Source organism: Symsagittifera roscoffensis, chromosome 1 (assembly GCF_963678635.1).
Source record: "Symsagittifera roscoffensis chromosome 1, txSymRosc1.1, whole genome shotgun sequence".
Lineage (NCBI taxonomy): Eukaryota > Metazoa > Xenacoelomorpha > Acoela > Convolutidae > Symsagittifera > Symsagittifera roscoffensis.
The window spans coordinates 61,191,770-61,263,858 of record NC_087062.1 but is presented as its reverse complement, the minus strand read 5'-3'; the positions used below and the strand labels follow the sequence as shown (position 1 = coordinate 61,263,858).

At 37.7% G+C, this 72,089-nt stretch overlaps 3 protein-coding genes across 3 annotated transcripts; all 3 read right to left on the bottom strand.

Moving 5' to 3' along the window:
- Positions 1-12,607: 12,607 nt before the first annotated feature.
- On the bottom strand, positions 12,608-30,786 carry LOC134856865 (acetylcholine receptor subunit beta-like 2). Its single transcript, XM_063873157.1, has 5 exons — positions 30,629-30,786; positions 18,732-19,175; positions 18,244-18,400; positions 14,468-14,754; positions 12,608-12,805 (listed from the first exon to the last, which is right to left on the bottom strand). The coding sequence occupies exons 1-5, from the start codon at positions 30,779-30,781 to the stop codon at positions 12,686-12,688; spliced, it is 1,161 nt and encodes a 386-aa protein (XP_063729227.1). The 5' UTR covers positions 30,782-30,786; the 3' UTR covers positions 12,608-12,685.
- Positions 30,787-30,868: 82 nt separating this feature from the next.
- Positions 30,869-48,211, bottom strand: LOC134839050 (acetylcholine receptor subunit beta-like 2). Its single transcript, XM_063854458.1, has 4 exons — positions 47,475-48,211; positions 46,605-46,786; positions 41,265-41,427; positions 30,869-31,435 (listed from the first exon to the last, which is right to left on the bottom strand). Exons 1-4 carry the CDS (start codon positions 47,811-47,813, stop codon positions 30,869-30,871), a joined length of 1,251 nt encoding a protein of 416 aa, XP_063710528.1. The 5' UTR covers positions 47,814-48,211.
- Positions 48,212-50,624: 2,413 nt separating this feature from the next.
- On the bottom strand, positions 50,625-51,831 carry LOC134839042 (uncharacterized). Its single transcript, XM_063854446.1, has 2 exons — positions 51,733-51,831; positions 50,625-51,053 (listed from the first exon to the last, which is right to left on the bottom strand). The coding sequence occupies exons 1-2, from the start codon at positions 51,829-51,831 to the stop codon at positions 50,625-50,627; spliced, it is 528 nt and encodes a 175-aa protein (XP_063710516.1).
- Positions 51,832-72,089: the final 20,258 nt, after the last annotated feature.

Genomic DNA, 72,089 nt, shown 5'->3' with positions numbered 1-72,089 from the left:
CTGTCAAAGTAATCTCAAAGATTGCGAATCTTGCCTCAATATATGACTGCTCAATTCTTTGTAGTTTTCGAGATATGACGTTTTTTGTGATTTTTTCAAAAAATTTCATAAAATTTGAAATATTTTTTTTTCAAAATGTGAAATTTCCAACCCTGTAGTTGGGTACTGTCAGAGTACTATCATGGATCGCGAAATCTTTCCTTTCAAATATGACTGCCCAAATCCTTGTAGTTTTCGAGATATGATGTTTTTTGTGATTTGTTCAAAATATTTCAGAAAAATTTAATTATTACTCAAAATTTGAAATTTCCAACCTTGTAGTTGGGTGCTGTCAAAGTACTCTAAAGAGTTACAACTCTTGCCTCCAAATTTGACTGTTTAAATTTTTGTAGTTTTCGAGATATGACGTTTTTTGTGATTTTTTCGAAAATATTTCAGAAAATTTAGTTTTTTCTCAATCTGAAATTCCCAACCCTGTAGTTGGGTCCTTTCAGAGTAGTCTCAAAGGTTGCGAATCTTTCCTCCAAATATGACTGCTCATTTGTTTGTAGTTTTCGAGATATGACGTTTTTTTAATTTTGTCAAAAATTTTCAGAAAACTTAAATTATTTTAAGTTTTTAAAAATCTGAAATTCCGAACCCTGTAGTTAAGTCCTGTCAGAGCACTCTCAAAGATTGCGAATCTTGCCTCGAAGTATGACTGCTCAGTTCTTTGTAGTTTTCGAGATATGACTTTTTTTTTCGATTTTTCAAAATTTTCAGAAAGTTTAAATTGATTATTTTTCAAAATTTGAAATTCCCAAAGCTATAGTTCGGCGTTGTCAGGGTACTCTAAAGAGTTGCAAATGTTTCCTCCAAAAATGACTGCTCAATTATCTGTAGTTTTCGAGATGTGACGTTTTTTGTGATTTTTTCAAATTTTTCAGAAAGTTTAAATTGATTATTTTTCAAAATTTGAAATTCCCAAAGCTATAGTTCGGTGTTGTTAGGGTACTCTAAAGAGTTGCAAATCTTGCCACATGCGACTGCTAAACGCAACTGCTCAAATGCTTTTAGTTTCCGAGATGTGACGTTTTTTGATTTTTTCAAAATTGCTCAAAGAACTTATCTACTAAGAAATTCATAAAAATTTGAAACTACTAACTGATGAAGATACAACCTTATTGTCAGCGTACACCCAGGCGTCTCAAATCTTGCCTCTTAATATAAATGCTCAAATCCTTTTAGTTTCCGAGATCAGACGTTTTTTTTTCATTTTTTTTCACGAAACTTAGATTTAATGAAATTTTGGATTCCATACCCCATAGTAGGGTACTCTCAGTTGTCGCAAATCTGCCCTCCAAATTTCGCCAGAGGCCCATTAAGTTTTCGAGATGACGCTTTTAAAAAAGGAATTTAAAAAATTTAAAAGTTCGAAAATATCAACCCTGTAATTGGGTGCAGTCAGAGTACACTAAAAGTTTGCAGATGTTGTTTCCAATATATGCGGTTTTTCATGAGTTGTCGAAAAATCTCGAAGCACCGAAGGCGCGTTAAACGCTAGTTATCATGAATTCAATTTTCATACGATACAGTCGGTTTCCAGCTATCGCGAAGTATTCGTTCTGGCCCGCCTCATAATACAAGGAAACTAAACACTGGCTGAGCCTACTACAGAAAGTCAAACTCCATCAGCTATGGAGAAGCCAAAACGAGCTCAAAGAAACTGTCTGCGGGTTCTGAAACGAAAAATTCCTCCATTCAGCGACCTTTGTGGTAGCCTCAATTGTAACAAGACGTGTTGAGCGATGAAACGACCAAGCTTGAGCATTGGTTGGCTCAATCCTCAACTGCTGATCAGGAGTTCCTTGACGCTATCACCGAGGATGCAGAATACGATCAAGTATTCGATCAATGTAAGACAACACAGAAGGCTGCTCGCCAAACTCTACAAAACGCAAAGAGAATGATAGCTGCATCAAGTCAGCCTACCGACCCTGTAGCAACTATGCTGATTGAACCTACAAGGATCACACCAAGATTTCCGCAGATCAATCTGCCTAGCTTCAGTGGCGATTTCACAGCCTGGCTAAGCTACATTGATCAATTTCGATCAACTGTCCATGACAATGACAAGCTGTCACCGGTTCAAAAATTGATGTATTTCAAAAATTGCTTGGCGAGTCATGCTTCTAAGCTCATCATGAACTTGGAGACGACAGAAAGCAACTACGAGGTAGCGCTTCAAATGCTAGAGTAGAGATACAAAAACGATCGAGTCATCCTTGGAAAGGTTATATCACGGATTCACTGCACTTCGTCAGCCACACTCAGTCCTCAATGAGACTTCGCAATCCATCAAGGCACTCGGAAGGTCACTAGAGAACGATTTGTGGCATTTTCTTCTCTTCGAGAATCTCGATCCTGAATCTCAGAAGGCATGGGAATTTGCAAACGATGGATCTGAAGCTCTTGATTTCGATCGACTCATGGTGTTTTTAGACGACAGAGTCAGGTCTCTAGAGGTGGTTGAAGGATCTCATTCCAGACTTGAGCCAGAGCTTGAACAGCAAATGTTATTGACAGAAAAAAACCGATCTCATAAGAATAGCTTCTCTTTACCACAGTGTAAAGTTCAAAGCTGTCAAAAGCGACATCCAATATGGCAGTGTGCGAATTACAGATCGATGACAGCTGCAGAAAGAAAGAATTTCGTGACCATCAATATGATGTGCTTCACTTGTTTGCCTACCAGCCACCGCATCCACTAATATCCTTCAACACCACTGCAAGACTTGTCGAAACAAACAGCATACAACTCCTCATTGCAATTCTAGTCAGCCCAGTCCTCATCTCGCATTGAAGATGTATGCTCTTCAAATCAACCGAACTAGAAGTATCCAAGTTCTTCCAACGGCAGACGTCAAAGTTCGATCTTAGAACGGTCGAATTTATCACTTGAGGGCGCTCGTTGACAATTGTGCTCAGATGAACGTCATCACCCTACAAGCCATGCACCGTCTGGGCATCAAACCAACAGAAGCTCCAGAGCGCATAATTGGATTGAACCAGAAGAACGTTATGTCTACCCATGGACAAATGAATCTCACAATTCTACTAAAGTCTGGTAAAATTTTCAAACTTTCCTGTGGTGCTGGAAAACATCACGGTTCACGTGCATCGAAACACCCAAATCGCAGCCACAGACCTACGAAAGGTCTTGTGTATCCGAAATTTTGATCAAACTACGACGTATGGCCCAGACGGACGAGCTATGTTGAGATTGCGAATCAACAAATCACAGGGGATCTATGACGAAATAACCGTGAATGATTGCCCGATATTGGTCACTCAGCACGCAAAGCCTTCCAGCAATTCATTTCTAATGAAAGGAAGCTACGACGGAACCGTGAAGCCAAGGACCAATATAACGACTTCTTTCACGAGATGATTGACACTGGCCATATCGAGAAGGTACCTGTGTCAGATCATTTTCTGCCAGTCGGGAAGTACTTCATCATGCCTCATCGTGCAGTTTGGAAGTCGGACTTAACAACAACAAAATTCAAAGCTGTTTTCAACGGATCAGCTCCAACTTCAAACCGAAAGTCGTTGAACGATTGTCTTCTGGTTGGTCCCAAGCAGCAGCCAGACCTCTTCATGATCCTTGACCGTTTCCGATTCTACAAAATTGCACTATCTGGATACATCACCAAGATGTACAGGCAAAGAACTACACCCCAAAGACAGAAATCTACATCGGCTCTACTGGAGAAGAGAAGAAGAGGAATTAATTGAGAAGTACCGGATGACTTGTGCCATCTACGGTATAGCTTCAAGTTGCAATCACAACATACGAGTCTTGTCAGACACCGCCGACACAACAGATGCTACCGGCCGAAGTGGAAACAAGTTCCGACTCATCAAAACCCAGCCGATCTTACAACAAGACCAGTACCAGCAGGTGAACTACAAAATTTGCAGGGCACTCTTTGTTGCAGACAAATGAAGTTCCATCACAACCAACAATTCTCGAAGCAAATGAAAAGAAGAACGAACTCAAACTGTCTTTCGACGAAACCATCCTGCTCACTCAGGCAGCTGGAGGGGAGGAAACCATGCAAGCAGCAAAAGCAACCAGGACTAAACGTCGGACAAACAAAAAGAGCGGAAAGTTCTTCGATTTGGAACGATGGGGAAACTTCTGAAGAACACCGACGATCGTAATCAGCTTTGAAAGTTAGGACTTAACATTCTTGTACGAGACGTTCAGTAGCAGCATTTCGACGAAGGAATGAAAGCAATCAGAAACGAACAAGATATTAGCAGGACATCAAACCTCCTTCAACTATATCCGTTCATAGACAATGATGTATTGCTAAAAGTTGGTTGACGACTCGCAGCTGCTGATTGCCTAAACGAGAAATTTCAGATGATCTTGCCTCCGAACACTCATTTTTCGGGAACTGTGATCCGCCATAGTCACGTTGTTCAACTACACTGTGGACTGAATGCCACTGTTGCTCATACTCGGCAGCAATTCTTGATCATTGGTCCGGCTAAGTCGATACCAACATAAGAGAATGGCTGGTGATGGGTTGACTCTCTCACTGGAGCAATCTCCCATCAGCTGATTCATTGCTCTGCAGTGATTCATTGCTATGCAGCTGATTCATTGCTCTGCAGAGTCAAGACGATGGCGCCAGCAATAATAGGCAACTGCATCACTTGCTTCAGGTTCCACTGCAGAGCAATGAATCAGCTGATGGGAGATTGCCCTAGTGAGAGAGTCAACCCATCACCACCAGCCATTCTCTTATGTTGGTATCGACTTAGCCGGACCAATGTTTTTTGACTGCTGCCGAGTATGAGCAATTCTTGTAACCAGACGATGGCGCCAGCAATAATAGGCAACTGCATCACTTGCTTCAGGTTCCACTGCAGAGCAATGAATCAGCTGATGGGAGATTGCCCTAGAGAGAGAGTCAACCCATCACCACCAGCCATTCTCTTATGCTGGTATCGACTTAGCCGGACCAATGTTTTTTAAGGAAGCCGATCAACTAGTTAAGTGTTAGATACTAAAGCAATCCACTTGGATATTTCAAAAACCTTGGACACTGAAGAATGCTTGAAGGTCATCAGAAGGTTCATTGTTCGACGAGGATGCCCCAGACAGATCTTATCCGATAATGAAACCAACTTCATCGGATCACTCAACGAGCTAATTCAAGTGAAGAGACTCCTACAGGATAGTTACAAGATAGACAGCCTCCCTGATCATGCTCGAGACTTAGGTATCAGCTGAACTAGAGTACATGCAAGGGCTCCAAGCTTTGGAGAGCTATGGGAAGCTGTTGTTAAGTTATTGAAACTACTATATCACAAGACAATAGGCGATGGAGGAAAACTTAAACTCGATGAGATGTACACAGTGGTTTGTCAGATAGAAGATATACTCAACTCAAGACCGATCACAATGATCTCGGATGATGCAAAAGACACTGTGCCACTCACTCCATCAATTCTGCTAAATGGCTTCAATTCAAATCAATTGCATATTGTTGCTGATCCTACTATTGTTGAGCTTACTGAAGATGAAAAATGCTCGAGAAAACGATCCAACTACCTGCACAAATTGATTGCATGCAACAACGCTTTGCAACAACTCAGTAATAACCGTGTAGAAAAACAAAACTTGAAAAAGTGAGGTCTAGTATACAACTGATGATGATAACCCCCTTTATCATGGCCACTTGGAATCGTGGAAAATCTATATGCCGGAAACGATAGTCTAGTGAGGGTAGTACAAGTAAAAACAGGGATGGGAAGCTTAGCACACGACCGATTTTAAGGTTACAGCAATTGCCGATGAAAGACGATGAGAGATAAAAGAATAAATTCTTCAAACAAAACAGATCAAAATTAAAAACAAAATTCAAAAACAATGGTCAGTCATCCAGCTCCTTTTCCTCGTCGTTCTTCAAAACCCATCCTTCCGAAATTTCTTCTAACGATGTTTTCGACTCTTTTTTGTCGCCACAGGATCAGGGGCTGCATCAACCAACTCCAGCCGTCTAGAGACCACCCGACACTCCCAATTCACCTTCTCCACAACTTCCACCTTCCCTGCAATCAATCCCGACAATTTCAGACGCGCCTTTTTTTGCTGCATCCAAATTTCATCTCCATCTGAAATGTGAAAAGATTGATCAAAAATCAACGGGGCCGGCAATGTTGGAGCAAACAAAGCAGATTTTATAATGGCAAGATAGTTTGTTCACATGTAAACCCAAATAAAATTACATGTTAATTTTTCCATAATTTATTTGTTTCATTTACCCGCAATTTATAGTAACTAAAACATGTTTGCCTGAAAAACATGTTTGCCTGAAATATTTACAAAAAGCATGCAACCCTAAATTTAAATCATCAGGTTTTTTATCTTGTAGATTTTTCAAACAAATGGTCGTCTCCAAAACTAGTTTCATTAGATTTGTGATCTTCTAACACAAAAAGGGTCCTAGAAAGCCGTCAATATACACATTCTCCTTTCATATATGTTTCTAAAAAATTCATATATATTTCTAAAAAAGAGTTTTGTTAGATTTGTGATCTTCCAACTCCAAAAGGATCCTGAAAAAGCCGTCAATATACGCATGCTCCTTTCATTCTGAACAATTCAAAAGTTCTTACATCTTGTAAATTTTAGAAATCGTTTTTTGAAGAACAAATTTAAAAATTCTCCATAACTCGGCTCTTAAAAGATTAGTAGCTTTTATAAGCCATATTTGCAATCGCAAAAGTTTTGGAAAAATCATAAAATGCCATTTTGGTCAAAATTTTAAGGTATTTGATCAGTTCAACTCAAAAAGCAGAATCGCGGCCCCAGTGTCTTCACAGAGCACCATGCCATAGGGTTGAGATTTTAAATTCTTTTAGTTTTTGTATTCAATCTAGGGTTTTTGAAAAACCCATAATAAACGCTGTGTCTCAAAAACCAAAAGAGTATGAGCAGTAACACTTGGAGGCCATATTTGCAACTCCCGAGTGTAACATGATAGAATCCATCAATAGGAGTGAGATTCTTAAGTTTTTTTAGTGTTTTTAAAATTTATAATTTTTGAAGAAAACAAATGAAATTACAATAAAGAACGCCATATCTCTAAAACCAAAAGTACTAGAGGACCGAATTGCAAACCCATAGTGTACCCTGAGACCAGCCCTTCATAGGGATGAGAATTTCAAGTTCTGTAAATATTTTTTATATCTAAGTTTTAATCTAAAGAAAATTAAAAGTCAAAAATCCCATATAAAAGATTTGCCGAGTTTTATTTAGGGGCCAGGTTTGCAACCCCTGAGTATACTCTGAATGCACACTGTTATCGGGTTGAAACTTTCAAATTTGTCAATTAAACACGAAAAGCTTTAAAATTTTTCATTGCGAAATGTGCAAAAATGTATAGTCAAAATAATAGAGATGACCTTCGCAATTTAAAACGTGGAATTAGGTAAAAACTTATGACTTTGGATTATAATTTTTTAAATAAAAATGTCAACATAAAGGCTTTTTTAACATGTGTCGAGTGAAACGCCAATTAGATAATGTATAGATGAGTTTTTAGGGAAATTTAAAAAAATTATTAGAATCTTAGATTTGAAAAATCTGCACAGTGAAATTTTCAAAGTTATGGCGAGGTGCTGTAAGCATATTTCCAGGGTTGAGAGTCTGGCCTACAATTATTACTGCTCACTTTCTTTCAGTCTCTAAGATATAAGGTTTTTGATGATTTTTTTCCAAATTTTTCAGCTATCAGATTTTGAAAAATATCTAAAAATTTGAATTTCTAATATCGAGTCTGGACAAAAGACTTCTATAGGTTGCCGTTCTGGCCTCCAAATTTCACTTCTCATATTCTTTAACTTTCCGAGATGTCACGTTTTTATGATTTCTGTCAAATTATTTCCGAAAACTTAGATTTGAAAAAAAAAACAATTCAAAGTTTGAAATTCTCCATCCATCCTATATTGGCGTAATTTCAGAGTGCAAGGGTTGCAGATTTTACCTTCAAATGTGTCTGATCTAATCTATTTCGTTTCTGATATGATAGTTTTCGATAAAATTTTCAAAAAATGTCGGTTTTATGGCTTTGTTAGTTGCGCTGGCTGAAACGATGGCAGCAACTGGTTAACGTACGTGTTAATGAAATTTCTTATTTAAATTAAGGAATTGTTGAAAATTTAATGTTTATTCTAATCGAAAGCAGTGATATAGTACGTTGTATGTTGTCGGCCTTTTTAGGGTCTTCAATCTAAGTTGAAAATACGAAGATAAAAAGCCCAGATGTTTTGGAGATTCGACCATTTTTGTTTAATAATCGAAATATTGAACTCATATTCAAATCGTTCAATTAATGAATTAAAATGATTTTGGGATACCCCTGTTTGTTTTTACATTTGCTTTTTTTCGTTGTTGCTTCATAAATTTTGAGAAGAAACTTTCTCGTCTCCTTCCAAGCAGCTGCTACAGCTTAAGCGAGCGATTGCTTTCTTTTTTAGACGCATCCTCCTCAAAATACAGCAACGCTTCTCGACATGATTACACCCAAATGGTCATCCTTAAGTCATCTTACACTTCTAGCCGAAATTAATAAATTTTTGGGCATTTGTTTTTCAGCAGTTTACAATCTGAAGGAAAAATCAAATCGCATATCTCAGCTTTTTTTCCGAAGCTAGCCAAAAATATTTTATCAAAACATTGAGAAAAATGAAATTGTTTCTCGACTTGTTGACTGTGAGGGAATTTATTGCCAAATTTTCGTTAATTTTTTTACCTAATTTGAGCTCTCAGTGCCATATCAGTAGCAGCAAATCGATTCAGTGCTCGACGCTCTTGCTCACAACTTCATTAAAATTGCTCAGAAATTAATTGGAAAACCAAGCATGCTTTAACAGTTAGATTTTTTTTGGTATTATGAGCAACTTTTCCAAAAAATCTGCAGCAAAATTTTCTAAAAAATTATGAGTGAATTTTCGAAACTTGAATTGTTTTTAATTCTGCTAGTTTTTAATACGTAGTATCAAAAAAGAGAAAATTAGCTATTTCGAAAAATATCAGTGCCTGAATATCAATTTTTATCAATGCTTTCGTCAGTGCAAGCAATCTTTGAGACCCTGTGAGAACCCTGATTGAGCTGGACTCGTATGTTGTGACATGATGAAGCCAGTTTCACAGGTTTAATCATGGTTTGCTCGTTTTATTTAATGTTAGGGCTTCAGTCTTTATCAGCACAGCCAGGCTGAGCATTTAATTTAGAACCTTGCTTCTAGGGAGAATATGGATCAGTTTTTTAAAAGAAAATTTTTCATGCATAATGAAGGCTTAGCGATTAGCAAGCATTATCAAATCGGAACATATCTTTTTCGTTTAATTTTTTTGCTAAGATTTTTCAGCAGCATATTTTGCTGTTAATATGTCGGTTTGGTTTCGGTTTCCGAATTGTGTATACCACCTTACATAAACTACGATTAGTATTCTTGGATCCTTTGTGGGCGTGTTGATGCATTTTTATCCCTAAGATAGCTATAATTTTTCAGTTGATTTTTTAGTTAATGCATGTCGCCTAATTTTGTCTGCTTATTTACCTAATATTTTGCTCAGTAAAATATTTCAGGGTTCTTTTTGAAGTTGATGACTCACTTATTTTTCGAGTGCTCAAAATCAAACTCACAAGGTCTTTCTTTTTACACTTGCGAGCAACTTAGTGTGTTATTACGAACCGTTTTTTTTTCTTACCTTACTCGCAAATAAAAGTGTTCACTTGTTTGGAAACTTCATTGTAGCAGTGGAAATTGCATAGCATCTGTTCTCTGCTATATTTGTGACAGAGTGGTTAATGGTACCTATTAAGCTTTCGTGGGTTAGTGTGTGAAACTCTTAATCTCCAGGAAATAGAGTTGATGATTGTTCGCGCAATCTATTATATATTTAAAAGCCGGCTTCACTATATCGCCATGCTTTTTAGAAGTATTATTTTTGCGTGTTTAACGAAAGAATTTTTTCACTCTTAAGCTATATCGTAAATTGAAATGGTTAAGAAATTTTTTTCAGCTTGGATTCAATATTTTTTCAGCAGTTTTCAAATTAACAACCCATTATTGTGATGCTGTTAGGATTGCGAATTGGTCCTCTAAATATGAATACCCAAATCTTTTTAGTTAATGAGATACGACGGTTTTTGTGTTTTTTTTTCTGCAAGTTTTCAGAAAACTTAGGTTTAAAACATTTTCTCAAAAATTGAAACTCCCAATACTGTGTATAGTCAGGTCTCAGGGGTTGCAACTTTGGCCTCTAAAGGTAACTGCTCAAGCGTTTTTGGTTTCCGAGATCTGAGGTTTTTCTATGAATTCTTCACAAGTTTTCAAAACAGATAAATAAAATTTCTCAAAATTGGAATTCTACAAACTCATAGCTTGGTGCTGCCAGGGTAGTTTTAAACTCAGCATACTCTCAGAAACCGCAGATCTTGCCTCAAGTTTGACTGCCTCAAGTTTGAAGTTTTTCAGCTATCCAGTTTCTTAAGCTTTTTCATAAATTTTCAATAACTATTAGATATAGAAAAACTTCTAAAAGTTCGAAGTCAATAACACTAATTTGAGGTGCTCTCAAGATAGTGGGATGCTCTCAAGATGCTGATCTGGACTCCACTATGACCAGTTAACGCCTTCTACTTTCTTAGATATGACATTTTTATGTTTATCAGAAAATTTCAAAAAGCCTAAATTTGAAAAAAATACTTTTGAAATTTTGAAAATGTCCATTACGAGGCCAAACTATGCTTTTTGAGAAATGTCAGCGGATTCCGCAATAAGGACGCGCCCTTTGTTCTTCGTTTGTTCTTCCATTTTCTATGATCGTTCCGACAAAATTTTAACTTAATTAAAGACTTGTCTCTCGAATCCAGGAACATACAGACACTAAATTGTGGGCCTATTCAGTGCACAGTTTGGCATCGCAATGTCAACCCTGTAGTTGGGTGATGCAGGTAATTACTGGCCTTCCTTCATAATGTTTTTGCTCAAATTTTCAACTGTTACAAATTGACGATTATGATATTTCGAAAACTTTCATTCAACAAAGTATAAATTAAGAAAAAAAAGTCTGATATTTTGAAATTAATTACGCTGGATTTTGAATCCGATTTATGAACTTGATGATTTACGATGAAAAGTGCATTTGTATGCTATCGGCCAGTCTAGAGGTTCAGTTATGAGTTAAAAATACGAAGGACTAGAACCCAGTAGATTTGGACATTTTAGTGTAAAAAACCTTCAAGTTGAATTTTTTTATTGTTCAGTTTTTGAAATCAAAAACGTTGTTTGTTTCACCTTTCTTTTGTTACGATTGCATTCATTTCATTCCTTTTTCATGTTTTTAGAAATAAGCAATTTTCACATTCACCAATCTGTTTCAAGAACCGGAGGTGCGTTACTCGGTAGTTTTTTAAATTATTTTTTGGATCATTTTTTAAAATTTAATTACTTGCTAGCCTAATTCGAGTAGAACGATAACCTTAAATTCAAGTTCAATGATCAGTCTGCGCGTTTGACGCTAAGGTATCATTTTTGGGACGGCAATGGCCTGAAGTTCGATTCCGGTCGCGATTTTTTTTTGGGATTTTGGGGCTATTTTAGACTATCGTTTGTCTGGCGCGTTTGACGCTGAGGTATCATTTTTGGGACGGCAATGGCCTGAAGTTCGATTCCGGCCGCGATTTTTTTCTGGATTTTGGGGCTATTGTAGACTATCGTCTGATTGCATATTTTGTCGGCTTAGATCCCAAAAAATGGAGTTCTTAAGTTATTCTGAGAATGCCACTTGTAATTGTTTTTAATGATGCACCGTGCAGGTAATCAAGTTCAGGTTTTTTAGATATATTTTTTAGTTTTTGGTCAGTTTTTGATTTTTCGTTTCATTTGCTCATAACTTAGTGGCTCCGGTCTCATTTTCTGTTTGGTACCTTGCAATAGTATTTTTGTTAGGTATCGCAAGTGGTGCGAAGCTCTGCTTCGCCTCAGTGTTTATTTTTGATCTCGAAAGCTCCTTGGGATGCTTTTAGTGAAATTTCTTTTCTAATTACTGACAATCCAAAAACGGCTTTCGTATGTTATTAATTTATCAGTTTTGAAAAGTTAACTCTGCCATACATGATTTCTTTTCAATTAGTAAAAACCTTACTTGTTTTTTAATGAAATACAGATGGCGTGTTTGAATTTCGCAGATTATTATTGATTTTGAAAATAAAAATCTGAATCTTGTTTCCTTTTTTCTGTCGTATGGACTCTAGTGATTATTTTTGTCGGATTTTATTATGAATTTGAAAACTTGCTGAACACTGTTGTATTGTTTTTGATCATAATGAAAACATGACCTATCAAATCAGCTTTTTTTTCGAGATATGCGTTTTTTTTTTTTTAAAAAGAGCGAAACTTACGGACAGTTTTTCTCTCAAATTGAGCGTTCAAATGCTTGTTATTTTCAACTTATAGCTGTTTTCTATTGAAAACATTAAAGGTTTTTATAGGGAGCTCAACTTTTCTTTTTCAGAAATTAAATTCAGAACTCGTTTCAGGATTGCAAAGATGGCAAAAATTGTATTTCAATTTAAAGCTCAAAACAAATTTGGTTTATGTCGACTTCTTTGGTTTAGTTCACTGCCAAGTTTTCATAGTTGTAATCATAGTCATAATAGTAATAGTAGTAGTCATCAGCCTCCTCCTCTTTTTTGGGGAACTGACTAAGAGCTGCTTGTTCGCCCATGTAAAACTAAAACATAATCATTGAACTTTAGGATTTTGATTTTAACATATTTAGCTCCTCATCAAGCCTATTCATGGTAGATTATTAGTGACAAACTGTTTCTTTTCTCTTTTCAAAAGCTGAAAGAACCAAACAGAATAGGCTAGGTACTGTCACTGCTGCGACTGGATCCATTTGAAATGCAGCTGCCTTAACTCAACTAACAAACATCACAGGACGCTTTCACGGCCCAAACTGTTAATACTACCCAAAGACGCCCGCGCAACTTTCACCACACCCAACACCACTCATCACCTACTCACTCACACTAGACTACTCACATCACGCTTACCTGCACCCAATATATCTACCGCAATCCAACCAACCGTCCCCCCCCCCCCCCAAGAACCTCATTTCCCTGAACCTCTACACTCAACACCCTACAACTATTAACCCCACTCGAAACGCACCGAGAAGCCGTCCTTATAAATCTATCATCTCCATGACTCCTCTAACAGTCTTTGCTTTTGCAACGGAATTCCAATGGCATTGGTAGTAAGGCACCTGAGCTTGCTCTCTACTTAGAAACAAGCAATATTCTCGATCATAACAGCAATACTCAATCATAACAGTAATTCTCTTTCTGGTTAATTATAGTATTTTTCGGAACTTATCTCCTCTGCTGAACTCTTGAGTCGCCAGGCCAGTTCCAGCCTAGCTCAACTACGCTCCGGTTACTCCCCCTACTTTATTTCTACCTCAACAGATTTGATTCAAGTGTCCCCAACGAATGTGCTTCAGCTCCTCACACGTTACCAACCACCTCTTTCAATGTCCCCAAAACCCTACTACACACTACTCTTTCACTCTGGACCAATCCTGTCGAATCTTCTGCCTTCCTCGGGCTGATTTAGCCCCAAGCACATCAGTCGAGCACGCTCCTGATGACCAGTGTCGACTCAACACTGGCTCATAGCTTCGGATAAGAAACCAAAACCATTCCTCTGTATGGTGTTCCGCAGGTACAGTTAAGACAAATTTAGACATCGCAACTGTAACTTTGCTACCCTTTCCCCGTTTGACGTCTTGGCGATTCACCGAAACGGGCGCCGCAACACCAGAATCAGTTGAAGTCTCAGTTACAGGAATCGGGGTGTGGGGGTCTTTTGCCCAGAGGCACTTCAGCAATGACTCAAATAACCTTCCGCTGGAAGTACTGAAAATTAACCCAAACTAAGAAATCAGCCTTCTCTGAAGAGTACTGAACTAACGCTCTAACCATTCTACATGAAAACGAAGACCATTTATAACAAAATCTCACCGAAATGTTAAAGTTTTATGCGCTGTTCCTCGACGAGGCAGCTACAACAACATGAACTAAACATGCCGTGCCCAAAATGAAATCACGGAGCCTTCTTTTTCTTGTCGGAAATATTTGCTTTAACCGTTCTATTGCATTCTAGTTTATTGCATTCTCCACCCGGTTTAGATAAAGAATCTATACCTGTTCTGTTCAAAATTATGAACAAATAAGTTACTGGCAAAAAACGTAGGACTTATTTCAAGATATGCATGTAGTAACAGAATAGCTAACTGCTAGATACGAAAAGAACGGATCGATCCTACTTTATTTGTGATGTCTTTTGTGCCAATAGGATGACCGAGGAATGGTAAATCGGGCTTTCTTACCCTTAGCTTGAAGGCAAGTCCACATCCGGCACATATGAATGTGAAAAATATCATAAGCAGTCGGTCGAACACCTGTGCAATCAGCTTCCACTGCAACTTGATGAAGTGTTCATTCCTGTCCTCCTGTTCTCTAGCCACCCAATTTCTGGCACTCACTTGCACGTTATATAGACTGTTCAACAGCAGTTCACTCGCTGTGCTAGGCAGATTCTCCGATTCAGACTCACTAATTTCTTGCTGGCTCTGCTTAATGTGATTTGAAATGACCAGCACTGCGTCGGCGAAGTCTGAAAACGAGTTTTGGGTTACTATCTCAGGCGGTAATAGCTTCGTTTGAATTGTAAAACTGGGGAAAGACCAATTAGCACAAAGATTTGATTGAATTTTTTAGCAGCTTAGCATGCTCTATAAGTTGCTTACTATTATCTAATTTATTAAGTGTGTCTTTATTATACTGTCTACCAGTTAGAGAAAGCGGAAAGTACATCTTTGATGACATAGAAAAATGACCCCCCCTGCATTTCAAACGATATTCTACTCAAATATATTCTGGGTATGCCTTCTGGCATAAAATGCTTCAAAAATTCTTTTTCATAACAATTATCTACAACAATCGAAAAATTGTCGCGCGAATTCATTGGTCGGTTGATAAAAATACTGCTTCAATTGCACTCTGATTCAAAGTCATCAACGCTTTGCTGTAGAAGACTTGGACTTACAGCTTTTCCATTCATAAGAAGGACATCGAGCATCAATTTTGAGATGGCTGACCAATCTGACAACACGTTCGAAATAAAAAATCTTTGTAATATTTCCGTTTCTGTAAATTCAACCATTTGATTCAACAAGCAGTTGTTAGAGCTCAGGGGTGAGAAAAGCTCATCTGAAAGGGTATTTTAATCGAAAATGTTTTCATCGCACTTTCCCTGAAAGAGTCCATGAAGCCAATAATTTCGAGTTCATGTCAAATCGGAAGATATTCAAGCTCAGGAAAGACAAGTTATGATCACCAGTCATCCGAATCCATTTAACGCACTGTTTATTGGAAGATTGTACTGAGAAACTTACGCTAGAATGAGAAGAATACAATTTTTATGCAGACTAATTTTAACGAATCTGGAGACATTTTTAGGGGCTTTTCTTTTGAGCTGAAGAAAATATCACAACGCTTAAAGTTTGTCGGCAACACTACACCCAGGTCTTTATAACTTTGAACGAAATCGAGCAAATTATAATAGATGTGATAGGTTAGTAGTGAAGGACGAGATCATTTAACACTTTTCAGGATGGAAATCCAGCGAGTTTTTATAACACCACTAATGTAGAGCCATCAGACCAGCTTTTAAACAAACGGTATCAACACTGCAGCCTTTAAGATCATCTGCAAAACGAAAAGAAGAAGTGAGCAGTGATCATGAATAAAGTATAGGAAAAACAAAGGTCCCACGATGCTGCTTTGTACGAAACTGGTCACTGCGGCGATTTCGGATAATACGCCGTTTATTCAAAATCAGTCCGATTGTGGCATAAAAGCTTAGCGTTTCAAACTCATTCCCTCACAAGTGTTAAATGACAAGTATCTCATGCTGAAAACTAATAAAAATGAGTAAATTCAAATATACAAATAGCAACAATCTCATCATTTCAGTTAATTCAACTACTGTTTTAATAGCCTTCATTCGAGTATTCAATAAGGTAATCTGGGAATTTCTTCTTCAAGATTTTGTCCGTAGTATCTCATGAAATTTTTTTCCGAATTTGTTATTTCTGTCTCTTTTTCTATTCGCTACCTTGCAATGCTACACTTGCGTTGTATCGCAAGTGATGGGAAAAGCTTCTCCTATGTGTTCAAAAAAAAATTCGAAGCTTTGAGTGAAAAAAATGCTAATGCGTGTTAAATTTTATATTCAGTGAGAGTTTTGAAAATGAAAATTCAATAAACATTTTCAGAAACTTCTATAAATATATTCTTTTGAATTTTTTATTGTTTTCCATTCAAAATAATCTTTTTTTTTACTGCAGTTTTGCACACATTATTTTATCCCGTGCCTTTTTTTTAGTACCTCCATATCTTCGCCATTTTTTTGTCCGTAGATCTTGAAATATCCAAATGTTTGCCTGAATGATTTTCGCATGCGATTTTGTCCCAACCAGTACGAAATGAAGTGAAGGAACTATGGCTCAGCGATTTCTTTCTCCCCGATTTTGACTACCCCCAAGAAAAGCCCTTGTGGTATCATATTAGCTTAATGCAAGCGTAATTTGGTTTTTAAAAAATGTTTTTGGGTCTACGTTCTTTCAAGTTTCACCAAGACAACTCAATTTTGTTGACAATTTAATTAATTTTACTGAGTTGTTATGTTAATTTTAGCCATAAATGTCTCTCATTCCGCAGTTTGATACCTTTAATCGCCATTTGTTGAGATTTAAAAAAACAAGAAGTTATGTCAAAAAGTTCTATTCTTAAAACATGTTAGTCGGAACACTTTGTGCTACTTGCCCAGCTCCGATTTATCCTTGAGTTCGGATGTATTCTTTTATCTGCAGTTTTGACTACGTTTTTAAAGTCAATGTCGCGTAAAAAAGTTCATGTGTTGAAAAGGAACTATTGTCAGGGTCTTTTTAATCATTCCCCTTGAGTTTCACCGTGGAGGGCTTTTATTTCTATTGCTCAAAGGTCATGACACTTGCGAGTGCAAGTGTCTGTTAATTTTTTCTATTCATTAAATCTGAATATAGATTTTTTTGATTAACTATTTGTTTTATAAACTCAATCGAATCATTTGATAGGTTGGTTGATCATAAAATCAAGTATCTTAGCTTCTCAGTTCCACTTGGTCTAGAAGTAACGACTACACTTGGGAAGGCAGAGGTCCTAGGCTGGAATCTGACCTTGACTTTCTGTTTCAAAAAAGTCGACCTTTTTTTGTCTTCGTGTTAGCTTATTTAACATATCCCGGATTTTTCCTGTGCTCTTAGCAATTTTTTTTCAATGGATAATTAATGTTTTTAATTGATTTCTGTAATTTGTAAGCTTACTTAATTTGATTTTTCTTTGGTTTTGTTTCGCTCAAAAGCTTTTGGCCTCAATTTTTCGGCACAGATTTTGTTGGTTCAGTGACCTACTTTTGCGTCGTTTATATTTTATCCTTTTGCGTTAATGAAGGAGGGGATGTAAAAACTCTTTTCGGCAATTTTTTTGAACAACATTTTTAATTTTGGCTCAACGAGAGTTTAACTTATTTTTATCGGCCTAGTTGCCGCTCAATTAATGTTTCTGATTACTTATTTTTATTTTATGACGATGATTTTCTATCAGGACGTGTTTTTTCACCATAGAACATCATTCCTGAAAAATTTTGAAATATTGGCAGTATTTTTGTCACATTTTTTTTCGATCTAATGGCATCATTTTCATTTTGTCTGTTAGCTTGCACTGCTTTTTTTGTGCGGTGTCGGAAGTTGTGCGAAACTTCTCTCTGTGCCTTTCTGTAAAAGCTAATTCTTGGCGCTTTTTGTTTGTTTTTGCCAGGTGCAGCTTTGCCTGTGTGTTAAAACATGTTTTACAAATATATTTCTTCGTCATTTTTTAGTAATGCTTTAACTTTTTGATGTGGCGCGAGTGATGTGTAGCTGGGTTTCGCATCCGTCTACGAATAGTCAAAATAAAAGAAACAATCGGTAGATTTTAGTTTTGATTATTGAATGGAAATGTTTGTTTTGACAGAAACTGAACAGAAAAACTTATCAAAATAGCCAGAAAAAGGGTACCTGACCTGAAGCAGAAATTTTCTTAGTGTCGTTTTCTTCTTTTGTTGAGCTCTTTTCTTGTTCCGAGCTGTTGTCGTCTTCAAGCATGTGATCGTTCTCTAGTCCTTTCAAAGACGTAAATGTCACTTTGGCAAGCCAGCCCAAAATCACTTTTCGCATCAACTAAACAAAGAACTAAAATTTAAGCACAGTTAAGACAGTTCTGTGATTATTAGTTGAATAATGTTCTATGAAGCGTTGGGAAAAATACTTTTTAACATACTCCTCTCAAATGATCACTATACTGGTAAGCTGCTAAATTGCCCAACAGTTTTGTGTCTGAACTGAATTTTAAAAAGTGTAAGTTATTTCGTATAATCAAAAATCTATCATGACTTTTGGCAGTTGCCGTGCTACATCCTCTGTCTTTCATATGTTTTTCTATGCTGTTATGCGAGACAGTGCTCAACTTATTGATGCTTGTGAGAACTGTGAGTTTCAATTTTATTTTTACTTTGGAGGGTTCTTTCGGCTTCTCGGACGAGTGGTACATGAGGAGAATCATGACGCTCTGAACAACAGATGCGCTCACAGCACAGATTCCTCCGAAGAAGAACTCGGCCATAATGGGGAAGTTGACACTAGCATGGGGAATGTAGCCTCCAATCAGGCATAAATTGAGAACCAGTGCCAGTAAAATGGTAATTGAGAACCCGATTTTTTCGCCACAGTCGTTGGGTAAGTTGAACGAAATGAACGCCATGAGGCATATAAGAACAGTGGGGTACACCATGGTGTACTCGAAGTATTTGGACTGTCGGTGGAAGGCGTACTTGAACTTGAGAATGGGCACTTCGTACCCTTCCCACCCCTGCACCTCTCGGATTTTGTCCACGTAGATTAAATTCCACTCCGGATGACGGAACTTAGCAACCTCTTCTGCTGCTTCTCCAGAATACTGAAATTTATATGTGAATTAGCTCTAGTGTTGGAAATTTTAATGAAGCTTCACAAATTAGAGCAACTTTCAATGAACAGACCTAGCTCAAGCGGTTAACTGGCTTCTTGCTTTCACTAAGTACCATTCCAATTGTAATTAGGTGCTCACAGGTGCAAAATCTAATTTCATATTAAAATTTCTACGGCGAATTTAGTGTGTGATATTCTCCTGTCATTTCTAATTATGATGACAGCTAAAATATAGTTATGTTAAACGAATGATCCGGTTGAATTGGACCAAATTCTCATTTGTTAAACAAAACAAGAGGAATGCTATTTTTTTTCACCGAAGAAACTTAGAGCCCCCATCTAAAATATCTTCTGTCAAATTGTCTAGGATTTGTCACGCTTGCACAAAAACTGCTTAATTTCTTCGCTTTTTTGCTCTAGCAAGCTCAAGCGAGAGTAGTGCTATAGTACGACTATTCTTTTTTTCCAACCTAAGTCGCAAATATTGGTCGCAAATGGCGACTTTTGGGCCACTTTTACGGCATTTTTATAGCATAGGAATTGACATCCGATTAGTAATAACTTAACACAGTTGATGCTTTTTTCATTTATCGAATGAACCGAAAAAAAACTAATAATAAAAACTCGATTTCAGAAATTATCGCACACAATATATCTCGTAATATTTTTGAAAAGCATAAATTATAAACAATTTGGCTTTATGTTTTCAAATTTATTACATGAAAAGTTAGTGTCGATGACTGTTTGTTATATTCTAAATTTTCACGTGCAAAATTGAGTCTATTTAAATTTGGTCACCCTTTCGCTGCATCGCATTGGCCATTTAATAGCATATGTAGCTGCTTTATTTGCGGCTAGTGTTTACAAATTAGCAGGGCACGTTGTTCATATGCGAGGATTGGGGACTGTAAATCTCCTCTTTGTAGGATCGATTCCGCCTCAAATGTTTCATTTTTCAAGTTTTTTAAAAATATTTTTTGTTATTTCACTTTATGGAGATACTCTGTCATTTTTTCGCTAGTGTCTGCGATTTTTTACCCTTGCAGTTAGAAAGGGTGTTTTCACGCTTATTGATCTCCAATTTCGAGATCTCCTTTTTCAGCACGTAGCACGTTTAACAGTGGCTAGCGTTAATGCCTAGAATTAATTTGCTAGTGGTATTGCGTTACTGGATATACCTGTAACAAAAATTTCAGTTGTAAATTTTTAGTTGTTTTAGATTGATTTCGGCTCAATTTTTGTCGGATTATTTGCTGGTTGTTTTTTTTCTAGAAGTTTTATACAATTGATAATTAAATTCAATATCAAGAATATAACAAGGTGAAAGGCTTTTTCACGCTTTTTATACTCGCTAAAACTTGCAAATTGAAAAGAAAAAAACTTTCAAGCGATTTTTGGATTTTTTATTTCTTTTTATGGGGGTACATTTTTGTCATTTATGCTAGTGTTTACGAAGCGCAGCTTTACCTCTGTGTCAAGTTATCCAAAGATTTTTTTACCTTTGCGGTTAGAAAGTGTGCTGCAACCGGGTACTAGATTTTTCTCACATAACTAACTTTGTTCACAGAAATCGCACGTGAAAAGTTACGGGTGTTTTACTTGCACTATATATTCAAATTCAAGGATTATTCAGCGCATCAGACACAGTGGTATTACCCATGGTTGCAGCGACAAAGCTCGGGAATTCTATTCCGGTCGGGACTTTTTTTGCAAATTGGAAGTTTTTTGTTGTTTTAGACTGTCGTCTGTCTCCTTATTTTGCTCGGCTTACTTCCCGTATAAATGAATTTTTTTGAAGGTTCGGCTTCTGCCTGGTATTCCAAAAATTCTTTGTCAGTTTTCCTATGATACAGGTAAGTTTGTCCCAGAATTTTTTGGCTTATTTTGCAATGTTTATATATTTTTTTATGGGAAATGACAAAAGTTTTTTTTTTCAATTTTAGAGTTGTCATTTCATATGCTTTTAGTGGTAGTCATTCATTTCTGTATAGCAAGTAGCGCAAAGCTCTGTTTCGCCTCTAAATCTTGACCTTAGTTGCCCAATTTAAGTGGATCAAAAGGGAGGAAAAACTAAATTTATCAGTATGAAAATACTGCACAAGTTTTATAAACAAGTCGCGAGTAACCAGCGAAAAGTTAAGTAGAAGAAACAAGATTGGCAAGTCGAAACTTTCTCCAGAAAGCAGTTAAATGTCTAGACTGATCATAATAATTTATGTTGAATTTTTTTTAAACGTTTTTCGAAGTAAATGACCTTTTTTTGCTCACGGTGTTTTTTATTCAGACCCATTTCGATTTTTTATTTAATTGACAAATTTTTTTTGCACCGAGTGTTTTTTTATTCAGACCAACCAATTTTGATTTTTTTATTGATGCATTTTTGACGGAAAGGTTGCCCTGAATTGCTCGGATTGATTGTGAAGGTGGTTGATGTGCAAAAATAGTTTGCGACTGAATGAGCATTTCACTGAAGTTATTTGAGACTACGCATATATGGGGTCATCGAATGTACTACCAAAAATTGGCGGGCCAAAAAACTAGTATGAAAAGCCTGCCTTATTTTGATGAACGAATTGGAATTGAGCGTAACAAGCGAAACAATATAGAAGAAACTGGCTTTGCAATTCAAAGCATTCCCCAAAAAGCAGTTGGTATCTAGACTGCTCCTAATAAGTTATAAAGAAAAATTTTTTTAATGTAAAAGAAAGTGAGAGAACTTTTATGCTTAGGGTGGGTTTTTTTGTCAGACCAATTTTGAGTTTTCGTATAAGCAATTATGACGACATTTTCTTCAAATTAGGTTGATATTACATTAAAAGTCGATCAAATACAAGCTGCTTAGAATTTTACAAGAATTGATTTAGTGCATTTTAATTTCCGAATTTCGGACCACAAAAATTTTTGCCCGCAAATTGGTTCATTTTAAGCTCCTTTTAGGCAATCAGGAGTTAAGCAAAAAAAACTGCCTGGTCAATTGTTGAGGCTCTTATGTAGACCAATTAAGTTGAGGCTCTTATGTAGATCATTTAAGTTGAGGCTCTTTTGTAGACCAATTGATTTTAAGCATCATAACTAATACAGTTTGGATCCTTTAAGGCAATTAGGACTGCGCAAAAACTGCCTGGATAAATTTGAGAAAATTATTTCACTTGCTATAGCAATTGTACTTGTAATCGGGAACTAAATATTTTTCGCGTAAACAACTTTTCTTACAAAATACGTCCTGCATTTACTTTCAAGTGCAGGCTGCGCTGACATCGCAAGCACTAAATAATCGTAGGAGCTACCAACTGCAGGCATGTATGTGTTAAAAAAAATTCTACCAAACTTTTTGAAAAAAAAATGAAAATTTTCGGATTTTTGGCTTTTGTCCTTATATCCGTCGGATCATTCTCCGTTTTTTTTCTAAATGCAATTTTTATCATTTTCAGCCTAATTTCCAAAGTTTTTTTAATTAAACCATTTTTGCTATAACTGAAAATTGTTTTGTAATTCGTAAAAGTCTGAAGTTGAATAATTTCTTTCATTTTTTTCTAAAGTTGTTTTTGGCTATTTGGGTTTTACGCTTGGGATTAGCAAGCATTATCAAACTGGAATATATAATTTCGGGTTAACAATTAGTTTAACAGAATCACTGAATCATTTTATCTTTGGCTCATTTGAAATCAAAAGTCAGACGTTAATTCGCTCTTGTGGCAAAGAGGTTACACACCTGCCTATATCGACAAATTCTTGTCGGCTTAGGTCCCGCAGAAAGGTTCGGTTTCTTTTAAGCTTTTTGAAAGCTCTTTTTAAAGTTTCTAATGTTGCAGGTTTTTTTTTTCAGGAATTTTTGTTCGTTCTTCCAATTTTTATAACTCGCTTTGACAAAAAAAAAACGTTTTTTTTGTTATGTTTTTTTTCTTCAAATTTTGATTTGTCTATTCATTTGGTGGTAATCATAGTCATATATTTTTGTATCGCAAGTGATGCGAAGCTCTGCTTCGCCTCTTTTAAAAACTGTTTTGACTTGTTTTAATTCGGCGTAGTTATCGTGTTTTGCACATTTTTGTGGGCAAAATTTTTTTTGATGCTTTTTAGGGATTTGGGGAGATGGGTCGTAAAAGCTTAGAAACTGAAAATTTTTTATGACAACAGTTTTGCTTACGGTGTTTGATTCAATTACTGGTTCAGCCCATTTTTCTTTCAAATGGATTGAAAGAAAAGCATTCCCCAACTATTCAAAGCATTTCCCAAAAAGCAGTTGGTATCTAGACTGCTCCTAATAAGTTATAAAGCAAAATTTTTTTGTAATGTCAAAGAAAGTGAGAGAACTTTAATGCTTAGGATGGGTTTTTTTATCAGACCAATTTTGAGTTTTCGTATAAGCAGTTATGACGAATATTTCTTCAAATTAGGTTGATACTACATCAAAAGTCGATCAAATACAAGCTGCTTAGAATTTTACAAGAATTGATTTAGTGCATTTGAATTTCCGAATTTCGGACCGAAAAATTTTGCCCGAAAATTGGTTCATTTTTGCTTCTTTTAGGCAATCAGAAGTTGGGCAAAAAAAAACTGCCTCGTCAATTGTTGAGGCTCTTATGTAGACCAATTAAGTTGAGGCTCTTATGTAGACCAATTAAGTTGAGGGTCTTTTGTAGACCAATTATGTTGAGGCTCTTATGTAGACCTATTAGTTTTAAGCATCTTAACTGATACAGTTTGGATCCCTTAAGGCAATTAGGGTTGCGCAAATACTGCCTGGATAAATTTGAGAAAATTATTTCACTTGCTATAGCAAGTGTACTTGTAATCGGGAACTAAATTTTTTCGCGTAAACAACTTTTCTTACAAAATTCGTCCTGCATTTACTTTCAAGTGCAGGCTGCGCTGACATCGCAAGCACTAAATAATCGTAGGAGCTATCAACTGCAGGCATGTATGTGTTTAAAAAAATTTTCTACCAAACTTATTGAAAAAAAAATGAAAATTTTTGGATTCTTGGCTTTCGTCCTTATATCCGTCGGCTCATTTTCCGTTTTTTTCTCAATGCTTTTTTTTTTTATAAATTTCAGCCTAATTTCCATGGTTTTTTTTAATTAAACCATTTTTGCTATAACTGAAAGTTGTTTTGTAATTCGTAAAAGTCTGAAGTTGAATAATTTCTTTCATTTTTTTCTAAAGTTGTTTTTGGCTATTTGGGTTTTACGCTTGGGATTAGCAAGCATTATCAAACTGGAATATATAATTTCGGGTTAACAATTAGTTTAACAGAATCACTGAATCATTTTATCTTTGGCTCATTTGAAATCAAAAGTCAGACGTTAATTCGCTCTTGTGGCAAAGAGGTTACACACCTGCCTATATCGACAAATTCTTGTCGGCTTAGGTCCCGCAGAAAGGTTCGGTTTCTTTTAAGCTTTTTGAAAGCTCTTTTTAAAGTTTCTAATGTTGCAGGTTTTTTTTTCAGGAATTTTTGTTCGTTCTTCCAATTTTTATAACTCGCTTTGACAAAAAAAAAACGTTTTTTTTTGTTATGTTTTTTTTCTTCAAATTTTGATTTGTCTATTCATTTGGTGGTAATCATAGTCATATATTTTTGTATCGCAAGTGATGCGAAGCTCTGCTTCGCCTCTTTTAAAAACTGTTTTGACTTGTTTTAATTCGGCGTAGTTATCGTGTTTTGCACATTTTTGTGGGCAAAATTTTTTTTGATGCTTTTTAGGGATTTGGGGAGATGGGTCGTAAAAGCTTAGAAACTGAAAATTTTTTATGACAACAGTTTTGCTTACGGTGTTTGATTCAATTACTGGTTCAGCCCATTTTTCTTTCAAATGGATTGAAAGAAAAGCATTCCCCAACTATTCAAAGCATTTCCCAAAAAGCAGTTGGTATCTAGACTGCTCCTAATAAGTTATAAAGCAAAATTTTTTTGTAATGTCAAAGAAAGTGAGAGAACTTTAATGCTTAGGATGGGTTTTTTTATCAGACCAATTTTGAGTTTTCGTATAAGCAGTTATGACGAATATTTCTTCAAATTAGGTTGATACTACATCAAAAGTCGATCAAATACAAGCTGCTTAGAATTTTACAAGAATTGATTTAGTGCATTTGAATTTCCGAATTTCGGACCGAAAAATTTTGCCCGAAAATTGGTTCATTTTTGCTTCTTTTAGGCAATCAGAAGTTGGGCAAAAAAAAACTGCCTCGTCAATTGTTGAGGCTCTTATGTAGACCAATTAAGTTGAGGCTCTTATGTAGACCAATTAAGTTGAGGGTCTTTTGTAGACCAATTATGTTGAGGCTCTTATGTAGACCTATTAGTTTTAAGCATCTTAACTGATACAGTTTGGATCCCTTAAGGCAATTAGGGTTGCGCAAATACTGCCTGGATAAATTTGAGAAAATTATTTCACTTGCTATAGCAAGTGTACTTGTAATCGGGAACTAAATTTTTTCGCGTAAACAACTTTTCTTACAAAATTCGTCCTGCATTTACTTTCAAGTGCAGGCTGCGCTGACATCGCAAGCACTAAATAATCGTAGGAGCTATCAACTGCAGGCATGTATGTGTTTAAAAAAATTTTCTACCAAACTTATTGAAAAAAAAATGAAAATTTTCGGATTCTTGGCTTTCGTCCTTATATCCGTCGGCTCATTTTCCGTTTTTTTCTCAATGCTTTTTTTTTTTATAAATTTCAGCCTAATTTCCATGGTTTTTTTTAATTAAACCATTTTTGCTATAACTGAAAGTTGTTTTGTAATTCGTAAAAGTCTGAAGTTGAATAATTTCTTTCATTTTTTTCTAAAGTTGTTTTTGGCTATTTGGGTTTTACGCTTGGGATTAGCAAGCATTATCAAACTGGAATATATAATTTCGGGTTAACAATTAGTTAAACAGAATCACTGAATCATTTTATCTTTGGCTCATTTGAAATCAAAAGTCAGACGTTAATTCGCTCTTGTGGCAAAGAGGTTACACACCTGCCTATATCGACAAATTCTTGTCGGCTTAGGTCCCGCAGAAAGGTTCGGTTTCTTTTAAGCTTTTTGAAAGCTCTGTTTAAAGTTTCTAATGTTGCAGGTTTTTTTTTCAGGAATTTTTGTTCGTTCTTCCAATTTTTATAACTCGCTTTGACAAAAAAAAAAGTTTATTTTTAATTTTTATTTTCTTCAAATTTTGATTTGTCTATTCATTTGGTGGTAATCATAGTCATATATTTTTGTATCGCAAGTGATGCGAAGCTCTGCTTCGCCTCTTTTTAAAACTGTTTTGACTTGTATTAATTTGGCGTAGTCATCGTATTTTGCACATTTTTGTGGGCAACATTTTTTTTTGATGCTTTTTAGGGATTTAGGGAGATAGGTCGTGAAAGCTTAGAAGCTAAAAATTTTTTATGACAACAGTTTTGTTTACGGGGTTCGATCCAATTACTGGTTTAGCCCATTTTTCTTTCAAATGGATTGAAAGAAAATTATTTCCCAACTATTCAAAGCATTTCCCAAAAAGCAGTTGGTATCTAGACTGCTCCTAATAAGTTATAAAGCAAAAATTTTTTGTAATGTCAAAGAAAGTGAGAGAACTTTAATGCTTAGGGTGGGTTTTTTTATCAGACCAATTTTGAGTTTTCGTATAAGCAATTATGACGAAATTTTCTTCAAATTAGGTTGATATTACATCAAAAGTCGATCAAATACAAGCTGCTTAGAACTTCACAAGAATTGATTTAGAGCATTTTTATTTCCAAATTTCGGACCACAAAAACTTTTGCCCGAACATTGGTTCATTTCTGGCTCCTTTTAGGCAATCAGGAGTTAAGCAAAAAAAACTGCCTGGTCAATTGTTGAGGCTCTTATGTAGACCAATTAAGTTGAGGCTCTTATGTAGATCAATTAAGTTGAGGCTCTTATGTAGACCAATTGAGTTTAAGCATCTTAACTAATACAGTTTGGATCCTTTAAGGCAATTAGGATTGCGCAAAAACTGCCTGGATAAATTTGAGAAAATTATTTCACTTGCTATAGCAAGTGTAATTGTAATCGGGAACTAAATTTTTTTCGCGTAAACAACTTTTCTTACAAAATACGTCTTTCTTTTACTTTCAACTGCAGGCTGCGCTGACATCGCAAGCACTAAATAATCGTAGGAGCTACCAACTGCAGGCATGTATGTGTTAAAAAAAATTCTACCGAACTTATCGAAAAAAAATATGAAAATTTTCGAATTCTTGGCTTTCGTCCTTATATCCGTCGGCTCATTTTCCGTTTTTTTTTCTCAATGCAATTTTTATAATTTTCAGCCTAATTTCCAAGGTTTTTTTTATTTAAACCATTTTTACTATTACTGAAAGTTGTTTTGTAATTCGTAAAAGTCTGAAGTTGAATAATTTCATTCATTTTTTTCTGAAGTTGTTTTTGGCTATTTGGGTTTTACGTTTGGGATTAGCAAGCGTTATCAAACTGGAATATATAATTTCGGGTTAACAATTAGTTTAACAGAATCATTGAATCATTTTACCTTTGGCTCATATGAAATCAAAAGTCAGCAGACGCGATAATTTTGTAGATGCATGCGCCAGTGGTATTGAATCTTCATTGATCAAAATTTCGTCTCCTTCGATCTAATTACAGTAGCTCGCCTGCCTCAATTCGAACAAATTTTATGCGCGGGCTTGCTCACTGCATATGTGCTGTGGATATAAAACTGGTAAGAAAGCGCAGACTAAATGCGCGCAATCTGGCAGTTATGAACCACCAAAATTCACAAAAAAAACATCGGTTTTTTCTATTTTTGGTCATTTAGATCTTGAGTTCGTTCTTAAAATCAGTCAAAATCTATTACTCCTATCATCCAAAATGTCTTGAAGAAAAATTACATAAACCATATATACTCCTCGCTTTCTTCGGAGCGATATTCTTTAACACAATAACACATAATTTATTGGATTAAGCATGCAATAAGCAGCGGTTTTCTATTTAGTAAATCATATTAATCCGGTCAGCAACTATTCTAACGAACTTTTTGGCTGATTATAACAATTTTCACTTACTTGCTAGTATTGACGAGAAAAAAAAGTTCATAATTGTACAGGCCAAAAGCAAAGTAAATTTCATGGCTGCCTAAGATACCAAACCACGTTAACATCTTCGTTACCGCACCAGGTTATGCCGTGAAAGTTATTGTTGTGAAATAAATAATTTCCTGCTGAGACAACTACCGGCAGAGGCAAGACCGTTCGGTTGCTAACGCGTGGTCTTAACGGACATTTTGCGTTAGTTGCATTTTTACAATTCGTTTCTGAAGATTGCGCAAAATAACTTGCGGCTAAATAGATAAATTTCCCAAGTCGTTTTTTTTTCAGCCTAGCGGACGCGTTTGACTAGCTATGAGATCCAATTTGTCTCGCGCACTGGTGGTTCATGGATAATAATCGATTTTAGTAGATTCTCATTGTCAATCTATAAAATTCAAAATAGTTTGATTATAATTGATTAAAAATGGATTATAATCTTAATTATTATCATATGAATAAAATTCATTTTAATCGATTACTATCAATTATATTAGATTTTAATATTTTTTCGTAAATTATTCGGAAAATTTTCAGTATAAACAGCTCATTATATTCAAAATTTAACAGCTGCTTTTGGCCTGTTACACGTTGCATCAAATAAAACTAGGTTTACTTTGGCTTAGAAAATAGTTATCTTGTTTTCAAATTTACGTTTCACAATTTTTTATCTGCCTATATGTGTACACCCCCTCCCCCACTTTTTCATGGTTGAACTTGCGAAATCTGAGGTTGTAGATTCAATGGAGGTAGTGGGTGTTAAGAATCTGTCTTAGTTTAGAGGGAAGTCCCAGTTTTTCTCTATACAAAAAGTTATTGCCTTCGGAAAAGTCAATTTTGGTAATTTTTACGGTTTTTTTGATACTTTTCGACTTTTCTAGAAAACTACCCTTGCAAATCTGAAGTTTTGGGTTCAATCTAAATAATGGGTTGTGAGAAGCTGTTTTGCAGAATCAAATTTGCCCAAAAATTTTACCCAACGGTTTTGGCACTGGGAAACGTCAAGGTTTTAAAAATTTTACCGTTTTTGAAACTTTTTGGCTTTTCCCGAGAACTACCCTCCCAAATCTGAAGTTTTGGGTTCAATCTAAAGAATGGGTTGTGAGAAGTCGTTTTGCAGAATCAAATTTGCCCAAAATTTTTACCCATTGATTATGGAACTGGGAAACGTCAAGGTTTTAAATTTTTTTAACCGTTTTTCTGAAATTTTTTGGCTTTTCCCGAGAAATATCCTCCCCAATCTGAGATTTTGGGTTCAGTCGAATTATTGGGATATATAAAGCTACCCTGTAAAATTGACTCGATAGCTAGCCTAGCACTACTGATATCAAGGGCTTAATCGAAACAACAGGTTGTTGAAAACCTACCTTAATAATTGGCTTCGCCATCAAAAATATGGCCATCAAAAAAACTTTTGACCCCTTCTTCGACTGTCCATAAAAACCGCCCTTTCAAGTCTGGGTGACTCCTCTTTTGTTAGAAATTTTTTTTTTTGTGAAGAGGAGACTCCTTATTTTTTGTAAGAAAAATGTTATGTCCTTAGAAAAATTCCAATTTCTCGAAAATTTTTACTTTTCTAACATAAGTAGAGAAATAACTAAGGTTTTGGGCAAAGTCCGCTTTCGAAACTACTCATTTTATCCGACATCAGTATAGCAAATTCAAAAATATCAATTATGTACGTCCAGCCTTAGCTGGACCCATAGTCCTTTTATCGAGACATGCCAAAGTTTTGGTTAACCTAGTTTTTCAACGTTTTTCATCCTTTTTCGACTACTCTTTTTTTTGTTTGTGTTTGATCGCAAATAATACAAAGCTCCACATCGCCTTTGTGTCTAATTTAGTAACATCATTGGGTAATTTAGTAACATCATAATGACAACATTTTAGACAACGTTTTCCATAATCGATTTTTATCCATGAAATTCCGGTGCGGGGGGCTGCTCGTAGACGACGAAACACAAACAACTAATTCTGCGTATTTAACATGCGGAGGTAACGCACATACTTGGGACAATGGCGTTCGATTTAGGTCCGGCCAGGACCTGCAACTAATTAGCTTTCGTATTATCATGTCCTTATTGTTATCGGATTAGTTAACGCATAGATTTTCTGGCAGAAATCTTATGATTTTTGTTTTTTTTTCTACGAAATTATTAAGTTTTTCCCTATTCATTTTGGAAGCTTATGTTCGGTTATTACATATGATGCTGCATGTAATTTGATGATTTTTGGAAAAAGTTTGCTAGAAACAATTTCCTTTCAAATTATTTTGGTCACTATTTTGTTGCAAGTGGCGGGAAGCCGGGCTGTGCTTGTCTACGAAGATGCAATTAGAGTGAGGTGGATATGAGAAACCTGATACGAGTGTGTTAAAGTTAATACTCACATCCTCCATGAACTCAAGGTTGATTTCGCTTCCGAGCATGCGCCAGGAGCTAAGATCCAGGTAGCATGTCTGGATGTCGTAGGGAAAGTAGCGAACATCCATATTGCAACGAGTAGTCTTCAGCAATGGGATCTGCCACAACACTTTCCCCATCCAATTCACTCTGCAAATGCGTACTATTATTGTTCAAACTGTTCCAAATCAACTTCACTATCAAGAAAGTGAGATTCAGTTGATGACTCACCCCTCTTCCTTACTCATCGAATAGAGTCTGTCTTTCATATGTTTTTCTATGCTGTTATGCGAGACAGTGCTCAACTTATTGATGCTTGTGAGAACTGTGAGTTTCAATTTTATTTTTACTTTGGAGGGTTCTTTCGGCTTCTCGGACGAGTGGTACATGAGGAGAATCATGACGCTCTGAACAACAGATGCGCTCACAGCACAGATTCCTCCGAAGAAGAACTCGGCCATAATGGGGAAGTTGACACTAGCATGGGGAATGTAGCCTCCAATCAGGCATAAATTGAGAACCAGTGCCAGTAAAATGGTAATTGAGAACCCGATTTTTTCGCCACAGTCGTTGGGTAAGTTGAACGAAATGAACGCCATGAGGCATATAAGAACAGTGGGGTACACCATGGTGTACTCGAAGTATTTGGACTGTCGGTGGAAGGCGTACTTGAACTTGAGAATGGGCACTTCGTACCCTTCCCACCCCTGCACCTCTCGGATTTTGTCCACGTAGATTAAATTCCACTCCGGATGACGGAACTTAGCAACCTCTTCTGCTGCTTCTCCAGAATACTGAAATTTATATGTGAATTAGCTCTAGTGTTGGAAATTTTAATGAAGCTTCACAAATTAGAGCAACTTTCAATGAACAGACCTAGCTCAAGCGGTTAACTGGCTTCTTGCTTTCACTAAGTACCATTCCAATTGTAATTAGGTGCTCACAGGTGCAAAATCTAATTTCATATTAAAATTTCTACGGCGAATTTAGTGTGTGATATTCTCCTGTCATTTCTAATTATGATGACAGCTAAAATATAGTTATGTTAAACGAATGATCCGGTTGAATTGGACCAAATTCTCATTTGTTAAACAAAACAAGAGGAATGCTATTTTTTTTCACCGAAGAAACTTAGAGCCCCCATCTAAAATATCTTCTGTCAAATTGTCTAGGATTTGTCACGCTTGCACAAAAACTGCTTAATTTCTTCGCTTTTTTGCTCTAGCAAGCTCAAGCGAGAGTAGTGCTATAGTACGACTATTCTTTTTTTCCAACCTAAGTCGCAAATATTGGTCGCAAATGGCGACTTTTGGGCCACTTTTACGGCATTTTTATAGCATAGGAATTGACATCCGATTAGTAATAACTTAACACAGTTGATGCTTTTTTCATTTATCGAATGAACCGAAAAAAAACTAATAATAAAAACTCGATTTCAGAAATTATCGCACACAATATATCTCGTAATATTTTTGAAAAGCATAAATTATAAACAATTTGGCTTTATGTTTTCAAATTTATTACATGAAAAGTTAGTGTCGATGACTGTTTGTTATATTCTAAATTTTCACGTGCAAAATTGAGTCTATTTAAATTTGGTCACCCTTTCGCTGCATCGCATTGGCCATTTAATAGCATATGTAGCTGCTTTATTTGCGGCTAGTGTTTACAAATTAGCAGGGCACGTTGTTCATATGCGAGGATTGGGGACTGTAAATCTCCTCTTTGTAGGATCGATTCCGCCTCAAATGTTTCATTTTTCAAGTTTTTTAAAAATATTTTTTGTTATTTCACTTTATGGAGATACTCTGTCATTTTTTCGCTAGTGTCTGCGATTTTTTACCCTTGCAGTTAGAAAGGGTGTTTTCACGCTTATTGATCTCCAATTTCGAGATCTCCTTTTTCAGCACGTAGCACGTTTAACAGTGGCTAGCGTTAATGCCTAGAATTAATTTGCTAGTGGTATTGCGTTACTGGATATACCTGTAACAAAAATTTCAGTTGTAAATTTTTAGTTGTTTTAGATTGATTTCGGCTCAATTTTTGTCGGATTATTTGCTGGTTGTTTTTTTTCTAGAAGTTTTATACAATTGATAATTAAATTCAATATCAAGAATATAACAAGGTGAAAGGCTTTTTCACGCTTTTTATACTCGCTAAAACTTGCAAATTGAAAAGAAAAAAACTTTCAAGCGATTTTTGGATTTTTTATTTCTTTTTATGGGGGTACATTTTTGTCATTTATGCTAGTGTTTACGAAGCGCAGCTTTACCTCTGTGTCAAGTTATCCAAAGATTTTTTTACCTTTGCGGTTAGAAAGTGTGCTGCAACCGGGTACTAGATTTTTCTCACATAACTAACTTTGTTCACAGAAATCGCACGTGAAAAGTTACGGGTGTTTTACTTGCACTATATATTCAAATTCAAGGATTATTCAGCGCATCAGACACAGTGGTATTACCCATGGTTGCAGCGACAAAGCTCGGGAATTCTATTCCGGTCGGGACTTTTTTTGCAAATTGGAAGTTTTTTGTTGTTTTAGACTGTCGTCTGTCTCCTTATTTTGCTCGGCTTACTTCCCGTATAAATGAATTTTTTTGAAGGTTCGGCTTCTGCCTGGTATTCCAAAAATTCTTTGTCAGTTTTCCTATGATACAGGTAAGTTTGTCCCAGAATTTTTTGGCTTATTTTGCAATGTTTATATATTTTTTTATGGGAAATGACAAAAGTTTTTTTTTCAATTTTAGAGTTGTCATTTCATATGCTTTTAGTGGTAGTCATTCATTTCTGTATAGCAAGTAGCGCAAAGCTCTGTTTCGCCTCTAAATCTTGACCTTAGTTGCCCAATTTAAGTGGATCAAAAGGGAGGAAAAACTAAATTTATCAGTATGAAAATACTGCACAAGTTTTATAAACAAGTCGCGAGTAACCAGCGAAAAGTTAAGTAGAAGAAACAAGATTGGCAAGTCGAAACTTTCTCCAGAAAGCAGTTAAATGTCTAGACTGATCATAATAATTTATGTTGAATTTTTTTTAAACGTTTTTCGAAGTAAATGACCTTTTTTTGCTCACGGTGTTTTTTATTCAGTCCCATTTCGATTTTTTATTTAATTGACAAATTTTTTTTGCACCGAGTGTTTTTTTATTCAGACCAACCAATTTTGATTTTTTTATTGATGCATTTTTGACGGAAAGGTTGCCCTGAATTGCTCGGATTGATTGTGAAGGTGGTTGATGTGCAAAAATAGTTTGCGACTGAATGAGCATTTCACTGAAGTTATTTGAGACTACGCATATATGGGGTCATCGAATGTACTACCAAAAATTGGCGGGCCAAAAAACTAGTGTGAAAAGCCTGCCTTATTTTGATGAACGAATTGGAATTGAGCGTAACAAGCGAAACAATATAGAAGAAACTGGCTTTGCAATTCAAAGCATTCCCCAAAAAGCAGTTGGTATCTAGACTGCTCCTAATAAGTTATAAAGAAAAATTTTTTTAATGTAAAAGAAAGTGAGAGAACTTTTATGCTTAGGGTGGGTTTTTTTGTCAGACCAATTTTGAGTTTTCGTATAAGCAATTATGACGACATTTTCTTCAAATTAGGTTGATATTACATTAAAAGTCGATCAAATACAAGCTGCTTAAAATTTTACAAGAATTGATTTAGTGCATTTTAATTTCCGAATTTCGGACCACAAAAATTTTTGCCCGCAAATTGGTTCATTTTAAGCTCCTTTTAGGCAATCAGGAGTTAAGCAAAAAAAAAACTGCCTGGTCAATTGTTGAGGCTCTTATGTAGACCAATTAAGTTGAGGCTCTTATGTAGATCATTTAAGTTGAGGCTCTTTTGTAGACCAATTGATTTTAAGCATCATAACTAATACAGTTTGGATCCTTTAAGGCAATTAGGACTGCGCAAAAACTGCCTGGATAAATTTGAGAAAATTATTTCACTTGCTATAGCAATTGTACTTGTAATCGGGAACTAAATATTTTTCGCGTAAACAACTTTTCTTACAAAATACGTCCTGCATTTACTTTCAAGTGCAGGCTGCGCTGACATCGCAAGCACTAAATAATCGTAGGAGCTACCAACTGCAGGCATGTATGTGTTAAAAAAAATTCTACCAAACTTTTTGAAAAAAAAATGAAAATTTTCGGATTTTTGGCTTTTGTCCTTATATCCGTCGGCTCATTCTCCGTTTTTTTTCTAAATGCAATTTTTATCATTTTCAGCCTAATTTCCAAAGTTTTTTTAATTAAACCATTTTTGCTATAACTGAAAATTGTTTTGTAATTCGTAAAAGTCTGAAGTTGAATAATTTCTTTCATTTTTTTCTAAAGTTGTTTTTGGCTATTTGGGTTTTACGCTTGGGATTAGCAAGCATTATCAAACTGGAATATATAATTTCGGGTTAACAATTAGTTTAACAGAATCACTGAATCATTTTATCTTTGGCTCATTTGAAATCAAAAGTCAGACGTTAATTCGCTCTTGTGGCAAAGAGGTTACACACCTGCCTATATCGACAAATTCTTGTCGGCTTAGGTCCCGCAGAAAGGTTCGGTTTCTTTTAAGCTTTTTGAAAGCTCTTTTTAAAGTTTCTAATGTTGCAGGTTTTTTTTTTCAGGAATTTTTGTTCGTTCTTCCAATTTTTATAACTCGCTTTGACAAAAAAAAAAACGTTTTTTTTGTTATGTTTTTTTTCTTCAAATTTTGATTTGTCTATTCATTTGGTGGTAATCATAGTCATATATTTTTGTATCGCAAGTGATGCGAAGCTCTGCTTCGCCTCTTTTAAAAACTGTTTTGACTTGTTTTAATTCGGCGTAGTTATCGTGTTTTGCACATTTTTGTGGGCAAAATTTTTTTTGATGCTTTTTAGGGATTTGGGGAGATGGGTCGTAAAAGCTTAGAAACTGAAAATTTTTTATGACAACAGTTTTGCTTACGGTGTTTGATTCAATTACTGGTTCAGCCCATTTTTCTTTCAAATGGATTGAAAGAAAAGCATTCCCCAACTATTCAAAGCATTTCCCAAAAAGCAGTTGGTATCTAGACTGCTCCTAATAAGTTATAAAGCAAAATTTTTTTGTAATGTCAAAGAAAGTGAGAGAACTTTAATGCTTAGGATGGGTTTTTTTATCAGACCAATTTTGAGTTTTCGTATAAGCAGTTATGACGAATATTTCTTCAAATTAGGTTGATACTACATCAAAAGTCGATCAAATACAAGCTGCTTAGAATTTTACAAGAATTGATTTAGTGCATTTGAATTTCCGAATTTCGGACCGAAAAATTTTGCCCGAAAATTGGTTCATTTTTGCTTCTTTTAGGCAATCAGAAGTTGGGCAAAAAAAACTGCCTGGTCAATTGTTGAGGCTCTTATGTAGACCAATTAAGTTGAGGCTCTTATGTAGACCAATTAAGTTGAGGGTCTTTTGTAGACCAATTATGTTGAGGCTCTTATGTAGACCTATTAGTTTTAAGCATCTTAACTGATACAGTTTGGATCCCTTAAGGCAATTAGGGTTGCGCAAATACTGCCTGGATAAATTTGAGAAAATTGTTTCACTTGCTATAGCAAGTGTACTTGTAATCGGGAACTAAATTTTTTCGCGTAAACAACTTTTCTTACAAAATTCGTCCTGCATTTACTTTCAAGTGCAGGCTGCGCTGACATCGCAAGCACTAAAAAATCGTAGGAGCTATCAACTGCAGGCATGTATGTGTTTAAAAAAATTTTCTACCAAACTTATTGAAAAAAAAATGAAAATTTTCGGATTCTTGGCTTTCGTCCTTATATCCGTCGGCTCATTTTCCGTTTTTTTTCTCAATGCTTTTTTTTTAATAAATTTCAGCCTAATTTCCATGGTTTTTTTTAATTAAACCATTTTTGCTATAACTGAAAGTTGTTTTGTAATTCGTAAAAGTCTGAAGTTGAATAATTTCTTTCATTTTTTTCTTAAGTTGTTTTTGGCTATTTGGGTTTTACGCTTGGGATTAGCAAGCATTATCAAACTGGAATATATAATTTCGGGTTAACAATTAGTTTAACAGAATCACTGAATCATTTTATCTTTGGCTCATTTGAAATCAAAAGTCAGACGTTAATTCGCTCTTGTGGCAAAGAGGTTACACACCTGCCTATATCGACAAATTCTTGTCGGCTTAGGTCCCGCAGAAAGGTTCGGTTTCTTTTAAGCTTTTTGAAAGCTCTGTTTAAAGTTTCTAATGTTGCAGGTTTTTTTTTCAGGAATTTTTGTTCGTTCTTCCAATTTTTATAACTCGCTTTGACAAAAAAAAAGTTTATTTTTAATTTTTATTTTCTTCAAATTTTGATTTGTCTATTCATTTGGTGGTAATCATAGTCATATATTTTTGTATCGCAAGTGATGCGAAGCTCTGCTTCGCCTCTTTTTAAAACTGTTTTGACTTGTATTAATTTGGCGTAGTCATCGTATTTTGCACATTTTTGTGGGCAACATTTTTTTTTGATGCTTTTTAGGGATTTAGGGAGATAGGTCGTGAAAGCTTAGAAGCTAAAAATTTTTTATGACAACAGTTTTGTTTACGGGGTTCGATCCAATTACTGGTTTAGCCCATTTTTCTTTCAAATGGATTGAAAGAAAATTATTTCCCAACTATTCAAAGCATTTCCCAAAAAGCAGTTGGTATCTAGACTGCTCCTAATAAGTTATAAAGCAAAAATTTTTTGTAATGTCAAAGAAAGTGAGAGAACTTTAATGCTTAGGGTGGGTTTTTTTATCAGACCAATTTTGAGTTTTCGTATAAGCAATTATGACGAAATTTTCTTCAAATTAGGTTGATATTACATCAAAAGTCGATCAAATACAAGCTGCTTAGAACTTCACAAGAATTGATTTAGAGCATTTTTATTTCCAAATTTCGGACCACAAAAACTTTTGCCCGAACATTGGTTCATTTCTGGCTCCTTTTAGGCAATCAGGAGTTAAGCAAAAAAAACTGCCTGGTCAATTGTTGAGGCTCTTATGTAGACCAATTAAGTTGAGGCTCTTATGTAGATCAATTAAGTTGAGGCTCTTATGTAGACCAATTGAGTTTAAGCATCTTAACTAATACAGTTTGGATCCTTTAAGGCAATTAGGATTGCGCAAAAACTGCCTGGATAAATTTGAGAAAATTATTTCACTTGCTATAGCAAGTGTAATTGTAATCGGGAACTAAATTTTTTTCGCGTAAACAACTTTTCTTACAAAATACGTCTTTCTTTTACTTTCAACTGCAGGCTGCGCTGACATCGCAAGCACTAAATAATCGTAGGAGCTACCAACTGCAGGCATGTATGTGTTAAAAAAAATTCTACCGAACTTATCGAAAAAAAATATGAAAATTTTCGAATTCTTGGCTTTCGTCCTTATATCCGTCGGCTCATTTTCCGTTTTTTTTTCTCAATGCAATTTTTATAATTTTCAGCCTAATTTCCAAGGTTTTTTTTATTTAAACCATTTTTACTATTACTGAAAGTTGTTTTGTAATTCGTAAAAGTCTGAAGTTGAATAATTTCATTCATTTTTTTCTGAAGTTGTTTTTGGCTATTTGGGTTTTACGTTTGGGATTAGCAAGCGTTATCAAACTGGAATATATAATTTCGGGTTAACAATTAGTTTAACAGAATCATTGAATCATTTTACCTTTGGCTCATATGAAATCAAAAGTCAGCAGACGCGATAATTTTGTAGATGCATGCGCCAGTGGTATTGAATCTTCATTGATCAAAATTTCGTCTCCTTCGATCTAATTACAGTAGCTCGCCTGCCTCAATTCGAACAAATTTTATGCGCGGGCTTGCTCACTGCATATGTGCTGTGGATATAAAACTGGTAAGAAAGCGCAGACTAAATGCGCGCAATCTGGCAGTTATGAACCACCAAAATTCACAAAAAAAACATCGGTTTTTCCTATTTTTGGTCATTTAGATCTTGAGTTCGTTCTTAAAATCAGTCAAAATCTATTACTCCTATCATCCAAAATGTCTTGAAGAAAAATTACATAAACCATATATACTCCTCGCTTTCTTCGGAGCGATATTCTTTAACACAATAACACATAATTTATTGGATTAAGCATGCAATAAGCAGCGGTTTTCTATTTAGTAAATCATATTAATCCGGTCAGCAACTATTCTAACGAACTTTTTGGCTGATTATAACAATTTTCACTTACTTGCTAGTATTGACGAGAAAAAAAAGTTCATAATTGTACAGGCCAAAAGCAAAGTAAATTTCATGGCTGCCTAAGATACCAAACCACGTTAACATCTTCGTTACCGCACCAGGTTATGCCGTGAAAGTTATTGTTGTGAAATAAATAATTTCCTGCTGAGACAACTACCGGCAGAGGCAAGACCGTTCGGTTGCTAACGCGTGGTCTTAACGGACATTTTGCGTTAGTTGCATTTTTACAATTCGTTTCTGAAGATTGCGCAAAATAACTTGCGGCTAAATAGATAAATTTCCCAAGTCGTTTTTTTTTCAGCCTAGCGGACGCGTTTGACTAGCTATGAGATCCAATTTGTCTCGCGCACTGGTGGTTCATGGATAATAATCGATTTTAGTAGATTCTCATTGTCAATCTATAAAATTCAAAATAGTTTGATTATAATTGATTAAAAATGGATTATAATCTTAATTATTATCATATGAATAAAATTCATTTTAATCGATTACTATCAATTATATTAGATTTTAATATTTTTTCGTAAATTATTCGGAAAATTTTCAGTATAAACAGTTCATTATATTCAAAATTTTAACAGCTGCTTTTGGCCTGTTACACGTTGCATCAAATAATACTAGGTTTACTTTGGCTTAGAAAATAGTTATCTTGTTTTCAAATTTACGTTTCACAATTTTTTATCTGCCTATATGTGTACACCCCCTCCCCCACTTTTTCATGGTTGAACTTGCGAAATCTGAGGTTGTAGATTCAATGGAGGTAGTGGGTGTTAAGAATCTGTCTTAGTTTAGAGGGAAGTCCCAGTTTTTCTCTATACAAAAAGTTATTGCCTTCGGAAAAGTCAATTTTGGTAATTTTTACGGTTTTTTTGATACTTTTCGACTTTTCTAGAAAACTACCCTTGCAAATCTGAAGTTTTGGGTTCAATCTAAATAATGGGTTGTGAGAAGCTGTTTTGCAGAATCAAATTTGCCCAAAAATTTTACCCAACGGTTTTGGCACTGGGAAACGTCAAGGTTTTAAAAATTTTACCGTTTTTGAAACTTTTTGGCTTTTCCCGAGAACTACCCTCCCAAATCTGAAGTTTTGGGTTCAATCTAAAGAATGGGTTGTGAGAAGTCGTTTTGCAGAATCAAATTTGCCCAAAATTTTTACCCATTGATTATGGAACTGGGAAACGTCAAGGTTTTAAATTTTTTTAACCGTTTTTCTGAAATTTTTTGGCTTTTCCCGAGAAATATCCTCCCCAATCTGAGATTTTGGGTTCAGTCGAATTATTGGGATATATAAAGCTACCCTGTAAAATTGACTCGATAGCTAGCCTAGCACTACTGATATCAAGGGCTTAATCGAAACAACAGGTTGTTGAAAACCTACCTTAATAATTGGCTTCGCCATCAAAAATATGGCCATCAAAAAAACTTTTGACCCCTTCTTCGACTGTCCATAAAAACCGCCCTTTCAAGTCTGGGTGACTCCTCTTTTGTTAGAAATTTTTTTTTTTTGTGAAGAGGAGACTCCTTATTTTTTGTAAGAAAAATGTTATGTCCTTAGAAAAATTCCAATTTCTCGAAAATTTTTACTTTTCTAACATAAGTAGAGAAATAACTAAGGTTTTGGGCAAAGTCCGCTTTCGAAACTACTCATTTTATCCGACATCAGTATAGCAAATTCAAAAATATCAATTATGTACGTCCAGCCTTAGCTGGACCCATAGTCCTTTTATCGAGACATGCCAAAGTTTTGGTTAACCTAGTTTTTCAACGTTTTTCATCCTTTTTCGACTACTCTTTTTTTTGTTTGTGTTTGATCGCAAATAATACAAAGCTCCACATCGCCTTTGTGTCTAATTTAGTAACATCATTGGGTAATTTAGTAACATCATAATGACAACATTTTAGACAACGTTTTCCATAATCGATTTTTATCCATGAAATTCCGGTGCGGGGGGCTGCTCGTAGACGACGAAACACAAACAACTAATTCTGCGTATTTAACATGCGGAGGTAACGCACATACTTGGGACAATGGCGTTCGATTTAGGTCCGGCCAGGACCTGCAACTAATTAGCTTTCGTATTATCATGTCCTTATTGTTATCGGATTAGTTAACGCATAGATTTTCTGGCAGAAATCTTATGATTTTTGTTTTTTTTTTCTACGAAATTATTAAGTTTTTCCCTATTCATTTTGGAAGCTTATGTTCGGTTATTACATATGATGCTGCATGTAATTTGATGATTTTTGGAAAAAGTTTGCTAGAAACAATTTCCTTTCAAATTATTTTGGTCACTATTTTGTTGCAAGTGGCGGGAAGCCGGGCTGTGCTTGTCTACGAAGATGCAATTAGAGTGAGGTGGATATGAGAAACCTGATACGAGTGTGTTAAAGTTAATACTCACATCCTCCATGAACTCAAGGTTGATTTCGCTTCCGAGCATGCGCCAGGAGCTAAGATCCAGGTAGCATGTCTGGATGTCGTAGGGAAAGTAGCGAACATCCATATTGCAACGAGTAGTCTTCAGCAATGGGATCTGCCACAACACTTTCCCCATCCAATTCACTCTGCAAATGCGTACTATGATTGTTCAAACTGTTCCAAATCAACTTCACTATCAAGAAAGTGAGATTCAGTTGATGACTCACCCCTCTTCCTTACTCATCGAATAGAGTCAAAAAAAAAATTCGTAAGGCCCATTCACTGTCGAGAAGAGATTATCAATAACTAGGAGTTAGTAGAGCGCGCTAAATTTTGTCCAATTTTCTTTGGGTCAGAGAGTTTGCCAGCTTTTTTTTCGATCAATGAAATAATGTTTTTCCATTAGTTGCGGTTCCGTTTTAATTTTTAGACTCTAATACCACCCTCTGGAATTTAACATGGAATTTTTTTTCTGGAGCGATCCAATTCCTTTTCATTCAACTTGCTTTTGTTTCATTAAAACTGGTCAGTTGATACTTGATCCCTTTTCAAGTCTATAATTTGATAGCTCATTAGCTATAAGGCACTACCAGTTTTGAAATGTAGGAGTGAGCTCATTTTCAGAAAGTGCTGCAGAAAATTTTAGTGGCCTCTATTTTCAGGAGGCCTCATTTCAAAATGAGAATGTCAAATGATTTGAATCCCATGAAGATGTTTGTGCGTAACTGCAACCGTCTGATGGAAATGAATGGGACAGGAATCTTAGAAGCCACTGACATCTAATTTAGCATCCCTTTTCTCAACAATTATATGAACAATTAGAAAATTTTTAGGTCATGTTCTGCTTTAGATCAGGTGTTTTAGATCATGTGTATCAATCACTATGCAAAGATCATGTGTATCTATCACTCAGTGCTCAATGTCAGGGCTTCAGAAAGGGCTCTTCTCCACTTTCCGCATTTCAAATTTTCAATTTCATACTTATTTCACGTGATTTTGCGGCTATATGCGTCATGCTACATGCGAATATACGGTATGAAGAATGTACAGCTAATCTTTTCACAATAATTATTTTGTTCACCATGCAAAGTTTCATTAGTTATGACTACGCAGAATAAGTTTTTCAAAATTCAAGTGTGGGGGTGAAAATGGAAAAAGCCCCCGAAAATTTCAGTAGCTTCGATTTTTGCAGGTCTTATTTCAAACTGAAATTCAATAAATTTCATCAAAAGAGTTGCACTTTCATTTTTCACACTTTTTCTGTTCTTTTTTTACCTTGTTATGGGCTTAATCATAAATAAAAAAGCAATGTCCTGTACATGGTGGATATTTGGCTGTGTACAAAAAATGGCCTGATTTTTTTCCCCAGTACCTCCTTGATTTTTTCTGAAATTCAATATTTGACAGTCTTCTGAAAATGATTTTTCATGTGATAAACTGCATTAAAATGTGCCAGCGTGAACATTTCTTACATGCAAATTGCCGTATGAACAGCTTTTGAACTTTTTTTTGTAACTTTACGATGGGGTGCAAAACTGGTAAAGACCTCAAAAGATGAGTTCTGTCGGGTCAGCAAATTAGAAGCAGAGTAACAAGTTATTCCACAGACAAATACACTCGAGAGATTTATAATATTATAGATTTTCCCTTGTTATCTGTTTACTCTCATCTATTTAAGCAACTATAACCCTTAATTGTTAAAGAGGTTTTGATCTCTACACCTGCGAAAGTCTAGTTTATCGGGAACTAGACTTTTTCCCGTAAACAAATTTTCTTACAAATTTTCATTTTGCTTTGTTATGGAATCTTCATAACTCTCAGGTTCCTTTGCGCTTGTCATAGACGTAACTCAGTCACCTTTGCACACATATTTTAGGGATTCGAATCCCGGCTGGACCTTGTTTTTTTTCCAGTATTTATGCAATTGAAAAAAAATCCGGTAAAAATTGTTTTGTCGGGCTTTCGTTTATCTGCTCAAGTATTGTCGGCTTAGTTGGCACATCACGTTTTTCTTGTGCTGTAATTAAGTATCATAGTTGTTCCAAGTGTTGTTAATTGTATTTTCATGGAGGACTTGAAAATTTTTGAAGTTTTTTTTTAATGTTTTTTTTTCGGCTGAGCTGTGTCTGCTCAAAGATTGTGGGCTTTGTTTCCGCTTGATAAGTGTTGTTCCGTTGCTTCCGCTTCAAAAGTATTGTCCCGTCAGATGTTTGCCTTGAATTCCTGTTTGTTAAAAACAGGTTTCATGAAAGTCTATGGGATTGGGTTTTTTATTGTTTCTTTTTTGAGACGCTTTGGAAATTTTTTTTCACATTACGAGGCCAAACTGTGCATTTTGTGCATTGTAAGCGGATTCCGCAACAAGGACGCTCCCTTTATTCTTCTTTTGTTCTTTACTGTCCTTTGATCGTTCCGACAAATTTTTCACATTTTAAAGACTTGTCTCTGGAATCCAGGAACATAAAGACACAAAATTGTGCTCCTATCCAGTGCACAGTTTGGCCTCGTAATGCACTTCAAAAATTTGTTTTTCTCGAAAAATTTTACACTGATTTGCAGGGATATCAATGCAAAGATCGCCTACTCCCCTCTGTCCCTGTATACTGTCCTAGTCTCTTTTTACTTTACCCCTCTATCTAAAGCCTTCGACAAAGTCTGTGGGGGTAATATTACGCCCCTATTTTTAATTTTTTGTTTATTTTTGTCGAAAACGACCCCACCCCAAATCTGAGATTTTGGTTTTTATGAATAAAACAGATTGGAAAAGCTTTAGTGATTTAGCGGCCACTCACAAATTTTTTACACAAAAATTTATCGCCCTCGGTAAAATCAAATTTTTGATTTTTTGAACGTTTTTTGATACTTTTCGATTTTTCTCAAACTACTTTTGCTAGTCTGAGACTTTCGATTCAATCTAATTGTGAGAAATGGTTTTGCAGAAGCGAGGTTATGGCACTCGGAAATGAAAAATTTTGAAAAGTTTCCTATTTTTTTAATTGAAATTTGAAGTTTTATCAAAATTTACCCTCTCGTATCTGAGATTTTGAGTTCAATTCAAAAAAACAGGTCGTGGGAAGCTTCTTTGCTTACTCTGTTACGTCCAATTTTTTCAACACAAAAGTTATGGCCCTCGAAAATCAAACTTTTTTGGATTTTCTCGATAACTGCCATTCCCAATCTGATTTTCTGGGTACAATCGAAATTACTGTTTGCATCGACAGTTTTTGGATTTTTCTCGATAACTAATCTTTCACATCTGTTCTTATAATTTTATGAGAAACAACAGGTTTGTTTTGTATTGCAAGTGGTGCGATACAAAGCAAACATATTGCCTCTGTGTTCAATTGAAAATCTCTTAGTTTTTCTGTTTACATGAGGTCGGAATGTGCTAATTAATGAGCTTCTGTTTCCATTGTAGGTCATTCGATTAAGAACATTAAAATGAATTGGTTTTCTTAGAAACGGTTGATTGAGTCATTAGTTTTCCATAAGGATGTTGCGCATAAAAATGGGAGTCCGACTACTATTTTAGTTCAGATCCTTATGTGTTAGTGGAGTTCTTGTAACGTTGATAATTTTAACCTCAAATGACGGATTCAAAGACTTTGTGCATTAACTGTGAACAGTGGACGCCTCCTTATTTACTACTCACTTGCAGCCCATGTTCCAAAAAGAAGAAAGTGAAACAAGTATTCTGTGAGAAATGTGTATTGAATCACGCACAGCAGGGACACAAAATCAAAGACTGGAAAGGAAACAAGGTGGAAAAAGACACTTTGTGTCTTGCAGACACAAGTGTAACAGGGCATTCAGCAGAGTCTACGCCGCATAAATTAGTATCTAAACAGGTTGTCAACGGTCAATTAAACTTCCGAACCTTGAATACAGTGACCGACTTTTTCGGAGAGAATTACCAAGTTAGAGTCACTGGTGGCGATTCAGTCGAGGTGCGACGTTTTTCAGTTCTGGAACCCGACGCAGAAAGATTAATAGAATAGGTAGCATTGAAGGCGCAAGTTGTGTGCAAAGGATTATGGGATCATGCAATAGGGACTTCAACGCAGTTGCTTTGACCTGGAACAAGACTGCGTTTTTGGTTAACAATCGAGACAAAGTGGTCCGTCCTCTAGACTACCCTGTTATGCACAATGATGTACTGCATGTATACTCAGTAGAATGGACGAAGTATGATTGGTGTTATTGGGATGACGAAAAAAAGCAAGTCGTGTTCAGTCAAAATTTAGACTACAAGATTCCCTTTTCGTCTAAACCATCAATTAAAATGTCTTCGGTTAATTGGCTGATGTGCTTAATTGACCAATCGTCAAACGATATATACAATTTTGATCTTCTGGAGAACAAGCACGAGTGCATTCAACTGGCAGTTCACAAAGTGGAAAACATTGACTGTGTTTTAAACTTAAGGATAGATTTGTTTGTTATGCGGTCTCTTCAAGATAGGAGTTTGACTGTTTTGAGAAATAAAGAGAACGGATGGACTGTCTCTAAAATCGAGCATTGGGAAGATGACACTCGTGTCATGTCAAATTTAGTCTTAGGATCTGGGATGAAATTCTTGCCAGCCGCGTATCTTAAAGATGCGAAGCAAAGGAAGAAAGAGAAAAAGAAACACCTGATAGACCAAAAAATGAACGTTTTCCTCGTCAGACTTTAAAGTCTACTTACTGAATCAAAAATTATTTGAAATAAAATCTATCCTAAATGGAAAATATTACACATGCGCAGAGATTTATTTTAATAGACATAAAATTGGGTTTAGGTAAGTGTTGTAATTTGTAAGGCTCTTCTTGCAGACTGCTTATCTTTTACTTGTAGAATTAGTACTCCTAATCCTCTTTTTCAACCGGAGAAATAAACATGAAGTAGTAAGTGTCAATTGTTGAAGAGTCTAGTAAAGTCGCTGTTACTGCGCCTTCAAATGCTTTTGCAGTCTATTTTTTTTTTATGTTTCTCCGCTTGCGGTTGTCGTGGGCTCAATTATGTACAAAGATGTAATTATGTTCTCAGAAGGTAGTTTAAATGAAATATGCATTTTTTGCTGAACTCTTCTTGTCGTTTTTTCTTGTATTAGTAGTTAATCATAATAATTTTAATCAGAATCAAAGCAAGTCCGTCTTATTTAAAAAAAAATTTCGACAGGTTTTCTGGTGAAATTACTACGAAAGAAGTACGTTTCCTATTTCTAACAAAGAGTGCGTTTCCTATTTCTTACATTATTCTCTGTCAGAAGCAGTAAAACGTTAGGTTGTAAAAATACAAGTGAGCCAAACTTGGGATGAACTTTTTACGTGGAATTTATTACCTGACTGGCAGTGCAGTGATCTCCTTGAGGTGTTCGAAGTTGTCCACTGAGTTGATGAACATGACGTCAGGGATCCAGATGTCATTTGGGTTCAGCATGGTGTATCTGCCCCCGTATTTGTCGTAGTCCCACTGGAGTCCATCATCGACCCACTGCTGCCACAGACAGATCGAAAACTGCACCTGAAAACAGGTTGCTGCCCAATTAGCACAACGTGTTCTAACAATATTCTTTAAATAGCTACTTAAACAGTTAAAAAGTTTAAATAAATAAGTTTTTCAATTTTTCTGAATGTTTGTTTTGATCCCTTAAGTGCAAAATTGAACGATACTTTTTGCTTTCAGCTAGCTTTTCCCAATAGATACAAAGTCAAGTAGGGGGTGTCCCTTATGACGGAGGGACCGAATGGTGGAAAACTAATTTAAGCCAATCAGAATTGAGTGCTCAAAAAAATTCAAACTAAGTTATTGAATCTAGACCAAAGTTAAAATTGACCGATTACAAATTTGACGAATTTAAATTTTGTCAGATCTAGGATGCATTGGAAAATACTATTTACTTGAAAGATTCCGATTATTGAAAAAAAAACTTTTTTTTTCGATATCTGCACGAATTATTCACCAAAGCTTTGCTGTACTGCTAAAATTTATTTTCTTAGTTTGACTTCGATTTTGTGACAAAAAACATTGAGCAAATAGGAACGTCTAACGGTTCTGATTGATTGAAAAGTTTCGATCATTCGGTTCATCCATTATAGAAATAGCCCCAAGCCAAGTGCAACACACCACTTATCGAGGATAATCCCGAAAAAAGGCTTAAGTGTAAAGTAGACAAAACATTTCTGATCCCACTACGGGTCACGTTACTTACCTGTGATGACTTGACATCGACGTTGACCAACTGCTTTATTCGAATGTCGAAGTAGATATTCACTGTCTGGCTCTGGTTTAGCCTTGGTCGGACGACCTTCGTGTAGTTGCCCAGTAGCTCTTGTACGAGTCTTTGTGCGCGAATTTGAGGCGAAGGAGTTGTAGACCGGGAGGCGTCGCTCTCACTCCTCCTGGTTCTCCTTTCATTGTCTCCGTTGCTTGTGCGATTCCTGGATACTGAGTTTTGCTTGCCCCGCTTGCGAACTTTGCATTCGACGAAACTACTGAAGAGCGCAATCAATAACAATGAACAAATACAAAAATCGAAAGAAGGTTTCATATTTTAAATATATTTGCGCTCTTATCTTCAAAATATTCAATAAAAAATAGACATATTTGAAATTGCTAGCTCTAAAGAAAAACACTAATGAATTTTAAGTATACAGCAAATAGAACTTCCGACTCAAATAGAAGTTTTCACTCTAATTAGAAAGTTTCTACTCTAAAAGTTGAATTGAGGGCAGAATTTAGACCCAAAATGACAGCCAGTTATAAATTAGGCAATGAAGCGGGTGCAATATATCAGTCCTCGAAATTTGTTTCTTCACTAGCTGCGATAGATTGATTTTCCTAGGTAGAATTGGAAGCCAAAACATTTTGTGCATGGTATGTTTACTAGCCGCTGAATACAACTGGAAAAATTTATTCCGAACAACAGTAGTATAAAGAGTAAGTTGTTTGACCAGAAAACTTCAAGCCAATACGGAATTCAAAGGAGACGTTTTCTCGAGCCCAGTTTTGTTTTATTGAATTGCATATTTCTGTTTGCTGGCCGCACGGGATTGTTTGTGTGCTTAAATTGTCCTCAATTGCACGTTAATATGAGCCATTAAGTGACCGTTTCTTATTTGAAGAAATATGGTTTTGCTTTTAGCTTCCTTGTTCTGTCCTCTGATTTCGGGAGAAAAAACGAAGGGTACATATTGCTAATTACTGCAATAGGAGATACCTTCATCGAGTTCTTTATAAGGGTTAGTTGAGAGCGGCATCGGATTCTTGGCCTTGAGTAGCTTTTAACATCGCCCTGTTTGCTTCGACTACTGCCGACCTCATGTTTAAGTTAGTTCCAAAAACTCAATATGGACACAATATTATCCTGTGGCTGAGCAAGTTCAGGAAGTTTCTTTATTGGGTTTATTGTAATAAACTATAATAAGTAACTTTCACTCCATTAACTAGTGCGAGAAGGAAAAACAGCAGACCAGTTTCGTGTGGCGATAGTCCATTGCAATAGTTATCATTGGTAGCATTTAAAAAAGCGACAATTCGACGTAGAGCAACTTACCATAATAGATTGAATTGCAATGAATCCTGATGTAATTGACAATTGGAAAGGCATTATTATCATAAAGTATTTGCCATACAAACGCGCTTTGTTTCAGAGAAGCGTTCAACTTGATATTAAGGGTTTATAGTTTTAGACAAGACCGCTCGTGCATCAGGGCAAACCCCTGAATGTTTCGACTGTACCTTAATTCATATCGAATAGTTTTGGGAAACGAAAATTTTGAAAACCTTTAAATTTTGGACAATATCAAAGTGTGAAAATTTAAGTCGTACTGATAGCCTCAATTCAATTTGTAACGACTTTGCTGTGCAGGATAGATCGCCACTCATCAATAATTTGCATTACGCTCTCAGCATCATGAATAAACTCTTCGAAGCGCACATAATTTAATCCAGAACATGGCCACTTATCCAAATTTTAAACCCCCAGAAGTTCAACAAAAATTATCGAAGGTGAAATATCTTTTTATTTTGAACTGAAGAAATAGATATCTTCAATGGGGTATCAAAATTTTTTTGATGAAAACTATCATTTCAAATGGCGAAAATTGACTGACTAAAAAACCCACCGAGCAGAAATATACCGTGTTCTTCGAAAGTCAAAACAATAGGGAAATATTGTTAACTCCTTTGCAAGTGACAATACACCTACGGCGAAATGTCAACTGCATTCTTATTTCAGGTCCACATAAGCATCACTCAGTTTTGAGCAAAACTATTGCGCGTGAAAACTCTTGGTTCAAATTATGTCCCTCTCTCCTTGTCTTAGTTATCTTAATCTTTAAAGGAAAAGAGATAGACAATCATGATTAGGACTTAAATTAATTAGTCGGGACAAAGATCTTACGAGCGGAGATCAGTTTTTTTATGTAGAAAATGCTTTTATCCGGGGGTTGGCCATTCCTTACAAGCTATGATTTGTTAAAAGTTTCAAGTTTATTTTTCGTACCAGGTCAAAAAGTCCAGGAATTCATGTCATTTTATAATAAGGCAGTCTCACGTAATTGGCGATGCTGAAGTAAACAGCTTCATTTAGAGCTATTTTCCGAACTCAGTAAGTTTATATGTTCAATGGGGTATAAAAAATATTGTTGAAACTTTCAATCGGTGAAAATTCACTGAATAAAAAAAACACACCGAGCATGAATTTTACTTTTTCTTCGAAAGTCGAAACAAAAACAAAAAATTGTTAATTTCCTCGCAAATGACGATAGACATACGGCAAATTCTCAACTGAACTCTAGCTTCAGGTCCACAAAAGCAGAACACAATTTGAAAACTATTACGTGGGAAAATTCGTGGCTCAATTTTTGGCCTTGTTTCAATGTCTTAAATATAATAATCTATAAAGGAGAGATGAACAATCATGATTAAGACTTAATTCAATTAGTCAGAACAAAGTTCTTACGAGCGGAGATTTTGAACAAATTAGAAACTTTTAAGACGTAGAAAAAAGTAATTTATCCGGGCTATTACGGGTTGGCTTAACCTTACGAGCTATGATTAGTTATAAATTTCTAGTTTGTTTTCGTACCAGGTCAAAATGTCAAGGAACTTATGTCATTTTATAAAAAAAAAACAGTCTGAAATATTTGGCGATAGTTGCCTACCAGGTCAAAATGTTTAGGAATTCATATATTTTCATATTAAAGCAGTCTCAAGTATTTGGCTACGGTGGATATATTCAATGGGGTATAAAAATATTTTGTTGAAAACTTTTAAACGGCTAAAATTGACTGAATAAAAACACCAGACATTTTATAAAACTTCCTTTTTCTTCAAAAGTCGGAACAAAAAGGAAATTTTAAAAACTTTCATCTATTCTCGGAATGGGATAAGCATCCTTCACCGTGACGGAATTCAGATATCGAAAGTCACAACAGAATCTCAATTGGTCTCCTATCTTTTTGGCCATCACTACTCCACACGCCCACGATCCAATCATGTCATACTCTAGTAAAGTTTCAATTTCTTTTCTACATGCATCCGATTTGTGTGGGGTCATGTGTCTGTGTGGTATCGCCGACTCTTCTAGTTCTAGTTTGTGCTCAATAAAATTACAGCACGCCTGGGCATCTTTCTCTTCGGTTACTGCCTTCACACATTTCGCCAACAAGTCAATACTTATCACGTCCTTGTACTGCAAGTCATTCTCTGCCTGTCTATTCCTAGTATTTTGCGCAGCCGCACTCTCTAAATTGTGTTTTGGGTGACTCTGATTTTTCACTGTTTCCTAAAACAGGGGACAACTCACTCTGAAGTGACCTTCTTGATTACAAAAGAAGCATCTCACGCCAATCTTGATGATCAAGCCACTATAGAGCTCATGTTCTTCAATCTGATTCTTGTCATCTTCATCATCTTCATCTGGTTTTTAACATACGCTTTTCATTCGTTGTTTTTAGGAGGTGCAATCCGCTACGTGATGGTCTGCCAATCCACAATTCGCTCTTGACCTTTGCTTTTCTATGTCGTCTTTCTGCTTGTACCACGTCGACCTTTATTTTTGGCTTCCCCCTTGCGGAGTTCGACCTTCTGAAAATGGATAATTCTTCGTTTTCGTTAACATGTACTCTCTAGATTTCTGTCTCATCTCTTCTGGGTTTGGTGCGTTATTTTTGGATAGCTTATAGTATGTCGCCAACATTGTTTTTATGTCGTCAGTTTTCATCCCATCGAAGAATTTTTAAGCAATGCTAAATTTCCTCCTGTTGGCTGATTCATCCGGACCACTTATTCTTCTCGAGCTCTCTAGGTTGTCCAGAACTCGATCTATCGACTCGTCATCTCTCTGTCTTCTTTTTTCAAATCTCATCATGGCTTGATGCCCCCTTCATTCCGGATCCGAAACGATTCAACAGATTCTGGAAAATCTTGTCAGCAGTGTCACGTTCTTATTCCCTCTTGGCTACCACGCTCTTCTTCACTGCAGTGCCCTCCAGGTTGCTTAGTATCGCTGTGCAGGTCTGTATTTCAACATTCAAGTTATCTTGCTCTAGGTGTAGTCTCATTACCTCAACCTTGGTATGTATGCGATTCGTCTTTAAACTCATTTGTTTTCTTGAAGGTCTTTCTCGATTTTCCTCCTCCTCTGTCGCTCGACTCCGTGTTCCTCTTGGCAAATGCTTCTAATGTCCTATACATTATTTCCCAAGTGTTTGCCCATGTCATGACATCCGGTTTTATACTGGTATGTGGTCCGAATCGGTTGGTCTCCTTGTTGAGTTTAACACTCCTCCCTTTGTAGCCGTTTCTGTCATCCCTGACCCTATGCTGTTGAGCATCTGAGGTAATGGTGTAGATTCTTGCATCTTGCGTTGGGGTTCCACAAAGTCCACCCTTGCACCTGGTTGCTTCTTCGATTTTTCTGATGCCGTTTTCTCTTGAGTGATAGAATTTCTCAAGAGCGCATCCAACATGGACTGTTTGGCACAGGAGCTCTCGGCTTGGTCTCTGCTCATGGTGTCCATTCTCGTCTCTAGATACCATAATTTGTCGTTTACGGTTTCATACCGCTTTTTCTTTTCCTCCATATGCATCATGATATACTTTTCCCTTTCCTTGTCAGTCGTCTCCACTCTTTCAGCCATCTATTGTAGCTTCTCTTCAGCTGCCCTCGCTTGGTTGAAGTAGTTGTCAAGGTTCTCATTTTTATTATGTTGGACCATTTCCTCATTTCCTCATTTCCTGACAGTCCTCCTCGCTGGACTTGAGTTTTTTTTCTCGGTTCCAACTTTAGCATCAAGTCCTCCAACTCAACTAATGGTGTTTTCGATTCTGCTAGATGCCTTTCTGAGTGACCCGCCGTTCTCTCTGTGACCTGTTCCTCCCCTTGGCCAGCCTCCGTTGCTATCGCGGAAACCGTTCCAAAGGTCTTGCTCTTGTCGATTCTGTTATCACCTCTTCCTCATCCCTCGTTTTCATCTCCACCACCGCTGCGGTTCTCTCCGTGAAGCTTTTCCTTTTTGTTTGCGAATCGTCTTTTAATGTTTCCGGTGTGTTGCCAGTGACTTCGTTTCCATTGTTTATTGGTGAGAACTCAATTGTCTTTGTTTCTTGTTCATTTGCATTCGGCATCGGTGTCGTTTCCGTTGTCTTTCTTCCAACTTCATCTATGCTCTGTTCTGGCGTCTCAAGATCAACTTCCGTGATGGGCAAACTCCTTTGTCTTGTGAGCTTTTCTTCAGTCGTCTACTCTTTGTTGTTTCTGGTGTTGACCATATTAACTGAAACCTTTTTCTTCATTATTCTCGATTTTGTTGTTGATAGTGTTTGCCTCTGTTGTCTTGATGGGTGATTTTCATTTTGTACGACTCCGCTTTTTTCCGTTAGCCAAAATCTTGTTTTTTCATGATCTTTATTTACAGTTTTTGTATGTACAACTCTGTCTATTTGCAGGTGTTAATGTAAAATTGTCGAGAAAACGTGAAAGAAAACCTACAATTCTCTTAGTTTTTTAAACCTTTTAAAACATTTCCAGTATAATATATTTTTAACAGTCCGATTTTAAGCTTAATTTTCCTAGTGTTTTATCTGGTTACCAAGGAGCTATCTATGACTCTTGATCCCTATTCCACAGGTATTGTTACTCTATCCACCTTCTCTAGACTAAATGTTGGGACACTTAATTTACCATTCCAGGACTAAGTGTTGGGACACTCAAATTACTATACAAGGACTCAAGAGCTGGGACCCTTAATTTACTATCACAGGACTCGGGTGTTGGGACCCTTAGTTTACTATCCCAGGCCTCAAGTGTTGGGACCCTTAATTTACTATCCCAGGACTTAAGTGATGGACACTTATTTTCTTATCCCAGGACTCAAGTGTTGGGACTCGTAATTTACTATCCCAGGACCTAAGTGTGGGACACATAACTTACTATCCCAGGTTTCAAGTGTTGGGCCCCTAATTTACTGTCCCATGACTCAAGTGTTGGGACACTTAATTCACTATCCCAGGACTCAAGTGTTGGGACCCTCATTTCACTATCCCACGGTTGCTTCAGGAACCCGTGTGAAATACTCCGACTCTCAAAACTCAAGTTTTGGGACACTTAGTTTGCTATCCAAGTACTGCCTCGGGAACTCAAGTTGCACTCCACTGCTGGGACACTTTTTTATCCTAGAACTGCCTCAGGAGCTCATGTAAAATGTCCCCAATCCCAAATTTCACTAAAAAAATTTTCGAGTTACTTTAAAGTGTCCTGTTTGTTCCCCAGTCAACTGCGATGTAAAACTCAGTTAATTCTTTTGCCCCCGGTTTTTGTTGAATTTGTACCAACTTTTTTTTCGAAAATCTGATGTAAAAAATATAATACAAAAACACAAATTCTATAATTCAAAATCGACGATGCCGTCTCCCAAAATATTTGTCTGGTACCTGATTGTCACACGTTGTTTTTCCTCCTTTAACGTTGTTTTGGGGTGTTTACCTTCCAGGTTTCCGAAAATTGTCTAATTCCGATCCCCCCGCCCGACTCGGCCAGGTCACCTACCTTATTTCAATTTTACTATCGGGTACCGACGCGTTCCAGCTTTTGTTTTGAGTCCTTATCCTGATTAATCGAGACTCTAGATGTTGATTGTATAGTTACTGTAAAAAGACCCCCTCTTTATAATTACAAACCACCAACCTCTATCTTAACCAAACCCACTTCTAACCTCCCCCTATCTAGCACCCCACTTAAACCGAAAACTATCCTCAGCGCGATGTGTGCTGAACCTCTCAAGAGAAAATCCGTACAATTTTTTTCCAAGCTCTGCTCAAGTGAATCCGTTTTCTCAAAACTGCGGGGTAGCCGCTTATTCACTTTTGTACTTATTTCCATATGGATTTTAACGATACACGTTTGATCCAACAGCACACCCTGTTGATCATTCTAGGTGTCCTACTGCTCTGGTCACACTACTGGCAGTCTCTTCCCGGTATTGTCCTCTCTTGACTCCCAGAACTCAGTCCTGCAAACCACTTTCGTATCCGTCTGGTCACCTCTTCCAGTGAAGTCTCCCAGGGGTACTCCAAGATTGCAAGGCTATCTGAAAACCCTTTCAACGCCCCGTAATCGCACAGCTGCTGATAACTCGCTGTTTGCATCAAAACTATATTCTTATTGTAGAACAGTATGAGTATACTAATATTTAGAATCAAGACCTGATCCACCTAATCTGGAAATCAAAAAATCACTGTCCTTTCAAAACTTTTTTACGGTTTTTTCTTCCTCTTTCTATTCTTTTTTCAATTTTTGTTTCGCTATTTGTCTCTTACCTGTTTTTGTTCCCTTGTGGCCCCCATACTCGGTTAGCTAGGCCTCGTATCCGAATGCGCGCCGAGAAGTTTTCACAAGTTTACTCAAAAAGCTACCACGTTACAACCAGAAGGTGGATACATTCCAATTGAACCGTACCACCGATACTCTAGAACGGGCATGTAGCCCGGAGCTGCGTCAATTGGGTCCAATCCCATAGTCTTGAAGTCGTAAAACAACCAGGAGCGCCATAAAAATACTATGCAACAGTCGTCTACTTAAGTCACATATGAGGTTAAGAAAAACAGGCCCTTTAACCATTGGCTTAGGGGTCAGGGACACTATCTCTTGTGCTTTTATACCTCATTCAGTCGGAGCTAATTTGGTTCGCTTAAAACATGAAATTACAAAATTGCGTTACAGCTTAAAGGTCACTACCAAAACACCCATCTCTAGAAATAAGAGTGCCCCATGACTAGGTCTCTTAATACCTAAAACACGCAAACGCCCTTAAAAACAGCGTTGGAAGCTCTAGCATACCATTACTTTTTTATTAGACATTGGACCTTTGATCCATTTCAAATGGATTAACCTGAAACTCGCCTTATCTCAACATAATCATTAAACTGAACTCGAAAAATTAAATTAGGTACTCACATAGTGACGCGACTCTAGAATTAGGTAAATAAAATAAGTAAAGCAACTCTAGAAGTTTTTTTTGTAACAAGCAAAATTAAATCAACAAGCTTAGTCTTCACTCGTCAGCCTGCCCAATAAAGTTTCTCTCTCGCCCACTGGTGATAGTACCGTAAGACTTCGCGTTGCTCTCTATCAGGAACAAGACAGCTCTACTCGAGTTGATGATTGCAGTGAAATTGCGAATGGCAATTTTACACTCGACTAATTTTTATCAAGTTTTCCACAAATCTGATTTTTCGGTTCTGATTTAATAATTCAGTTGCCGCGAGAAACTTGAAAATGACATGGTCGATTCGATCTTTTCAAAAATTATTTTCCCCAAAATCAAGATTAAACTTGTGAGATTCGACCAGAACTGACAAAAAGACAGTTTTGGATGGTTAGCCGCTAACCCAGAGAATTGGCAGTTTTAGAGGACTAGCAGTGTCATTTGGACGATAAGACGAATCATGAAGGCCGGAAGATTCTGGAAATTCTAATTTTAAAAAAATCGATTTGTGACGTTACACTTCCGAGAAACGTTGAAAACGGCCTTTTTAGAAGAAATTCAATTAGAAAACAACAACAACAATAGTTGCGAGAGAAACAACGACGGGAAATAGAAAAAACGACAGAGTGTTAGCAAAGAACTATCCGAATTGTAACGAGTGTGTCGCTACAATTGTTAAAGGCCATTCACGCCAACGGTTAAGGGTGGTGGAGTCGTGAATTCAGCCTTCCGGAGAGGAAATTAGGGTGTTATTTTCTCGGGTTCAGGAATCCGGAGGGGTCTTGAGGCTTGAACTTAAACTATTTTACACGAACTTTTAGCTTTCTGGTCATGCCCTGAATTGAATTTAATTAACATCTGGATTCATTTTCTAATAATGAGAAGCTAGGAGTTGAGGGAAAGGGTTGATCCATCTTCGATGGAGATGATGATTTTTATCTACTGAACAAAAACAATAGTAATATAATAAGTAGTAGTAGCCCTGTCTTTAGGAGTGACCTCGTGGTCTGGAGTTACTGAGACCTAGACATGAGCTCACTATTTTGCATGTATGTAAGTTAATTTGAGCGTTCTGGTCGAAACCGGAGAACAGTAACGTTTTTGTGGACCCGATGTTGAAAAGACCACCAAAAGAACTGGCGAACTGGCTTTGGTAGAGACGGTGAAAAGCATGTAGAGCTTTGTTTAAATGCTGGCCAGTCGTTTTATAGCTTTGCTTTATTTTCCGTCGATATGTACTTCCGGGCGAATGTTACATAGATGTTTTTATGGCGCTCCTGGGTGTTTTTGTTTTTTAACATCATGACTGGCAGAACCGTTAACGAGCACTCCGCGCCGAGCGGATGCTCATTATAACGCCCTCAATAGGCCCTAACCGCCGGGATGGAAAGTCAGTTCGGAACGCGGAAGCCTTCCGGATTCCCGTGAATAGCTTTTTAATCTAGTTAACACCGAAAAATCACGTTCCAGGAAGGGTGGGGGGATCGGCCGTCCCCTCATTCCCTGAGAGGTCTGTGACCAAAAACACTTAAAGATATACAGGAAACCAAACAAAAAGTAGTATAGTACCCAAGAAAATCAAAAAACATGAAAAAACCCCGAAAAAAAAACAAAAACAGTAAAAAAGTATAAAATCAGTAGAAATAATCCCCCCAAACGAGATGTGATCCGACCCTCCCGTTTGTTGTTGTTAGATATATTGTTTTTACAGGCATTTATATCAGTCAAGATCGTTACGGTCAATTTTGTGGCCCGTTTGTGAGGCTTGTACTGTAGGGTTAATTGAGTATTTAAGCACGTTAATGCTAATTTACGTTCAATCCGGAAGGGTCTCGGGATTGGAGAGGAAGACTGATCCGGCAAGCAGTTCAAGGAGCAAAAAAAAGGGCTCAACGACAACAATAATCGACTGTTGGGTATCGTTAACAAGTTTTGCATCCCTTTTGGTACAAAAAGTAAGATATTAATCTGTGGGGGATATTGAACAAACCCGGAGGGGTATAGTATTACTAACATTTTTATTTATACAGCCTATATTAATACTCCTATATCGTTTTTCAGTGAAAAACACAGTAAGCGAACCGGTTTTTAGGGTCAAAATTGCGACATTTTGATCCCCCCACAAATCGCGATTTTTGAGAACTCGATATTTTTGAAACGGAAAAAAGTGCTAAATTAGTGAGTTCCATCGTAACTGTACTAGTATACTAAGTAGATTCGGTTGATTTTAGTTCAGAAGTGGTTGGAACTATTTGGGTACCAAAATTCGAATTTTCGTGATTTTTGATTAAATGAAACGCTATAAAATAAGAAAATTTTTTGAAATTTTTGAGTTTTTGAGTTAGGAGTCATCAATCCGGAGGGGTCCAAATAGCGTAGTTTCTGGAAAAATTTTTAAGCTAGAGCGTTTTAGATCGTTTTTTTTTGCATTGAACTATAAGATTACAGGCCTTCTGAGCTCGGATCATTGATTTTTAGATCGGAAAGGACAGAATTTTGAAAAAAAGTTAGGTGGAACCTATAAGAGAGAAATTTTTTGACTTTAGAAAAAAGACGTTTTGGTTAATAACTTTGGAACTACTGGACAGATCCAGTTGATCTTGGTACCATTAGATCAGAAATTAGCTGAGCTCACTAATAAAAACATCATTTATCCGAAAAAACGAGCGTGAAAATTTTTTAGGATTGTTTTTGCAAATTCACTAATTCGGGAAGGTAGACCCTTCACGTTTTATAATTGTTTTTTGGAAAGCCCTTATACCCCTACCAAAGGGTAGTAACGGTTGAATAAGGCAATTTTACGCTGTTGTAGACAAAAAGGGAAGGCTAGGGGCACCAGAAAACCTTGGTCAAGTCGAAACTAGGCTAGCGATAAGAACCTTTACCGTTAGGGTGAATTGTCAAATAAGAGGCTTAACTTCAATCCGGAAGGGTCTTCGGGGAAAACTAAGCACCCTTCCTAGTTAGTTCAAACAGCATAAAAGCGTCGGAGAACGTATCCGGAAGAGTATCGGGTGAAAATTTAGAAAGTCTCCGAGAAGCTATTTTTACAAACCCGGAGGGGTCCCAATCAGGACGGGTCTTATTTTTCCCAATCCGGAGGGGTCTTATTTTTGCCAATCCGGAGGGGTCCCAATTTTGCCAATCCGGAAGAGTTTTAATTTTGCCCATCCGGAGGGGTCCCAGTTTTGCCAATCCGGAAGGGTCTTGTTTTTGCCAAGCCGGAGGGGTCTCAATTTTGCCAATCCGGAAGGGTCTTATTTTTGCAAATCCGGAGGGGTCCCAATCTTGCCAACCCGGAAGGGTCTTATTTTTGCCTATCCGAGAGGGGTCTCAATTTTGCCAATCCGGAAGGGTCCTTGTTTTTGCCAATCCGGAGGGGTCCCAATTTTGCCAACCCGGAAGGGTCTTGTTTTTGCCAATCCGGGGGGTCCTATTTTAACTAATCCGGAGGGGTATTGTTTTGTCAAGATTTAGGTGAAAACAAAGAAGAAAGTAGTTAAAGGTAATATGTTATTAAGAGATAGGCTGGGAACCAGTGACTGCACTGGTAACTTGCCTTTTATAAAAAACCAAACCAAAACAAAATAGGTCGAAATTCGGATATTCGCGACACTAAGTCTAAATTGAACAAGAGTGTATAACTCATTGGTGTGGATTGAAGTCCAAAACGTTTTTGAGAAAAATGATTGCCCTGAGGATTTTAGTAGGTCTAGCTTGGGCATTCCGAAGGCAGATAGGTAACACAGGACTCGGTGGGTGCAATAGACGCCCACTTGAGAAAATTACTGCCCTCAAGTTTTGTCTGTTGGGTGCAGCACCAAGCAGGGAAAGCTCTTTCTTTAAAAACAAGTTTGACTATTGTATTACAAATGACTAAAAGTACAAAACACATACGTTTTTCATTGAAAAAAATCAAATCTTATTTTTGTCAATTTTGGTTTTAAATCAAAAATAATTGTGCTTGATTGGGTAGTGAGAACACCATCTTTTAAATAGACTGATATCATCATACTGTGCTAGCTTCACCTTTTACAACTAATAATCGATCATTGTGAATAAGTTGTACACACGCGGTACTCTGATAACATACAAGGATTCGTGGTCACTATTTAATAGAAACGTTTGAAAATTATTGTGTTGTGTTATTGTTATAAGTAGCTAGACTAAAAGGACACTAGCAATCGAAATGAGTGTATAGGCAGTAAGAAGTGATAAATTAAAAATGAGTCTAAACAAGTCAAGGATACCTAACCTGAGTGATAGCTCAAGGAATTTCATAACTGAGAAACAGAGAAAAGCAATGACCGACCCGTTTGTGGAAAGGATCATACGAATCCGGACCGACAATGGGGAGACGGTTTCAGGCAGAATGTTTGAGACCAGGAGTCAAAAGTCTTCGGAAGTGCGAAAAGCAATGCTAGAAGTGGAGGTCAATCCGGTTCAGGCCATGGATGAGGACCAGGAAATACATGGACCGGAGGGGAGAGGAAACAGAAATCTGGCAAATGAATCTACTCCGGTAGAACAAGGCCAAGATTTTGCCACTTCCACCGGGACACTGGACCGAGAGGAGATGTCGGAACTGTCCGACATCTCTACTGAAATTATGGCAACTAGAAGATCTCCCACAGACAACACCATGATGGCAGGCGTGGCGGAGAAGCAGGCAATGTCCTCATCGTTTTCAGAGAGAGTGAAGAATACTTTTGGAAACATCTTTCCATTTACCATGGGAGCGGGTACAGGCGATGAAGGAGAATCCCAGGAGGAAGAAGAGGACGATGACGAGCAAGTTGACTTTGGATCTCGAGTCAGCCTCAATAGTTCGATTCAGGAGAATGAAGCATACACTGACAAAGGGACTGGCACCAAAGACCAATTTGGTGTAGTGAGGACAATAAGCAAAACACAAACACATCAGGCCAGTCAGGAGACTTTGTGAGTATGACGAATTCGGAAATGCGAACTGGGGAGAGCAGAAACACAAGGCTAAGCAACGCACCGGCGGATCAATAGATGGATAATGAAAAGACATCGAGGCAGAGAATCAAAGCCCGAATCTCGACCAGCACCAAACTACCTGGGTTCGACAGGGTGACACCGCCACTTGTGACGCCACTAGTGGACAACGGAGTATCAATTGAAGAAGCCTTGGCCAACATAGTGGACAGCATAAGAGAACAGAACAAACAGATGTCCATAAGAATGATTGAACTAGAAAGAGCAGTCCACGTCGAGAGAGAAAGTCTGCGGGAAGAAATAAACCGCAATAGACAAAAGTTGGTAGAAGCAAAAAACGCTTGAGGGAAAAAACGGATGAACACTTGGCGAAGAACTTTTCACGAATGACAAGGGAAGTGGAACACAGAGAGTCACGATTGAGAGACGACATGGAGAAGTTGAGAATTCAACAAGAGCAGACTCTTGGGACTCTTGACACAAAGATAGATGCGATGATGGAGAAGCGAACTCAGGCTATCATGGATAGGTTGGACGGGCTACTAGGCAGCAGGAGTGGACCAAAAGATGGGGAACCGAACTCGGGAGGATCCAGCACGGAGCCGAGGGTGAACTTCAATGACCAACAAAATAGGAGAGGGACATACGGCGCCCCCATGACTAGGTCTCTTAATACCTAAAACAAGCAAACGCCACTAAAAACAGCAATGGAAGCTCTAGCATACCATTACTTTTTATTAGACATTGAACCTTTGATCCATTTCAAATGAATCAACCTAAAACTCGCCTTATCTCAACGTAATCATTAAACTGAACTCGAAAAATTAAATTAAGTACTCACATAGTGACGCGACTCTAGAATTAGGTAAATAAAATAAGTAAAGCAACTCTAGAAGTTTTTTGTAACAAGTAGTTTTAAATCAACAAGCTTAGTCTTTACTCGTCAGCCTGCCCAATAAAACTTCTCTCTCGCCCACTGGTTATACTCTCGTAAGACTTCGCGTTGCTCTCTATCAGGAACAAGACAGTTCTACTCGAGTTGATGATTGCAGTGAAATTGCGAATAGCAACTTTACCCTCGACTGATTTTTATCAAGTTTTCCGCAAACCTGATTTTTCTGTTCTGATTTAATAGTTCAGTTGCCGCGAGAAACTTGACCATGACATGGTCGATTCGAGTTTTTCAAAAATTACTTTCCCCCAAAATCAAGATTAAACTTGTGAGATTCGGATGGTTAGCCGCGAACCCAGAGAATTGGCAGTTTTAGAGGAAAAGCAGTGTTATTTGCACAATTAGACGAATCATGAAGGCTGGAAGTTTCTGGAATTTCTAAATTTTAAAATTTCGATTTGTGACGTCACACTTCCGAGAAACGTTGAAAACGGCCATTTTAGGAGAAATTCAAAAAGAAAACAACAACAACGATAGTTGCGAGAGAAACTACAACGGTAAATAGAAAATACGACAGAGTGTTAGCAAAGACCACTCCGAATTGTAACGATTGTGTCGCTACAATCGTTAAAGGCCATTCACGCCAACGGTGAAGAGTGGTGGAATTGTGAATTCAGCCTTCCGGAGAGGAAATAAGGGTGTTACTTCCCCTGATTCAGGAATCCGGAGGGGTCTTGAGGCTTGAACTTAAACTATTTTAGCCAAACTTTTAGCTTCCTGGTCATGCCCTGAATTGAATTTAAATAACATCTGAATTCATTTTCTAATAATGAGAAGCTAGGAGTTGAGGGAAAGGGTTGATCCATCTTCGATGGAGATGATGATTTTTATCTACTGAACAAAAACAATAGTAATATAATAAGTAGTAGTAGCCCTGTCTTTAGGAGTGACCTCGTGGTCTGGAGATACTGAGACCCAGCCATGAGCTCACTATTTTGCATGTAAGTAAGTTAATTTGAGCGTTCTGGTCGAAGCCGGAGAACAGTATCGTTTTTGTCGACCCGATGTTGAAAATACCACCAAAAGAACTGGCTTTGGGAAAAACGGTGAAAAGCATGTAGAGCTTTGTTTAGACGCTGGCCAGTCGTTTTATAGCTTAGCTTTATTTTCCGTCGATATGTACTTCCGGGCGAAGGTTACATAGATGTTTTTATGGCGCTCCTGGGTGTTATTCTTTTTTTAACATCATGACTGGCAGAACCGTTAACGAGCACTCCGCGCCGAGCGGATGCTCATAATAACGTCCTTAAAAGGCCCTAGTCGCCGGGGTGGAAGGGTAGTTTGGAACGCGGAAGCCTTCCGGATTCCCGTGAATAGCTTTTAATCTAGTTAACACCGAAAATTTACGTTCCGGGAAGGGTGGGGGGATCGGCCGTCCCCTCGTTCCCTGAGAGGTCTGTGACCAAAAACACTGTAAGATAAACAAGAAACCAAACAAAAAGTAGTATAGTAACCAAGAAAAACAAAAAACATAAAAAATTACCAAAAAAACCAAAAACAGTAAAAAAAAAATTTTTAAAATCAGTAGAAATCATCCCCCCAGACGAGATGTGATCCGACCCTCCCGTTTGTTGTTGTTAGATATATTGTTGTTACAGGCATTTATATCAGTCAGGATCGTTACGATCAATTTTGTGGCCTGTTTGTGAGGCTTGTACTGTAGGGTTAATTGAGTATTTAAGCACGTTAATGCTAATTTGCGCTCAATCCGGAAGGGTCTCGGGATTGGAGAGGAAGACTGATCCGGCAAGCAGTTCAAGGAGCGACAAAAAGGGGCTCAACGAGAACAATAATTGACTGTTGGGTATCGTTAACAAGTTTTGCATCCCTTTTGGTACAAAAAGTAACCTATTAATCTGTGGGGAGCTCGACAGTGCTGCACTGTAGTGACCCTTCACCGAACTGCGAAATTCCGAGTTAAGCACCTTAATTCGGATATTGAACAAACTCGGAGGGGTACATTATTACTAAGATTATTGTTTATACAGCCTATATTAACACTACTATATCGTTTTTCAGTGAAAAACACAGTAAGCGGACCGGTTTTTAGGATCAAAATGGCAATATTTTGATCCCCCCACAAATCGCGATTTTTGAGAAATCGATATTTTTTGAAACGGAAAAAAAAGCTAAACTAGTGAGTTACATCGTAACTGTACTAATATATTAAGTAGATTCGATTGAGTTTAGTTCAAAAGTGGTTTGAACTATTTGGGTACCAAAAACCGAACTTCGGTGATTTTTGAATAAACGAAACGCTATAAAATAAAAAAAAATTTGAAATTTTTGAGTTAGGACAGTAAAAATTGTTGCTCGGACAACATCCACTAGTGAATCGACAGGTTTTAAAACCCGTTTGCCGATAACCTTCCCGGTTACAGAGAAATTGAACTTAACGTGTTTGATTTAGTGGATTCATCAATCCGGAGGGGCCCAAATAGCACAGTATTTGGAAAAATTTTTCAGCTAGAGCGTTTTAGATCGGGTTTTTTTGCATCGAACTAGAAGAGTACAGGCGTTTTGAGCTCGGATCAATAATTTTTAGATCGGAAAGAACAGAATTGCGAAAAAAGTTAGGTGGAACCTATAAGAGAGAAATTTTTTGACTTTAGAAAAAAGACGTTTTGATTAATAACTTTGGAACTACTGGACAGATTCAATTGATCTTGGTACCATTAGATCAGAAATTAGCTGAGCTCACTAATAGAAATATCAATTATCCAAAAAAATAAGCGTGAAAATTTTTCAGGATTGTTTTTAGCAAATTCACCAATTCGGGAAGGTAGAGCCTTCACGTTTTATAAAAAAAATTTTTGAAAGCCCTTACAACCCTACCAAAGGGTAGTAACGGTTGAATAAGGCAATTTTACGCTGTTTTAGACGAAAAGAAAAGGCTAGGGGCACCAGAAAACCTTAGTCAAGTCGAAACTAGGCTAGCGATAAGACCCTTCACCGTTAGAGTGAATTGTCAAATAAGAGGCTTAACTTCAATCCGGAAGTGTCTTGGGAAAGACTAAACACCCTTCCTAGTTAGTTCAAACAGCATGAAAGCATCGGAGAACGTATCCGGAAGGGTATCGGGTGAAAATTTAGAAAGTCTCCGAGAAGCTATTTTTACAAACCCGGAGGGGTCCCAATCAGGAGGGGTCTTATTTTTGCCAATCCGGAGGGGTCCCAATTTTGCCAATCCGAAAGGGTCATATTTTTGCCAATCCGGAGGGGTCCCAATTTTGCCAATCCGAAAGGGTCTTGTTTTTGCCAATCCGGAGGGTTCCAGTTTTGTCAACCCGAAGGGTCTTGTTTTTGCCAGTCCGGAGGGGTCCCAATTTTGCCAACCCGGAAGGGTCTTATTTTTGCCAATCCGGAGGGGTCTCAATTTTGCCAATCCGGAAGGGTCCTTGTTTTTGCCGATCCGGAGGGTTCCAGTTTTGTCAACCCGGAAGGGTCTTGTTTTTGCCAATCCGGAGGGGTCCTATTTTCACTAATCCAGAAGGGTATTGTTTTGTCAAGACTTAAGAAGACAACAAAAAAAAGTAGTTAAAGGTAATAGGTTATTAAGAGATAGGCTGGGAACCAGTGACTGCACTGGTAACTTGCCTTTTATAAAAAACCAGACCAAAACAAAACAGGTCGAAACTCGGATATTCGCGACACTAAGTCTAAATTGAACAAGAGTTTATAACTCACTGGTGTGAATTGAAATCCAAAACGTTTTTGAGAAAAGTGATTGCCCTGAGGATTTTAGTAGGTCTAGCTCGGGCATTCCGAAGGCAGATAGGTAACACAGGACTCGGTGGGTGCAATAGACGCCCACTTCAGAAAATTACTGCCCTCATGTTTTGTCTGTTGGGTGCAGCACCAAGCAGGGAAAGCTCTTTCTTTAAAAACAAGTTCGACTATTGTATTGCGACTGACTAAAAGTACAAAACACATACGTTTTTCATAGAAAAAGTTCTTACTTTTGTCAATTTTGGTTTGCAATCAATAATATTTGTGCTTGATTGGGTAGTGAGAACACCATCTTTTAAATAGACTGATATCATCATAATGTGCTAGCTTCAATTTTTACAACTAATAATCGATCATTGTGAATAAGTTGTACACACGCGGTACTCTGATAACATACAAGGATTCGTGGTCACTATTTAATAGAAACGTTTGAAAATTATTGTGTTGTGTTATTGTTATAAGTAGCTAGACTAAAGGGACACTAGCAATCGAAATGAGTGTATAGGCAGTAAGAAGTGATAAATTAAAAATGAGTCTAAACAAATCAAGGATACCTAACCTGAGTGATAGCTCAAGGAATTTCATAACTGAGAAACAGAGAAAAGCAATGACCGACCCGTTTGTGGAAAGGATCATACGAACCCGGACCGACAATGGGGAGACGGTTTCAGGCAGAATGTTTGAGACCAGGAGTCAAAAGTCTTCGGAAGAGCGAAAAGCAATGCTAGAAGTGGAGGTCCATCCGGGCCAGGCCATGGATGAGGACCAGGAAACACATGGACAGGAGGGGAGAGGAAACAGAGGGCTGGCAAATGAATCTACTCCGGTAGAACAAGGCCAAGATTTTGCCACTTTCACCGGGACACTGGACCGAGAGGAGATGTCGGAACTGTCCGACATCTCTACTGAAATTATGGCAACGAGAAGATCTCCCACAGACAACACCATGATGTCAGGCGTGGCGGAGAAACGGGCAATGTCCTCATCGTTTTCAGAGAGAGTGAAGAACACTTTTGGAAACATCTTTCCATTTACCATGGGAGCGGGTACAGGCGATGAAGGAGAATCCCAGGAGGAAGAAAAGGACGATGACGAGCAAGTTGACTTTGGATCTCGAGTCAGCCTCAATAGTTCGATTCAGGAGAATGAAGCATACACTGACAAAGGGACTGGCACCATGGACCAATTTGGTGTAGTGAGGACGATAAGCAAAACCACAAACACATTAGGCCAGTCAGGAGACTTTGTGAGTATGACGAATTTGGAAATGCGAACTGGGGAGAGCAGAAACACAGGGCTAAGCAACGCACCGGCGGATCCAGAGATGGATAATGAAAAGACATCGAGGCAGAGAATCAAAGCCCGAATCTCGACCAACACCTAACTACCTGGGGTCGACAGGGTTACACCGCCACTTGTGACGCCACTAGTGGACAACGGAGTATCAATTGAAGAAGCCTTGACCAACATAGTGGACAGCATAGGAGAACGGAATGAACAGATGTTCATAAGAATGATTGAACTAGAAAGAGCAGTCCACGTCGAGAGAGAAAGTCTGCGGGAAGAAGGCAACCGCAATAGACAAGAAGTTGGTAGAAGCGAAAAACGCTTGAAGGAAAGAACGGATAAACACTTGGCGAAGAACTTGTCACGAATGACAAGAGAAGCGGAACAAAGAGAGTCACGATTGAGAGACGACATGGAGAAGTTGAGAATTCAACAAGAGCAGCTTCTTGGGACTCTTGAAACAAAGATAGATGCGATGATGGAGAGGCGAATTCAGGCTATCATGGATAGGTTGGACGGGCTACTAGGCAGCAGGAGTGGACCAAAAGACGGGGAACCGAACTGGGGAAGACCCAGCAGGGAGCCGAGGGTGAACTTCAATGACCAACAAAATAGGAGATGGTTATACGGATCCACTAGAGGTAGGGGCAGTTCATCAGGCTATGCCGCAGGTGATTATAGAACATGGGGCCCAAACATCAGAGGAAGTTCAACTGGCAACAGACAGACCTCAAACGAACGACTGGGGCAAGGCACACATGCGACTGGGAGAGGTGATTACAGGAACAGCAGTCATGCGAGCCCAGGTATGAGTCATGCGAGCCAAGGAAGAAACAATCAAAATAAATCGGACGGAAGGGAAGTTCCAAGTGCAGAACCCGTATCAGGGGCAATGATACTCAGGCAGGGAATTCAAGAGAGGCTACATCAATAGCCACAGCCTTTGAACCTCTGAACAGGTCTTTGCAGACATTCCTTACGAGGTTATCTAGAGCCAATGATTGTAGCGAAAAGTCCAGAAGAGTTTTTAAGAAACCAAGATGCTACAAAGACGAATCTGATGGCTGTATTGATACATGGATAGAAGTGACGAAACTGCATTTTGAGGAAGAGGACTTGTCAGAAAGGCAAGAATGCAGTGCGCTTATCAGTAACTTGGAAGGAACAGCCCTAAACTGCGTGATGGCCAAAAAGCAGTACCAACGGGACACTGCAGAGAAAATCTTTGAAATCTTGTTAAATCGTTTTGGCTCACGGGTGCAGGGACACCAAGCAGTGATGCGCTTCGAGAAACGGAGGCAACGAGAAGATGAGACGATAGACAAGTTTCTAGACGATTTGGAGATGCTGAGAAGGCGTAGCCAACCAGATGAGTCAACCAGAAGGATGAACCTGGCAGTAGCCTCAAAATTCATCGATGATGTGAAGAATGATGAACCTCGAACAATGTTAGCAACACATTACACACCACTCTCAACCAATGCGCCAAAACCAGAGGAGTTGAGACTCAAGTCAAAAGAATATCTTTTATTGAAAACTCCATCGAGATCTGGATATTACAAGAACAATTATGGCAGTTTTAACAACGGACCAGCAAACCAAGGGAACAACTGGTATAAACCGAGGGACGATATGGACAAAAGGCGCTCTTCTGCAAATTGCAGTTCGACGGACCATCATGTGTCAGCATACCCAACTTACCAAGAGGGCATGAAAGCATAAGATTTCATGAGAGGAGTAATTGCAAAATTCGGCCCGAGGTGTTTTTTTTTGCAACTTGGAAGGTTATTTTGAATCGGGTTGTCCACAATTCTGGGATGCTGTAGCAGACATCAAGCATCCAAGGCATGAGGAAGCTTTATCGGGTGTGAAAGCTAGCAAGGCTCGCCTATTGAGTGAAGCGGAGGCGCGCAGAAAAGAGAAACCACAAGAGTTGGCAACGAAGAAAATGCAGGCGGTAACGGAAGAGACATGTGAACCGGAACCAGTGACTGCAGCAGATGACTTCAAGATTGATTATAGGGCAGCCGCGAGGGATGCTCTAAATAGAGTCCAGCAGGATTTGGTAACGAAGGAGATCGATCAAAAGGTGAAGCTCGAATTGGAAAATGAGAAATTACAGGAAAAAACTGAACACCTTCGAGGCATCAGAGGTCGAAGAAACGAAAACACCAAGTAGTTTGAGCATGAAATTGAATGTGATATCCTGGCAGAGGTTCGGTATGGTGCCACAAGGAAACTAAATACAATCGATAGTTTCGGTAGCAGGACACCAGGTAATCAGAAATCTGAGTGATCCATCAGAGTTTACTTTGATGCATTTGGACACATATGCAGATTATCTGAGACAGGTGGAGCCACGCACTGAGTCAAGAACTGTGCAAGCACTACTAACAACCGGTGGCCCTAGAATAAAGAAGCTTCACGGGCGCTACGTGGAAAGCTATGGACCGTATCGAGTGATGCTGAACGTGGATGAAATTAGCATCTACACGAGGACATATGTGACAACAGACAGTGACCAAGTAGGACAGATCTATTTAGGTGAAGAAGAACTCAAAGTCCGTAGGATAGGCCATGACGCCATGATGGAGCAAGACGCGGTTCACATTGGATACGAAGCAGATTTGACTGCACATCTGCTAGACACCAACAGAAAGAAAATTGGAGTCACGGGGCTTCTGGACACAGGAGCGGTAGTGAGTGTGATGCCGATAAAGACTTGGGAAAGAATGGGCTTCACGAGGGAAAATCTAATTCTGACGAATCTCCGACTGGCTGCAGCCAATCGAGGAGCGATTTACATAGCCGGAAGAACACCAAAAACGGTCCTCCACATGGGAGGACGGGATCTTTGGATGAGCTTCCTAGTCGTAGAGAATCTGGATGACTCCAACCAATTCATCTTGGGCAGAAATTTTGTCAGGAATTTCGACGTGATGGTTGACTTGAACAACGGTCTAAAAAGGATTAGGAACCCGGACCGGAAGTATGTTAAGAAACCAATTAATAGAATAAAAACAGATGAAAATAAGATCTTTTTAGATAGAAAGGTAAAACTACAGCCGGGACAAGCAGTAGTAGCAGTTTTTAGAATGAGAAATTTATTATCGTTAAGTGATAGTAAACAAGTTTGTTTGGTACCGAATCCAAATATTCAAAACTCAGTGATTTTAGGCCGGAGCTTCTCGTTAACTCGAAACGGACTGTGTGTCAATGTGTTATTGAACACACTGGACACCACGGTTTCAATCCAGCGTGGAAAGAAACTTGGTTACAGTTTGCCGATGAGGACCGACAATGACAAGCAGCCGGGACAAGCAGTAGTAGCAATTTTTAGAATGAGAAATTTAATATCGTTAAGTGATAGTAAACAAGTTTGTTTGGTACCGAATCCAAATAGTCAAAACTCAGTGATTTTAGGCCGGAGCTTCTCGGTAACTCGAAACGGACTGTGTGTCAATGTGTTATTGAACACACTGGACACCACGGTTTCAATCCAGCGTGGAAAGAAACTTGGTTACGCTTTGCCGATGAGGACCGACTATGAAGAGACACAAAACTTGAAGAGATATAGTGTGAAAGACTGTCCGTATCATGCCAATAAAGATAAAATTTTAAAAAGGATTAATGAATTGAAATCTATTCATAAACTGTTTTCACTGAAGTCCGCGAACGCTCCTCGTCATATGAGCTAGAATCTGACAAACCGGTTTTGCCAGAAATAGAACACTTAAAAGGGAAAATAGGCGAGGGAGAATTTGAATTTTTGTGGGCGGTTTTAAATCGGAACGCGGATGTTTTTTCAAAACATAAGGCGGATATTGTTTGCTGTAACTTCGTCGAACACGAAATCGAAATTGAGGAAGGCGCCGTTCCCCATAGGGAAGGCGCAAGACGAATGACGCCACATAAATTGGAAGCGTGCCGAGCGGAAATAAAAATGTTGCTCGAATACGACATGATTGAACCCTCGAAATCGCCATGGGCTTGCGGGGTAGTGATGGCAAAGAAGAAAGGGGGCAGCTTTGGTTTTGTTGCAACTTTCGCTACTTGAACGCGGTAACAAAAAAAGATGCGTACCCGATACCGCGGATAGACGAGAGCCTCTCTAAACTTGGTGACGCCAAGTTCTGCACCACACTGGACTTGGGTTCTGCCTTCTGGGGAAAAAGGATAGAGAAAAGACCGGATTCACATGCGAGTTGGGGTTGTACCAGTGGAATAGGATGCTTTTCGGCTTGTGCAACGCAACGGCCATTCAAAAACTGATGGCTCAGGCTTTGACCAGATTGATTGACGAAGAAGTACGGGAATCTTATGATGTGTTACGTCGATGACGCGGTCATAGCAACATCAACCCTGGAAGACCACATTGATCCGCTCGGCGAGGTCTTTGACTGCATGAAGAGAGCAGATTTAAAATGCAAACCATCGAAATGCGAGATGCTGAGGGACTCGATCAAGTATCTAGGAAGAATGGTGGACAGGCATGGTGTGAGGCCGGACCCGGAAGCAGTAGAAGCAGTGTTGACATGGAAGGCTCCCAGAACGGACACACAGCTCATGAGCTTCCTAGGGTTTGCCAATTATTACCGTGAGTTCATAAAAGGATATGCAGACAAGGTGCATTCGATGCAGAAGCTGATGCGCAACAAATGAAAGAAGTTCGAATGGAGCGATGAAGCTCAAACGGCCTTTGAGAACATAAAGTGGGAGCTGTGCGAAGCGCCAGTGCTAGGCATGCCTACTGAAAAGGGCATGTGTTTTCTTGACACAGACGCATCAGTGGTAGCCATCTCGAGAATACTGTATCAGGCGCAGGAATGGAATGGAAGAACTGTTCTCTGTCCCATTGCATATAGCAGTAAGGTGTTAAGTGACACTGAGATGAAATATAATATGGTGCACCAAAAGCAGAAACGTTTGCAGTAGTCACATTTGTGGAAAAGTACCGCGCATAGGTGGGAAGCGCTCCCTTTAAGTTACGCGTGGACAACAGAGCGTTATCCTGGTTGAAGACATACTCGATGGATCAGAGTTATATTGGAAGATGGATAGTGAGATTGAATGGCTACCACATGATAATCGAGCACAGGATGCGGGACGAACACCAGAATGCTGACAATCTCAGCAAGAAAACCGAGTTCTATGAAAGATTGGAACAGAAATCAAGGAAGGATTCTCGTTTCTGGATAAAGAAATTTATGAAGCGCTTCCCTTGAGGAGATGGTTGGATAAGTCTGGACAACCAATCCCAGGACATCCTGAATTACCTGTAGAGAAAGCAGCCGAGATAAAGATTCTATCCCAGAAGGACCCGGTGCCCTTGGACCTGAGTGCCCTTGGAACTCTCTCGCATGAATATTAGCAGCCTCTCATTATTGAATAAAACGTTGCAGGT

Excerpts from the sequence above, each read along its gene's own strand:
- LOC134856865 (XM_063873157.1), bottom strand. The coding sequence starts at position 30,781 with ATGGGGAAAGTGTTGTGGCAGATCCCATTGCTGAAGACTACTCGTTGC. Across the intron at positions 14,755-18,243 it reads TAAGAAAATTTCTGCTTCAG|ACTTCGCCGACGCAGTGCTG; the intron begins GTCAGGTACCCT and ends ACTCGTTTTCAG. Across the intron at positions 12,806-14,467 it reads GACTTGCCTTCAAGCTAAGG|TTTTACATGGGCGAACAAGC; the intron begins GTAAGAAAGCCC and ends ATTATGTTTTAG.
- LOC134839050 (XM_063854458.1), bottom strand. The coding sequence starts at position 47,813 with ATGAAACCTTCTTTCGATTTTTGTATTTGTTCATTGTTATTGATTGCG. Across the intron at positions 41,428-46,604 it reads ATCACTGCACTGCCAGTCAG|AGTGAATTGGATGGGGAAAG; the intron begins GTAATAAATTCC and ends ACGCATTTGCAG. Across the intron at positions 31,436-41,264 it reads ACCTTGAGTTCATGGAGGAT|TATTCTGGAGAAGCAGCAGA; the intron begins GTGAGTATTAAC and ends TATAAATTTCAG.
- LOC134839042 (XM_063854446.1), bottom strand. The coding sequence starts at position 51,831 with ATGAGACTACACCTAGAGCAAGATAACTTGAATGTTGAAATACAGACC. Across the intron at positions 51,054-51,732 it reads CTGCAGTGAAGAAGAGCGTG|GAAACAGTGAAAAATCAGAG; the intron begins GTAGCCAAGAGG and ends CCCCTGTTTTAG.